Source organism: Phoenix dactylifera, chromosome 16 (assembly GCF_051530095.1).
Source record: "Phoenix dactylifera cultivar Ajwa chromosome 16, Ajwa_hap1_PhDact_Kaust_v1.1, whole genome shotgun sequence".
In the NCBI taxonomy this organism is placed as follows: Eukaryota; Viridiplantae; Streptophyta; class Magnoliopsida; order Arecales; family Arecaceae; genus Phoenix; species Phoenix dactylifera.
In genome coordinates this window covers 6234831-6306919 of record NC_143205.1, presented here as the reverse complement: position 1 = coordinate 6306919, position 72089 = coordinate 6234831, and the positions used below count along the sequence as shown (strand labels likewise).

Here is a 72089-nt window from a genome sequence, read left to right as displayed (position 1 = left end):
CGCGGTCCGGAGACGTCTCCGCGCTTTACGGGGACGTCTCCGCCTTTATATCTCCGAAAAACAAGTCTTCTGGAATTCTCTGAGAGAGTCGTCTCCGCTATCTAGGGGACGACTCCGCTGGTCTGCTTTTTACTTGCGGGGACGACTCCGCAGGTACCGGGGACGTCTCCAGACGTGCCAGTTCTTCCTGTTTGTGCCAGAGACGTCTCGGAGACAACCCGGAGACGTCTCGGCTGTCCCTGAACTTTTTCTTTCATCTCAAAAATTCTTCAATAAGTTCTTAAAAAATCATGGGAACTTGCCTAGACATTTCTTAACAATATTCTTAATTAACCAACTGAAATCCTCAAATAACTTGTTAAGATAAAGGGAATTATGCTCTAGTATTTTGTATTCATCAAAATCCATTAGAGGGTCAACAGACTTCCATTCCGCGGAGCTGGAGTTCTGAAAATCTCCGCGTGTACCACCAGTAGAACCCCAAGGGGTCCCTCATTATTCAACTATTGAATTTCATTCTATGAATTTCATTTCATAATAAACTTATGGTCTGCATACTCATTTCAAGCTCACCGATTTTCCTGGTTCTTATGATCCCAGGTTTATTTCTCCTCCCCTGACCACGGTTGGGATGCCCCGATGCCTCGGGATGATGGAGTACCTGCGTGGACTCCCAGAAGATGTTCGTGAGTTCGTGATGCGCTCTCCATCGACCAACGAGCTCGGCTCGTTCTCCTACCCTGACCACGGTCAGGATGCCCCGCCACAACGGGATGCCCCGATCCGTCGGGATGGCCCGAGACGTCGGGGTGCGGTCTTAAGTGACCAGACGAGCTCGGCTCGTTCTCCTACCCTGACCACGGTCAGGATGCCCTGCCACAACGGGATGGCCCGAGACGTCGGGGTGCGGTCTTAAGTGACCAGACGAGCTCGGCTCGTTCTCCATCGACTTCCACCGACGAGCTCGGCTCGTGCTCCATCGACTATGAGTTGCGGTCCTCTCTGACCAGACGAGCTCGGCTCGTTCTCCTACCCTGACCACGGTCAGGATGCCCCGAGACGTCGGGATGCCCCGAACTTCGAGATGCCCTGAGACGTCAGGATGCCCCAATATATTGGGATGCCCTGCCACAACGGGATGCCCCGATCCGTCGGGATGGCCCGAGACGTCGGGGTGCGGTCTTAAGTGACCAGACGAGCTCGGCTCGTTCTCCATCGACTTCCACCGACGAGCTCGGCTCATGCTCCATCGACTATGAGTTGCGGTCCTCTCTGACCAGACGAGCTCGGCTCGTTCTCCTACCCTGACCACGGTCAGGACGCCTTGAGACGTCGAGATGCCCCGATCCGTCGGGATGCCCCGAGACGTCGGGATGCCCCGGCTATAGGGAAGCTCGAGACGTCGAGATATGAGTTGCGGTCCTCTCTGACCAGATGAGCTCGGCTCGTTCTCCATCGACTTCCACCGACGAGCTCGGTTCGTGCTCCATCAGCCAACGAGCTCGGCTCGTTCTCCTACCCTGGCCAAGGTCAGGATGCCCCGAGACGTCGGGATGCCCCGGCTATAGGGAAGCTCGAGACGTCGAGATATGAGTTGCGGTCCTCTCTGACCAGACGAGCTTGGCTCGTTCTCCATCGACTTCCACCGACGAGCTCGGCTCGTGCTCCATCAGCCAACGAGCTCGGCTCGTTCTCCTACCCTGGCCACGGTCAGGATGCCCCGAAACGTCGGATGCCCCGATCCGTCGGGATGGCTCGAGACGTCGAGATACGGTCTTAAGTGACCGACGAGCTCGGCTCGTCCTCCATCGACTTCCACCGACGAGCTCGGCTCGTGCTCCATCGGCCAACGAGCTCGGCTCGTTCTCCTACCTTGACCACGGTCAGGATGCCCCGAGACGTCGGGATGCCCCGATCCGTCGGGATGGCTCGAGACGTCGAGATACGGTCTTAAGTGACCGACGAGCTCGGCTCGTCCTCCATCGACTTCCACCGACGAACTCGGCTCGTGCTCCATCGACCAACGAGCTCGGCTCGTTCTCCTACCCCGACCTAGGCCGGGATGCCTCGAGACGTCGAGATGCCCCGATTCTTCGGGATGCCCCGATACGTTGGGATGCGGTCTTCACTGACCAAGACGAGCTCGGCTCGTTCTCCACCGGCTTCAACCAACGAGCTCAGCTCGTTCTCCATCGCTGGATTTCTCTGCCGACGTCTCCAAAAAATGGAGTCCGAGCAGAGAAGCGTCTTCAGTCGCCTCGGCGCCAGGACACACACGGTACAAGGTACCCATTTACTTAATGTTTCTGCGTTAATGTCTCTATATTGTCTATTCTATTCTTGGATTTCTCTGCCGACGTCCCCAAAGAACGGAGTCCGAGCAGAGAAGCGTCTTCAGTCGCCTCGGCGCAAGGACGCACACGGTACAAGGTACCCATTTATTTAATGTTTTTACATTATCTATTCTGCTTTTGGATTTCTCTCTGCCGACGTCCTCAAAGAACGGACACCGAGCAGAGGAGCATTTTCAATCGCCTCGGTGAAGGGGTGCTCACGACACCAGCACAATTATACTAAGCCCGGTGAATCCCCGTCACGAGCTGACGAGTATTCAACCCATTCATTGGAAAAGAATCCGACCCCCCCGGCAATGTGGGGCTCGGACCCAAAGTTTACTAACTTTGCTAAAAAGTTTAAGTCCCAGTGACCGCTTTAGGGCTTGGTCGAAATCTGGGCTAGGCTCGGAAAGACTCTCCGAGTCCAAATCCCTTAAGCACAAGCGTTGCTATACCACTGGTCGAAAGACCGAGCAATGGAGCTCGGCTAACCAAACCTAAAACCCAACCCTGTGACGGGTAAAGCTGAGGCCCTAGAGCCCATGTCCTCGGAACCTAAAATAGATCCGAGCAGAGAAACTTGGACTACAACAGACGAGTTTCCAAAAAAGTATATTCATTTCAAAAAGCCCGTAGGCTGAGTACAAAAATTCGGGTTCGGCCCTTACAAGTATGAGGGGCCATCCCGACTTTACAAAATAACAAAAATTACACTAAGGCTCGAGCTCGACCACTTCGGCTTCGGCAGTATCGGGAGCGGTAGGCTCAGCAGTCGGGGCTTCAGTAGCCTCGGCAGCAATGGGAGTAGCCTCAGGGGCGGCTTTGGGGGCGGCTTCGGTCGCCTCGGCTGGACCTCCCTGGTCGGCCCCCGGAGTTTCTGCCTCCGCCTCCGGCCTCTCGACCCCTGCTCCCGGTTGGAGCAGGTTTACATCGAAATCCGGGAGAAGCTGCCGCAGTTGGTTGCGGAAGTCCCGGAAGCCCTGAATTAGCCCGTTCACACCCTCCTCTGCTAGGAGGTCGTGAAACTCCTCCGACTCGCGGAAGAGCCTTACCGCGTTCTGGGCTTGCTCCCGAGCCTCAAGCTCCCGAGCCTCGTGGTATGCGGCCTTCCGCTCGAGGATTTTTATTTCCCGCTCGAGCTCCAAGTGTCGGAGGTGGGCATTCCCCACCTCCTGCTCGCGGGAGGCCAACGCCAGCTCCGCTGCGGCCAAACGAGCCTCGGCGGCGCACACTTCGGACCTTGTTAGTGTGTGCGCGCCCTTCTCTTCATCGAGCTCGGCGGTCAGAGCTCGAATTCTTTCCTCGGATGCTCCAATTCTCTCTTGGAGCACCTGACGTTCGGCCTCGGAGGCCTGGTACCTCGCCTCGGCGGCCAGGTACCTCGCCTGGGCCTCCTCGTAACCGCGCTGGCACCTCCGGGTCCGCTCCCGGTAGTCTTGGACTATGTGCATCAGCATTTCCGTCTCGTGCAAGTGCTGTAAAAGAGACGAATAGAAAAACATAAGGCGCTGCGAGTAAACTTTTTACAAATTACACAGATGGAAATTTTTACTTACCCGGACGGCGTTGCAGCGGGTAGCGTCCATGAAGGCATTGTAGCTCATGGACTGTATCGTGGCCCGGTCGGCCGGGAGCAGCGCGACCCGAAATACTTCGCGCTCCACTCGAGGGTTTTCGAGGGCTGAATCGCCCTCGAATACCGACCAGGTGAGTGCAAGAGGCACTCGCTCCCCCGAGCCTGATGGGCCCGGAAGGCCAGCATCGGCTGGCCTAGGCGGAGCCGACCCCGAGGCTCCGTGACTGCTCCCCGGCTCGGAGCTAGGGGGCTGGGGTCGGACAAGCGGCCGATCTGACTGCCGCACGACTGAGGCGGGGCGCGCAAGCGCAGGACCCGCAGAACTCCTCCCCTGGTTGGCAACTGAAGCATCCTGCCGACCAGGAATTTGTGCCAAGGGCACCGGGCATGGGAGCACCACCGAAGCTCTCCGGGAGCCCGAGCCCCTGGAATCCGCACCCTCCCTCTGACCAGCATCGGGGTGCGCGGGGCGAGAAGGCCCCACCTCAGAGTGCGCAGGGCGAGAAGGACCCGCCTCGGCCACTGCTGTCGCCGGGGTCACTGGGGTCGCCGAGACCTTCTGTTTCTTCCTCGACTCGGTGGGCTCGCCCGAGAGCTCGGCGGCCCTCTTCTGGAAGCGAGCATAGAGGACTTCGCTTTTAGTCACCATCTTTGCGATATCTGCAAAGGCGAACAGGATTAGAACATTAGAACAGTAAGGAAATAAAAAGAGACACTGTAACTATCCTTACCGTGGGGACGTGCCGAGCTCAAGCCCACGTTCACCAAAGCGTCCTCACATATGAGGCCGTTCAGTAAGATGCCGTCCCCGAGGCTGCGGATGGCGTCGAGGATCCCCTGCTCACGTGGAGAAAGTCTGGGGGGTTTGTTGATGGACTTGAGCTGAGCCGGTCCCCACCTGGGGTCAAACCCGCAGGACTGTGCAGAACCAAGGAAGAAGAATTTCTCCTTCCAGCCATGAATGGATGAGGGGGCACCATGAAAAAGTGGCCGACCCGCCCGAAGGGCGATATACAGCCACTCACCGTCTCCCGGATTCAACTTAAAAATAAAAAGCCGCCGAAAAACGTTGACAGAGGTCGGAATCCCGTGCAGTAAACATAGTGACAGGAAACCGATCACTGTCCTCCAGGCATTCGGAGCGAGTTGCGCCGGAACCAGCCGGCATACCATCAGCAACTCATTCACGAAGCCGTGAAGAGAAAATCGGAGACCGGCCCAGAGTGACTCTAGGTACACTCCAATCCGGCCTACCGGAGGATCGGTTACCCGATCCCCACGCCTGGCGGGTTCCAAGCGGAACCCGTGAAGAGGGAAAAACCACTCTTCGGTCATTTCGACCTCCAGGACGCTCATGGTAGACTCGACCTCACTGGGGAGAGAACCCATTGTAAGGGAAGAAAGGGATTAAGAAAGAAAAAAGGACGACCTGGGGAAGACGCCGGAGAATAGAACTTCGGACCGTGAAAGGCTGAAGGAAGAAAAGCTGAAAGAAGGCGATAAGAATGGGACAGAAGGCCAGGGGAGAGTTTATATAAACCTCCCCAACGGCCCCGATCGGCAAAAAGAAAAGCCGCACCCCGTTGAGATGACCACACGTGTCGGTCCAAAAGACAGAACGACGCATTTAATTAGGGCTAACGCTTCGAACGCCGAAGCGCCCCATCGGTTCGTGCGGCCCCATCATGAGCCCACGGTGCGAGGACGCCTCGCAAAAGGTGTCCCAATAATAAGGCTTTTCGGGAAAGAAGAGACGCCGCCTATTAAAGGCATCTCGAAGCGTCCGATAATCCAAAATGCGCAATAAATTAAAATTTTCGGAATTCGTAACGACCCAACTGAAGCTACTTCCCGCGCTCCAGCTGGTAGCCAACTGGAACTCGGAAGTCGGGGGGTAGTGTTGGGGGAAAACCCCAAGTCATACCGCCACGGAGGCGCGCGGCCAAAAAGCGCCGGCCGGAAAGGCGCTCGGCCAAAGGGTGCCGACCAGAGAGCACCAACCAGAGGGGTGCTCGGCTAGAAAGAGCCGACCAGAGGACGCCGACCAGAAAAGCGCTCGATTAGAGGGCGCTGACCAGAGAGGAAAGAGCGCCAAATAAAGGCGCTCAGCTAGAAGGCGCTCGACCAAAGGGCGCCGACCAGAAGCATTAGAAGCAACCCCGCCACAGGGCACCCCATTGGGCGACCAGCTCGGCTCGGCACCCCTGCCGAGCCGATTGCCTCGACCAGATGTTCAACCCCTGCCTAACCCCCTGAGGGACTTGACAACTCCACTACAACCTGCCGCTATCTCCAAGCCGTCAAGGCATAAGATCTCCGCAGGTATTTGGCACGACCTGCCATTAATGCATGAGACCCCCTCAAGTCTCCGATGCACTCAGTCATTTAATGAACACGGCTCAAGACGATCTCCGGATCACTGAACTATCAAAGCGTATGGCTCTCCCTGACCGCCGGTTCACTCAGTAATAAATGCACTTACCATCCATGGACCCCGGGCCTACCACGGCCGGCGGTTCAACCACTCCAACAGGTCCGATCGACCGTGACAACTCTCTGGTTCCGGTCTGATTCGGCCTCATATTCCACTACGCCATTAATAGGCCAAATCGTGCCCAATTATTACAAAAGAGGACAAACTCCCTGTCACCTCCCGGGCAACATAAAATCCCTCTATAAAAGGGAGCCTGGGAGGAAAGAAGGGGGGACCGAAACACAAGCAAACAGCACAGACACAATTAAGCACAATATCCTCTTCATCTTCTTCACTCTCTGGCTTGCTCTCTCCACATATTTGCCCCCTCTGACTTAAGCATCGGAGGGCCGGCGCCGGGGAGCCCGGCCACCGGCTTTTTTGCAGGACGGGACAGGACAGGACGCACTCTCCTCTCCGCTCTCTTACACTCCCCAGGAGGGCACAGGAGGACGCAGCCGGCCGGCGCACCGCCGTCCGCCCTCCCCGCGGCGGAGCTCCTCCTTCCCCGGCTTCGCGGCGGCCCCCGGGTCCAATTTCCAGCAACACCCTCATTCCATTATCAGCCAACAACAAAGTAGAAGCCACTCTATCAATACTCTCTTTCTTAGTAATATTATCTTGCTCTCCAACTTTATTGTCTTGCTTTGCCCAACATTTGTTGCTATAGTGCCTATACTTGTGATAATTGAATCATTGCACATTTTTTTTATCAAATCTTTGTTAATTGGAGTGATGATTGAAATTGACTCATGACCTTCGTCCCAGAGGGAATGATAATTGGCCTCTTCCACCATACCTTCCGCATATTTATCAATAATTGGAACTTTTTCCTTGATTACTAAGCCTCTTTCTTGGTTCCAATAACCTCTTCCATGCCCTCTATAACTTCTTCCTCTCTCATAGCTTCTACCTTAGCCTCTTTGAATACAGGCAATATAGCATTCTTTTTTAACATATTGCAAATAAAGCTTGGATTGGAGAGCTCATTTTAAAGAGCTAGAATACTTCTTATTCAATCTATGCTCATGAACTTATAGCAGTCCCATCAAATGATTAATTATCATGGTGCTCAAGTCTTTAGCTTCTTCAATGGTTACCACCACATACTCAAATTTTGGAGTCAAAGAACACACAATTTTCTCCATCATCTTCAATCTTTTCACCATTTTTTTTAATTTCATTTACAATTGGCAACACTCTTGAAAAATAATCCGAAATAGGCTCCTACTGATCATTCATGCTCAACACCTCAAATTCTCTTTCAAAATTTGCAGCTTCACCTTCACAACTTTGCCATCACCTCTATGAGCATTCTTAAGAATTTTTCATGACTCCTTTATAGTTTTCGCATTAGAAATTTTCTCAAAACTTCATCAATGATTTGGTAGAAGGCAAATAAAGCTTTTTTATCTCTCTTTCTTGACTCTTTGTGAATATTTCTTTGATCTTCAATGAGTTTCTCTTCTTCTTATGGTGAGGTAGATTCTTCAAACCCCTTTTCAACTATCTTTCATAAATCTTGAGATTCCAACAAAATCTTGATTTGCATACTCCAATGATTATAATTCGCCTTAGTTAACTTAGAAAGTTTAATGGAAAGCATATTACCCTCTATTTTAATTAAATATTGCACCAATACTTACGTCAAATTCAATATTTTTCAAAAAAATCTTAATTTTAAATCTGAAATACAAGCACAATACAGGGCAACCATCAAATCACCGCACCAAGCTCTGGTATCAATTTTGTTAGATCTAAATAGATGCTAATAATATGGAAATGGCACCAAATAAATAATAAAAAATAAAGCTGGACAATAGGACATCATAGGCTCAAATCCACTTTAAAATATCCTTCATTTCAATCATAAAAAATCTAAAAATACAACTTACAAATGTGTAGAAAATCAGTAACTTGGAAAATATTTTTTTCTTCTTGGATTCTTCTTCTTTTTAACACAAATTTGCTACTGCCTGTTTATCATTTCTAGTTAAAGAGGCCAGCCGAAGGGTAGCCAGCTCTCAAGATCTGCACCAAGGTGATCCCCTTGAGCGGGATTCTCTAAAAAGCCAAGGTCGTGGGTGGCCAAGAGGGCCCACTTGGAGACTTGGGATCTCAGCAGGAAATGCGAAGGTTGCTTAAAGCCAGCCGGCCAATAGGCGAAAGAGAAAAAAAGTGTAGTTGAGAATTTTTTTGTTGATCTAGCAAGATGTTTTGTAAAATATTTAAATCACATAAACAGAAAATCTAACAATTATAATAAAATATTGATCTAGCAAGATGTTTTGTAAAATATTTAATCACATAAACAGAAAATCTAACAATTATAATAAAATATTGATCTAGCAAGATGCTTCATAAAACATTTAAATCACATAAAAAGGAAATCTAACAATTATAATAAAATAGTGGTAAGAAAATATCTGGCTTGTGAGGTATGAGAGGCACGCCAAGAGACGCACTGTGCTAAAGCCGTTGTTGCCTCCCCACGTTCAGGTATTGGCGGTCAGCGACGACTCCAAGATACAACCCACGACTCACAGGGGCCTAATCTACAGTGCACGTCTGTAGTAGGCAGATTACCTAGTCTATATCGGTTGCCCAAAATATAAAATAATATAGGTAATTGTAAAAGAGAAAATGAAAGTTGGAAAAGACTATGAGAGAAAGAAGAAGACTTTTTTTGTTGTATTTTTTTACTCTCTTTTTTTAGTGTAAGAAATGACTCTCATGTATATAGGCCTTTTGTAACCCAACCATAACGGTTGAATATTTATGGCCTCATTAAGGCCATAATGAAAGATAATGGGAAGTTTTGAAACTTCCAAATTGAATTTGAAATAATTCTTTTAAAACTTTGGGGGTTACAAATTTTTTTTTATATTAATACCTCTTTAAAATCTTTAAAAATCCATTTAAATTTCAACAGTCCCCTACAAGTTTCAAAACTTTATAAAATCATATACAAATTTATATATATAAAAATTCGGGCAACTTTATACTATGCAATGGGTGCAGGTGTCTTTCGGACTTGAACCTACACTTAGTGTTGACAGTTCTAACCTGAAGGATCATAGTGAACTAAGTCTTGAACTAGACCCTTTGGACTAGATTTTAACATGCCACACATATAGTATTGATATAGACTTGGTGCAGGTTAGCGCTATTTATGGGCATGCGCTGAATCTTGATTCTCATGAGAGTTATTAGAGAACAGCCCAATTCTCACAGTCGCAGCCTCACGACAACTCTCATTTAGGTGAGTCCTCCAAAAATACATGCGACCTGTATCCTGCAGGAGTATGCCTGCCTCGGGCTCATTCAGGGTAACACCCTTCCTTAACGTCACATATCAAAGCACTATTGCCATAGGGATGAGCAGGAGACTCTCTCCTTAAAAGTAGTGCTGAAATGAGTCACGCAATATGGATTGTTTCTACCCATTGAACCTTCTTCATGGGATCTCCAATCACAAAGGTTGGGTTACCTTCATAGGTGACTCCCTTATGGGCTTAAGCCCATCCCCCTCGACAAGTCAATGACAACTCTCTTAGAAAGAGCTTTGGTTAGCTGATCAGCTATATTCTTCTCAGACTTTACAAATTCCAAAGATACAATATTCTTATTCAATAGGCTTTTAACTGATTTATACCTCACTTGCAAATATCTATTCATTTTCTTATTAGTATGTGCTTGCCTTACTAACTCTATTACTGCCTTACTATCACAATGTGTGGAAATGGCAGGTATGGGTTTATTAACTAAAGGTATGTCAAGCATCAAGTTCTTAATCCACTCAGCCTCAGAGCAAGTTGTATCTAAAGCTATAAGTTCTGACTCCATAGTACTTCGAGAGATAATAGTTTGTTTCTTAGATCCCCAAGATATTGCTGCTCCACCCTGAAGTGGACTTCACATCCATATTGTCTGTCATCCAATTCGCGTCACTAAACCCTTCAACTACATTCGGACCCGAAGAAAGGAAAGAGCGAGATGGTGGTTTTTCCCTTATAATACAATGAGTATTCCATAGTTCCTTTAAGATATTTAAAAACTCTCTCTAAAGCAACCCAATGATCTTTGTTAGGATTATGAGTATATCTACTAAGTCTCCCAACAGCATATGCTATATCATGCCTAGTTTTATTTACTATGTATTGTTAGATGTATGCCCTAGAAGCCAATTTGGCTGACACATAATTTTGTACTTGACTGTTTATTATTGAATAAATAAAAGGCATCTTTTCATTCATATTATTTATGTGTCTATGAATCGTCCAAGGAATTAATAAGATGATGATACATATTCTCAAGAGTTGAGAATTTAAGGCATGTATCATTGGTGATTAATTTCTAAATGCTCCTGATCAATGGATCATCACGAGGACGGTGATCGATCCGATCAGTGCACAGATCACTTTCCTTCTGGATGGACGAGACTTGAGTCCACAGTGTAGGGACACTGAAGTGATAGTGCAGGTGCTTGTTAGAGAACAAGGGTACTGAGCGTGACCAAGACAAGAAGTCACTTGGATGTCTATCCACTCGTCAGTGACTTGCTTGATGTTGCAGTAGTGTGACTGGTCCTTTGACCTGCGGTGCTTCGGCTACTCACAGTGAGGTTATTGTAGTTTGACTGCACACATACATGGTCTCTAGCCATATGGGTCCATGCAGTGTAGATTGGCTGCAGTAAGTTCACTGTAGGAGTAGGGTATGCACCTATAAGGAATCTATCGACCTTGATAGAAGAGGAGTGATCCTATGTGATTTGTTAGACTGAGTTCTAAGACCTTGGCCAGGGCAGTAATATAAAGTGGAAAAAGAGTTTTCCATTAGCGAACTCAAGTCGAATAAATCTTGACATATGACAGACGATGGGGTTTGACGAGTTGTCCATGACCTCCGTCCTGTAGGGATCCACGATAGTAGGACTGTATCACATGTTAACTGCACCTAGAGGTTCATCATTCCATTCTGCTGGGTAGCCACTACATGCTGCTAGGTGTCACTGGTGGATGGTGGGACTTATAGGGATTATCTTGATGATCGATAAACCCTAATGAGTTGAGTTGGAATCGTTCCAACCCATTGAAAGGAGTTTTCAATGATATAGTGATAGAGATCACAATATATCTCACTACCAGTCAGAATAGAACCTATGGGGTCACACACACTAGAAGTATTGACCGATCCGATGGTTGAAATCGTGATTAGGAATCACAAGTAATCAATTTGATTGATAAGAAGTTGAAGAAAGGAACAAAGGGAATTAATTAATTGGACTTGAAACAAGAGTCCTACTTCGGGTAGGATTTCTAGAGTCCTAATTGGATTAGGACTGGGAATCCTAGTTGGAGTAGGACTGGGATTCCTACTTGGAATAGGATTCCTACAATCCTAATGAGATTAGGAATTTTGAATTAAAATTGGATTCCTACTTGGAGTAGGATTCCTAGAAATCCTAATTGGATTAGGACTTCGGATTCAAATAGAGTCCTAATTGGATTAGGACTAAAATTAAACAAATCCTAATTGGATTAGGATTCCTTAAGTCTAAATTAATTAATAATCTAATGAATCAACATGACTCCTAATTGGATTAGGATTGAAGAGTTCAATTGAGTCATGGTTCATTCAAGTCCTAATTGGATTAGGACTAGCGTAGATTGAACCCAATATGGTCAATCCTAATTAGATTAGGACTTAACCATAAGAGAGGCACCCAATCCTCTTTGGAAGAGGATTAGGGCAACACAAGAAGGAGGGATCACGCCCCTCCTCCTCTCCTTGTGTGCGGCATGAAGAGAGGGGCCGGCGCCCCCTTTCCCTCTTTGGAAGATTGTCTTGGAGCTCCTAATTGTTAGGAGCTCCACTCCTTATAAAAGGAGGACTAGGGCCGGCCCCAAGGAAGAAGAGCCCTCTTCCTCCAAGCCGTGGCCACCCTCTCCCTCTCCACCCTTGGTTCAGCCGCCATCAGCAAAGGAAAAGAAGAGGAGGCGTCTCCCTCCTCTTGGTCTTCTTCCTTGGCTTCAGCGCGTGTGAAGAAAAGAAGGCTGCGAAGGGATTTGATCTTCTTCTTCTTCTTCAAGATCCTTCTTCTTCCTCCTCTCTAGTGCAATCAAGAGTTGATTGAAAGAGAGGACATCAGCCATCAAAGCTATCTCTGCAAGGGAGCTAGCACCCCGGTGAGATAGAGAGCTTGGATCGGATCCTGCTTCGTGTGGATACCCGTAGAGGCCGGACGTTTGAACGGCTTCAAGCGAACCCTCTTCCAAAACCACGAATTCAGATTTGCGGTGATCATCTACCCGCGCAGGTGAAGATCTGATCTTCCTAATAGTTTTAAAAGTCTTAATTCTTACCTAATTACGAAAGGTCTCGAAACAACGTTCATGCGATGAACGTCGAACCCGTGCATGCCGATTCCGCTGCCATCTGAAAATTTTTTGAAATATCAGCGGCATGGGTGGGTTCCCAACAGTGGTATCAGAGCCTAGGCTTCGTAGATTAAGGTAAGAATTAATTATCTAAAGGCTTATTAGATCTGAAAATTGAATGATCATGCATGCTGAAAAATTCTGCATGCAGATTTTTCAGGGGTGCTGATTTTTTGCATGCTGATTTTTATGTGATAAAAAGATGATTCTAATTGCATTGTTAATGGGATTACAAAGTTTAGAATCATGATTAGCATGATCAGCGACCTATGTCATGATATAATCAGTTAGTTTTCAGATCTGAAAATTATAATTGTTGCATACGGTGATGATCATAGGATTCAAACCCTTTTGGTATCAAATGTAGACCTGCGATGTGATCTGCGATGTCATGTAATTTTTCAGATGCTTGCATGCATCTTGTTTGATGTTTTGAGAGGCCTGCGTGCCTCCTAAAAGGAGATGTAAATTATTTTTATTTTTATTTTACATCTGGTTGTATTTCTGTGATGTGATGTACATCAACGATCAAGTTGAAGCAAAGGCATGAGATGAAAGGTGATCTAAGCGGTTGATGGCGATGGGATCAAGAGTTGATCAAGGATCGAATCAAGGTGGCTTGGAACCAATTCAAGAGTTGAAGACCACTTGATCGATTGATGTGCATGTGCTTGTAATACGACCTAATTAGAATCCATGATCATCACCTAGTTAAAGTTTAGCTTTAATTTGATGCTGCGATTATAACTGCCTGTGATGTGCCGTTTGCATGTGATGTAAATGCGAGTCGGGTAGATAGGTTTACATGTGATGTAGCAAACCCAATTGAGACCTAAATCAAAACCTCCTCAATCAAGTCGAGAGTGAACCGACATGAGCAAGTCATATTAGATTAATTGATCTAATTGGTGTCTAGGAAAGCATGAAAGGTGGTTATTTAATTAGGACCTTACTCTCTGAGTAAGGGGAGCCTCCCACCTGCTTACCTGGCCAATTGTTCGATTACCTCTTATGAAGGGCTCAAGTTGCAAACACTAAGACCTGATTAACCAATATTAAGTCAATAGGTCTTCCACTGTAGTAGAGCTGCTAAGGCCTTTCTGATGTTGATTTGTCTCGGCTGGACACAGTGGTCAAGTTGCATCGGGGGGCTGGACCTCTCTATAGACATGAGATGTTGTAGGGTAAAGGTGGGGTTGGGCACCAATAACTGTTAGGTGAGGACCCAATGACGACTTTATTCCTACGGTTATACGGTGGGTCTGACTTAACTAAGAAATGGGACCAATAACTGTTAGGTGAGGTCTTCATGGCTTAGAGACCAAGTTATACTGCAACATGCTTGAGAAGCATTGTACAAGAGTTGTACACTCATCCATCTATGTGTCACCAATAACTGTTAGGTGAGGTGGCATGTAAATTGGTGGGACCGCAGTACCCACTAGAAACCCTAGTCGTGTGGGATTTCCGTTTCCCTACCAGGGGAGTGTGAGGGATTCGAGAAAATAGTGGGAGTTACATTTGTTCTAAAAGACCTTAGAACAGATTAGGATCAAGTACAAAAGTCTAACTAGAATCTTTACTCTCTGCAGATACAATGTCAGCTTCAAACCCTTTGACCCGTATTCTTGAGACCAACCGACTGACCGGAACCAATTACAAAGACTGGCTTAGAAATCTCAAAATAGTTTTGGACTGTGAGAAGATAGGCTACATACTCGATTCAGATATCCCCACACTACCAGCACGTCCTACTGATGTTCAGCGTGAAATGCATAAAAAGTGGTTGGATGATGACATTAGAGTAAAATGCTATATGATGGCATCCATGTCTAATGAACTCCAATGCCAGCATGAAAATATAAAGACTGCTAGGGACATACTGGCACACCTGCAAGAGTTGTATGGTGAGCAGAGTCGCACAGCTCGTTTTGAAGTGTCCAAGAGGCTTTTCAAAGCGAAGATGCGCGAGGGGCAGTCTGTCCATGATCACGGTCTGACCATGATCAAGGACCTAGAGGAGCTTGAGAAGCTCGGTATGGACATGCACAAGGAATTACAAGTGGATTTGATCCTACAGTCACTTCCTGATTCATTTGGTCAGTTTATAGTAAACTACCACATGAATAAGATTGAATGCACTAAGACTGAACTAATCAACATGTTGGTAACTGCTGAGGGAGCCTTGAAAGGTTCAAGGGGCAATGTCCTTGCTGCTGAGTTGACTTCTGGTTCCAAGAGAAAGTCTACTTGGAAGAAAAAGAAGCCTGCTAAGAAGCAGAAGAAAGACAAGAAGCCAAAGAAGGAAGTTCAAAAGAAAAAGGCTAACGACAAAGGAAAATGTTTCCACTGCAATGTCGAAGGCCACTGGAAGAGAAACTGTCCTTCATACCTCGAGAGCCTGAAGAACAAGAAAGGTGACACACCTTCAGAAGGTATAGACTTGCTCATAATTGAAACTAATCTAACGGTTTCTTCTACTTCTAGTTGGGTTATAGATTCTGGTTCTAGTGCTCATCTGTGCACTACCATGCAGAGTCTAAAGGAAAGTAGAAGGCTGGCGGAAGGTGCGGTAACCCTTCGGGTTGGCAACGGGGCAAAAGTTGCTGCTGTGGCTGTGGGCACCTACCATCTGCGACTACCGTCTGGATTTAGTTTAATACTTAGAGACTGCTATTATGTACCTGTTGCTAGCAGAAATTTGATTTCTGTTTCATGTCTAGCACAGGAAGGTCATGTTTTTACATTTAACAAAGACTGCTGTTCTATTTATTTGAGAAATAAAATAGTCGCACGTGGTTTCATGATTGACAGTCTCTATCATTTACATATGGATGTATCTGTGAATGTTACCGAGCAAGATGTGAGTGCCAAAGGATCCAAAAGATCCAGAGATGAGATAAACCAAAGATATTTGTGGCACCTCAGACTTGGCCATATTGGAGAGGATAGGATGAACAAAATGGATAAAGATGGGCTTCTCGGCTCATTGACTTCCGAGTCATATCCAGTTTGCGATTCCTGTCTTCAAGAAAAAATGGCTAGACTGCCCTTTGTAGGACATGGGGAGAGGACCACTGAAATACTTACCCTAATACATACAGATGTATGTAGCCCATTCGATGTGCTAGCCAGGGGACGTTATTCTTACTTCATTACCTTTACTGATGATTATTCACGGTATAGGTATGTGTATCTTATGAGACACAAGTCTGAGTCTTTTGAAAAGTTCAAAGAGTTCAAGAATGAAGTAGAAAAACAAACTGGAAAACCTCTTAAGGCTCTTCGATCAGATCGAGGAGGAGAATACCTTAGTGGGGAATTCCGGGACTATCTCAAAGAAAACGGCATAGTCTCACAATGGACACCTCCGGGTACACCTCAACTCAACGGGGTGTCAGAGAGGAGGAATCGGACCCTGTTGGACATGGTCAGGTCCATGATGAGCTTCACTGATTTACCTATGTTCCTTTGGGGAGATGCCTTACTCACGGCGATTTATTTATTGAATAGAGTTCCCTCTAAATCCGTTCCTACCACACCGTATGAGATATGGCATGGTAAGAAACCAAGTCTGGGTCATCTCAAGATTTGGGGATGTCTGGCCCACGTCAAAAGACTACAGGCAGACAAGTTAGAGGCTAGGATCATAAGTGCTCGTTTTATATGATATCCTAAAGAGTCATTAGGATACAATTTTTACGTCTCAGAGGATCACAATGTGTTTGTGACCCGTCATGCCATCTTCTTGGAAAAACAGTTTATCCTTGATAGAGGCAGTGGGAGGAAAATTGAGCTTGAAGAGAAAATCTCTGAAAAGCAACGAGTCATGGATCCTATAGAACCCATTCATAAAGAGCCAGTGCACGATGTCCCTCAACCACCTCGTAGATCTAGTAGGGTCTCCCATCCTCCCGATAGATACTTAGGTATACTAGAAGAGGATACCGAGGAAATGTTCCTAGTGGGAGATAGAGATCACATACAGGATCCCAAAACCTACAACGAGGCGATATCTGATATCGATTCCGAGAAATGACTGGAAGCTATAAAGTCAGAGTTAGACTCCATGCATTCCAACCAAGTCTGGACCTTAGTAGATCCACCAGAAGGTATTGTACCTATTGGATGCAAATGGATCTACAAAAGGAAGATAGGTTCGGATGGAGAGGTAGAGACCTATAAGGCAAGGCTTGTGGCGAAAGGGTATAGTCAACGCGAAGGCATTGACTATCAGGAGACCTTTTCACCTGTAGCCATGCTAAAATCCATCCGAACATTGCTTGCCATTGCAGCATTTCATGATTATGAAATCTGGCAGATGGATGTGAAAACTGCTTTCCTGAATGGATATCTTGATGAAGATATCTATATGGAACAACCTTTGGGTTTCACTTCCAGTGATGGAGATCACAAGGTCTGCAAGCTGCAAAGGTCCATCTATGGACTAAAACAAGCATCTCGGAGTTGGAACACTCGGTTCGATGACGCAATCAAAACGTTTGATTTCATCGAAAACGAAGAGGAACCGTGTGTTTACAAAAAGGTTAGTGGGAGTTCTGTCGTTTTTCTCGTGTTGTACGTAGATGACATTCTCCTGATTGGGAATGATATTCCCATGCTAACCTCGGTCAAGGTCTGGTTGTCAAAAGAATTCTCCATGAAAGACCTTGGGGAAGCATCCTATATTTTGGGAATAAAGGTCTATAGAGATAGATCTAAAAGGATGCTTGGCCTTTCACAGAAAATGTACATAGAGGAGGTGCTGAAGAGGTTCAGCATGGAAAACTCCAAGAGGGGTCTCTTACCCCTAAGACATGGAATTCATCTCTCCAAGAAGATGTGCCCCAACACATCTGAAGAGATTCAACGCATGAGCAAGATTCCCTATGCATCGGCAATAGGAAGCCTCATGTATGCCATGCTGTGTACACGACCTGATATAGCTCTTACTATGAGTGTCACAAGCAGATATCAGTCAGATCCAGGCAAGAAGCACTGGATAGCTGTGAAGAACAGTCTTAAGTACTTGAGAAGAACTAAGGACATGTTCTTGGTCTTTGGGAGAAGATCAGAGTTGAAGGTAGAAGGATGCACACATATTGATGATAGAAAGTCTACATCAGAATATGTGTAATTGTGGTTCAGTAAATTGGAAGAGTTCCAAACAACCGATCATTATAGATTCTACCTTAGAAGCTGAATGTTAAGCCGTATCTAAGGGTGCAGTGGAAACCTTCTGATTAAAAGTTAATTGCAGAGTTAGGTGTAATGTCATTAGATGCCATAACACTTTACTGCGATAACATTGGCACCATAGCACTAGCTATGGAGCCATGGTCTCATCAGAAGTCCAAGCACATAGAGCGGCGCTTCCATTTCATACGCGACTATGATGTAGAGGTGCAGAGAGTAGACTCCGCGGATAACGTGGCAGACCCGTTCACTAAGCAGCTGAGTCAGCAAAAGACTGAAGCCCACCTTGAGAAGATGGGCCTAAGATATATGACCAATTGGCTTTAGTGCAAGTGGGAGATTGTTAGATGTATGCCCTAGAAGCCAATTTGGCTGACACATAATTTTGTACTTGACTGTTTATTATTGAATAAATAAAAGGCATCTTTTCATTCATATTATTTATGTGTCTATGAATCGTCCAAGGAATTAATAAGATGATGATACATATTCTCAAGAGTTGAGAATTTAAGGCATGTATCATTGGTGATTAATTTCTAAATGCTCCTGATCAATGGATCATCACGAGGACGGTGATCGATCCGATCAGTGCACAGATCACTTTCCTTCTGGATGGACGAGACTTGAGTCCACAGTGTAGGGACACTGAAGTGATAGTGCAGGTGCTTGTTAGAGAACAAGGGTACTGAGCGTGACCAAGACAAGAAGTCACTTGGATGTCTATTCACTCGTCAGTGACTTGCTTGATGTTGCAGTAGTGTGACTGGTCCTTTGACCTGCGGTGCTTCGGCTACTCACAGTGAGGTTATTGTAGTTTGACTGCACACATACATGGTCTCTAGCCATATGGGTCCATGCAGTGTAGATTGGCTGCAGTAAGTTCACTGTAGGAGTAGGGTATGCACCTATAAGGAATCTATCGACCTTGATAGAAGAGGAGTGATCCTATGTGATTTGTTAGACTGAGTTCTAAGACCTTGGCCAGGGCAGTAATATAAAGTGGAAAAAGAGTTTTCCATTAGCGAACTCAAGTCGAATAAATCTTGACATATGACAGACGATGGGGTTTGACGAGTTGTCCATGACCTCCGTCCTGTAGGGATCCACGATAGTAGGACTGTATCACATGTTAACTGCACCTAGAGGTTCATCATTCCATTCTGCTGGGTAGCCACTACATGCTGCTAGGTGTCACTGGTGGATGGTGGGACTCATAGGGATTATCTTGATGATCGATAAACCCTAATGAGTTGAGTTGGAATCGTTCCAACCCATTGAAAGGAGTTTTCAATGATATAGTGATAGAGATCACAATATATCTCACTACCAGTCAGAATAGAACCTATGGGGTCACACACACTAGAAGTATTGACCGATCCGATGGTTGAAATCGTGATTAGGAATCACAAGTAATCAATTTGATTGATAAGAAGTTGAAGAAAGGAACAAAGGGAATTAATTAATTGGACTTGAAACAAGAGTCCTACTTCGGGTAGGATTCCTAGAGTCCTAATTGGATTAGGACTGGGAATCCTAGTTGGAGTAGGACTGGGATTCCTACTTGGAATAGGATTCCTACAATCCTAATGAGATTAGGAATTTTGAATTAAAATTGGATTCCTACTTGGAGTAGGATTCCTAGAAATCCTAATTGGATTAGGACTTCGGATTCAAATAGAGTCCTAATTGGATTAGGACTAAAATTAAACAAATCCTAATTGGATTAGGATTCCTTAAGTCTAAATTAATTAATAATCTAATGAATCAACATGACTCCTAATTGGATTAGGATTGAAGAGTTCAATTGAGTCATGGTTCATTCAAGTCCTAATTGGATTAGGACTAGCGTAGATTGAACCCAATATGGTCAATCCTAATTAGATTAGGACTTAACCATAAGAGAGGCACCCAATCCTCTTTGGAAGAGGATTAGGGCAACACAAGAAGGAGGGATCACGCCCCTCCTCCTCTCCTTGTGTGCGGCATGAAGAGAGGGGCCGGCGCCCCCTTTCCCTCTTTGGAAGATTGTCTTGGAGCTCCTAATTGTTAGGAGCTCCACTCCTTATAAAAGGAGGACTAGGGCCGGCCCCAAGGAAGAAGAGCCCTCTTCCTCCAAGCCGTGGCCACCCTCTCCCTCTCCACCCTTGGTTCAGCCGCCATCAGCAAAGGAAAAGAAGAGGAGGCGTCTCCCTCCTCTTGGTCTTCTTCCTTGGCTTCAGCGCGTGTGAAGAAAAGAAGGCTGCGAAGGGATTTGATCTTCTTCTTCTTCTTCAAGATCCTTCTTCTTCCTCCTCTCTAGTGCAATCAAGAGTTGATTGAAAGAGAGGACATCAGCCATCAAAGCTATCTCTGCAAGGGAGCTAGCACCCCGGTGAGATAGAGAGCTTGGATCGGATCCTGCTTCGTGTGGATACCCGTAGAGGCCGGACGTTTGAACGGCTTCAAGCGAACCCTCTTCCAAAACCACGAATTCAGATTTGCGGTGATCATCTACCCGCGCAAGGTGAAGATCTGATCTTCCTAATAGTTTTAAAAGTCTTAATTCTTACCTAATTACGAAAGGTCTCGAAACAACGTTCATGCGATGAACGTCGAACCCGTGCATGCCGATTCCGCTGCCATCTGAAAAATTTTTGAAATATCAGCGGCATGGGCGGGTTCCCAACATGTATAACAATGATCCAATCATTTGTGAGTACTTCAGTTGAGATATCGGTTCACCATTATTTTTCTTCAAATGCACATTTAGATCATATGGTATTGATATAGATTTACAATCAAAATAATTAAAATTTTTTAACATCCTTTCTATTGTACTGGTTTGATTAAGAGTAATTCCATCAGGTGTTCTTTCCAACTTCATTCCTAAAATTACATAAGCTTCTCCTAAATCCTTTATGTCAAACTTTCTAGAAAGATAAGACTTAACATCATTTACTATCTCCAAATTTGTCCCAAATATTAATATATCATCAACATAAAGACATAAGATCACATGTTCTCCATTACTCTCTTTGCAGTACACACACTTATCATATTCATTAATCTTAAAGTCATATTCTAAGATCACTTTATCAAACTTTTCATGCCATTGTTTAGGAGCTTGTTTTAAACCAGGGGCGGCCCAAGCCTTAGGCGACCTAGGCATGACGGCATGACGGCATCTGCCGGTCTGGAGGGGGCCTTCCTTCAAGCCGGGGCCTTGGGCGACTCCTAATCCTAGCGTCCCAGGCTCCAGCTCCCACAACCACAGTCCCACTCGGCAGTCTCGGCCACTCCTAGCTACACTGCTACAGAGTACAGCCTATAGTGTACAGTACAGGGCCGCAGGACGGCAGGAGGCAACGGCTACCTCGACGACAAGACACCTGAGGCCTGAGCTACTGAGGGAGTGAGGGTGTCTCGCCGCGACGCCATTCCGTGAACGGTGACTCCCGTCCCAATCCCATCGGCCATCGCTCATCATTTTTTTTCTTTAAAATCCTCATCATCCTCCTCCACAGCTCCACTCCTCCTCATTCCTCAATCCTCTGCAACATCGGCCCAAGCCTTTAAACTTTAAAATCCTCTTCGCTGCCTCGCCGGCGAGGTCATCTCCTCTGCCTCCCCGCCCCGCCTCCCCGGCATCCCGCGAGGCCGCGACCTCCTCGCCTCCCTCCCGGCTGCCTGGCTGCCTGCAAGTCTTCGCCGCACCAGCAAGCCGGCGAGGTCGTCTCCTCTGCGGCTCTGCCTCCCCGTCGTCCCCGCCTCCCTGGCATCCCGTGACCGGCGACCTCCTCGCCTCCCTCCGGGCTCCCGTCCGGCCGTCCCCTGACTCACGTCTGTGAGATTGCGACGGACGACGGTGCGACACTGCGACCCCATCTTTTTGATTTCTTCACGTCAGGTGATCAGCAGATCAGGTCGTCAACCCGCTCGGCGCTCGCTGCTGCAGCCTGCACTGCAATTGAGTTGTAACTTGTAAGTCTCTCTCTGGCTTAAAGATGTTTGATGAAATGCCTAAACCAGTAAACCATATGTTATTTCTTTCTATTTTTTAGGCAAAGGATGGGAAAGTCCGAAAGTCCATTGGATTCATCTATCATGTAATCTATCATGTAATTTTAATCATTTTCTCTTTATAAAATTGGTCAGCTTGGAGAGCTCATGGGATCCTTCTTATGATCGATATGCCTTGCAGCCTTGGCACCTCGAGCAAATAGGTTATTTGTTAGTAGAACTGTAGAAGCTGTTAATAGTTAGTAGGAGAATTTGATGGAAAACAGCATGAACATTCTTATGCTTTGCAAGTTGCAACTATTGACTTATCATCTCATGTATGGCCTCCACAACTTACATAGTTACATAGAATTATAACTAACGAAAACAATCTTCTGGAGCAGTGAAGGGAGAATTTCTGATTGAATGGGCTCCAGGTGTTGTTAGCCTGTTATACTAGGATAGTTTGATCCCCTTTTTATTCCAATAAAATTTTCTTCACTATTTTTTGTTTCTAAAGAAACATACTTTTTTAATTTATAATCTCCTGCTTCTAATTCATCTAATTTTGTTACAATTCTTATAATTTTGTTACAATTTTTCTCTTCTAATTTTGATTGTTGGTTTCATCTTACCGTTTTTGAATAGTTTGCATCTTGGGCGTTCTTGAATCTCGACGGTTGCGTCTTCGGTCTCTTCTTCAACTCCACCCGTCGGTCTCCAATACCGCTTGTCGGAGCTTGAGTTCGTTTTTCTTGACATTATCAAATTTTATCATTTCGACTCTTTTGTATTTTGATTTGTTTATAGTGATTATCTTAATTGCTTTGTTTGATAATATAATTTTTAGATTCAAATGTCTAATAGAAAATATGAATGTGGATATGAAAAACTTAAAAAGAAAAGAAAAATCGAAAAACTCGTTCAATCTCAAAAAGGAGCTTTAGATAGATTTGTTGTCACAAACAAGCAAAACACCACATCAAGTTTAACTCAGAAATTAGCAATAGAACAAGCACCTGAAATGGAACTAGAAGATGACATGGAAAGAATGAAACAAAATGAAATTGACAACCATATTCATGGTGAAGAACACAATGAGAAATTAGAAGGAGATAGAATAAATAAGGATAGTGTAGAGCTTAATGAAACTAGTTCTATTTCTACAAATATATACGATCCTGGTCAATGGAAACAAATCGATACAAAGTTGAGAGATCTATTAGTGGAAAGAGGTCTAATTAGAGATTATGATCTTCATTTTCCTAGGGATGAAAATAATAGACACTTCTCTACGCTACATTATATTCGTAAATTACCTAATGGTGAAAAACATGATAGAAGATGGTTAGTGTATTCAAAGGATTTGGATAGGATATATTGCTTTTGTTGTAAATTATTTGATTCAACACCTAACACGAGTCACTTAGTCAATGAAGGAACTAGGAATTGGAAAAATCTAGGTGTTATACTCAAAAATCATGAAATAACTAGTGAACATATTACTAGCATGAATAAGTGGATTAATTTAGAAGTAAGATTGTTGAAAAATAAGACAATCGACAAAAGTCTCCAAGAACAAATAAACCAAGAGAAAGATCATTGGAAAAAAGTATTATTGAGAATTCTTGCTGTCGTAAAAAATCTCGCAAAAAATAATTTAGCATTTCGGGGAAAGAATGAAAAGATCTATCAAAATAATAATGGAAATTTTTTAAGTCTTATTGAAATGATTGCAGAATTTGATCCAGTAATGCAAGAACATGTTCGACGCATTCAACATGGTGAAATTCACAATCATTATTTAGGTCATAAGATTCAAAATGAATTGATTCAAATGTTAGCATTTGAAGTTAAAACTATAATAATTAAAAAGATTAAAGAAGTAAAATACTTTTCTGTAATACTTGATTGCACTCCTGATGCAAGCCATCAAGAACAAATGACTCTAGTTTTAAGATGTGTGGATATTTCAACAAGTCCAGTAAAAATAGAAGAATATTTTTTAGAATTTTTAGAAGTAGATGATACCTCTGGAAAAGGCCTTTTTGGTGCACTTATAAATATAATAGAAAAATATAAACTTGAGGTTAATGATATAAGAGGACAAGGATATGACAACGGATCTAATATGAAAGGAAAACATCAAGGTGTACAAAGAAGATTATTAGATATAAATCCTAGAGCGTTTTATACACCATATGGATGTCATAACTTAAATTTAGTATTATGTGATACTGCTAACTCATGTCCTAAGGCTATATCTTTTTTTGGAGTAATACAACGAATTTATACCTTATTTTCTTCTTCTACAAAACGATGGAAAATTTTACAAGATAATGTATCTACATTAACTCTTAAACCTTTGTCACAGACACGTTAGGAAAGTCGTATTGAAAGTGTCAAAGCAATTAAACATCAAGCTCCTAAAATAAGAGATGCCTTAATTCAATTAGCAGAAACTAGTGAAGATCCTAAAATAAAGAGTGAGGCTATATGTTTAGCTACATATGAGATTGAAAATTTTGAATTCTTGTTAGGCATGAATATATGGTATGATATATTGTTTGCTATTAATTCAGTTAGTAAGAACTTACAATCTGAAGACATGCATATTGATGTTGCTATAGATCAATTAAAAAATCTTCTTTCTTATTTGAAAAGTTATAGGAAAAATGGATTCATGAATGCTTTGAATTCATCTAAAGAAATTGCAAATGAAATGGAAATAGAACCTATATTTCGTGAAAAACGTGTGATCCGTAGAAAAAAATAATTTGATGAAAATAGTAATGATGAAACAACAAGATCAGCTGAAGAATTTTTTAGAATTGATTACTTTTTATATATAGTAGATCAAGCTATTTCTTCAATTCAAAATAGGTTTGAACAATTCACCATATATGAAGATGTTTTTGGTTTTTTGTTTAATTTTAGAAAGTTAAAATCTTTGAATGAAGAGAATTTGAAAAAGTGTTGTCTTAATCTTGAAAACTTTTTAAAGCACGGTGAATATTCTGATATTGATGGTCTTGATCTGTTTTCGGAGTTAAATGTTTTAAAAGAAGTTTTACAAATAGAAACTAGTACTCCTATTGATACTTTAAGTTTTATTAAAAAAATAGATTCTTTTCCAAATGCATTCATTGCTTATAGGATATTGTTAACAATACCTGTAACAGTTGCTTCTGCTGAAAGAAGTTTTTCAAAATTAAAGTTGATAAAAACTTATTTGCGGTCAACTATGTCACAAGAAAGATTAAATGGATTAGCTATATTATCGATTGAAAATAATATTTTAATGAATCTTGAGTACAAAAGTTTGATTAGTAATTTTGCATCTCAAAAAGCTAGACGGATTATTTTTAAATAAATTTTTAAAGTATTTTATACTTATTAAAAATTTATTATTATTATTATTATTATTTTAAAAAAGGCCTCATTTAGTGAGTTCGCCCTAGGCCCCCAAATGCATTGGGCCGCCCCTGTTTTAAACCATATAAGGATTTAACTAACTTACAAACCTTATGTTCTTGACATTTTAACTACAATACCTTCAGGCTGCTTCATATATCTCTCTTCATTTATGTCTCCATTTAGAAAGGCAGTCTTAACATCCATTTGATGAATTACTAGGTTATGCACTGATGCTAAGGCAATTAAAATTCTAATCGTAGTTATCCTAGATACAGGTGAATATGTATCAAAGTAATCTATTCCTTCCTTTTATGTAAAACCTTTAGCCACTAGTTTGGCTTTGTACTTGTCTATGGTTCCATCAGGTTTTAACTTCTTCTTGAACACCCATTTACACCCAATAGCTTTATTTTTAAGAGGTAAATTAGTTAACTTCCAAGTGTTATTTTGAATAATAGACTCTATCTCACTTTGTATAGCTTCCTTCCAAAATGGAGCATCTAAATAAGACATGGCTTCCTTATAGGTAGTAGGATCTCCTTCTGTTAAAAAGTATAAAATTCGTCTCCAAAATTTTCTCTATTCTAGACCTTTTACTCCTTAACTCTAATTGTGGTTCTGGTTCCTTGGGTGCACTTGTACTAGTGGAAGGTTTATCGTTAATAGATGATTTATCAATTACTTGTTGTGAAATTTTATTTTTATAAAAAAATATATATTCAAAATGGTAGCATCTCTAGATTTTATAACTATGTTATTTGAAATTTCACCAATCTCAGAGTTTATAACTAAGAATCTATTGGCACTACTATTTTGAGCATACCCTAAAAAGACATCATCTATAGTTTTAGGCCCAATTTTCTTTCGCTTAGGCTCAGGGATTGCTACTTTTGTTAAATACCCCCAAACTTTCAAGATTTTAAGATTAGGTGTTCTTTTCTTCCAAATTTCGTAAGAGGTCTTTTCATCCTCTTTCTTAGTATTGGCTCTATGTTTTCTTCAAATTTAAGAGAGTTTATGACTTGGGTTAAAGTTAACTCTCCTTGTTTATGCCTAAGGGTTCTAGCAAAATCATTCCAAGATAATGGCAACTTATCTATAAGACAGGAGACTTTAAAATCTTCACTAAATTTGGTTCTCTTTTTCTCAACTCTTCTCAGAAGTTCTTGATACTCATGAATTTGATCTCTCACTAGTTTATTGTCTACCATTTTATAACTATTAAAATTTGAAACAGTAAACCGATCAATGTCAGCATCATCATCCCATATTCAGCCTCTAAAGCATCCCAAAGTTCTTTTGCACTTGAGGTAGTGGCATGATATACATCATAAAGGTGGTCAGACAAAGCACTAAGTATTCTATTATAGCAGTGGTACTCTACTTGCTCATTAGTCATTCGAGAAGGTAACTCTAGATTAGACTGTGGTTCCTCTATTGCAGATACAAGTCCTAACACAGTCAACCAATATTTAAGTTGTCTTTGCCACCTACGAAAATTTCGTCCACTAAATTTTTCGGGCTTAATACTATTAGCTTCTTCCATATTTGTCATTCTAAATTTTAAACTCTAAGATTTTAAAGTTTAAAAGAGCAGTAGAGTATTCATTTGTGAGGAAAATAATAATAATAATGTCACTAATGAATAAATATAAATAAGATGTTACTAAGAGTATCTCTTAATAATATACTATGTAACAATAACTTTACTAATAATTGTAAAGAAAAACAACACCAATATCACCAAATAGGTTTAATACTTGCAAGCAAATGGTTACAATCTTCATAAAATGATCATTTATTGCTTGAAGCAAATTGTTATCGGAAATTAAAATCCTAAAAGTTTGTTTTTAACTATTCTAATTAAATTCTTTTGATCTTCCAAAACTTGTTATAACTTTAATCAGTCAAACTTTTTTCCTTTTAATTTTTTCCTCCTTATATATATATATATATATATATATATATATATATATCTTAGCCAAAACTATTTTTTTAATTAAAACAATAAACCATTTTTTTGATTAAATAGTAAACTGTTTTTTTTTATTAAAGCAGTAAACTATTTTCTCAAACAGTAAACTATTTTTTTATTAAACAGTAAACTGTTTTTTATTAAACAGTAAACTATTTTTTAATTAAAACAGTAAACTGTTTTTTTATTAAAATAGTAAACTATTTTTTAATTAAACAGTAAAGTATATATATTTTTTTGATTAAACAATAAGCTGTTTTTTTAATTAAACAGTAAACTGTTTTCTTTAATTAAACAGTAAACTGTTTTTTTATTAAACAGTAAACTGTTTTTTTAATTAAACAGTAAACTATTTTAATTAAAACAGTAATCTGTTTTCTTGATTAAAACAGTAAACTATTTTTTTATTAAAACAATAAAACAGTAAATTGTTTTTTAATTTAACAGTAAACTGTTTTCTTTAGTTAAACAGTAAACTATTTTTTTTATTAAACTATTTTTTTATATTAAATAGTAAACTATTTTTTTTATTAAACAGTAAACTGTTTTTATTAAAACAGTAAACTATTTTTTAATTAAACAGTAAATTATTTTTTTGATTAAACAGTAAGCTGTTTTTTTTTTGATTAAACAGTAAACTGGTTTTTTTAAACAGTAAACTGTTTTTCTAATTAAACAGTAAACTGTTTTTTTAATTAAAACAGTAATCTGTTTTCTTGATTAAAACAGTAAACAATTTTTTTTATTAAAACAGTAAAACAGTAAACTATTTTTTTTAATTAAACAGTAAACTGTTTTCTTTAGTTAAACAGTAAACTGTTTTTTTATCAGAAATGAACAAGAACAGTGTTCAACAATGTATGTTGCAGAATACACATATATATATATATATATATATATATATATATAGATGGAACAATACAACGGCTTTAGAATGTTGATCTAGCAAGATGTTTTGTAAAATATTTAAAGCACATAAACAGAAAAGCTAACAATTATAATAAAATATTGATCTAGCAACATGTTTTGTAAAATATTTAAATCACATAAACAGAAAATCTAACAATTATAATAAAATATTGATCTAGCAAGATGCTTCATAAAATATTTAAATCACATAAAAAGGAAATCTAACATTTATATTAAAATAATGGTAAGAAAATATCTGGCCTGTGAGGTATGAGAGGCACGCCAAGAGACGCACTGTCCTAAAGCCGTTGTTGTCTCCCCACGTGCAGGTATTGGCGGTCAGCGACGACTCCAAGATACAACCCAAACGACTCACAGGGGCCTAATCTATAGTGCACGTCTGTAGTAGGCAGATTACCTAGTCTATATCGGTTTTCCAAAATATAAAATAATATAGGTAATTGTAAAAGAGAAAATGAAAGTTGGGAAAGACTATGAGGAAGAAGAAGACTTTTTTTGTTGTATTTTTTCACTCTCTTTTTTTAGTGTAAGAAATGACTCTCATATATATAGGCCTTTTGTAACCCAACCATGACGGTTGAATACTTATGGCCTCATTAAGGCCATAATGAAAGATAATGGGAAGTTTTGAAACTTCCAAATTGAATTTGAAATAATTCTTTTAAAACTTTGGGGGTTACAAATCTTTTTGTTTTATTAATACCTCTTTAAAATCTTTAAAAATCCATTCAAATTCCAACATTTTTCATATCAAGCTTTGACCACTCTCTTCTTTTTAAAGAAAAACTAAAAAGACACACCTTCATATCATGAATTTATAGATTAGTTTTCTGTTTTTCTTTTATATAGAAGGGGAATCTAAACTAAGAGACTATTATGTATATTGAAAAATTTAAAAAAATTACGTAGAGTACCATAAAGTAAAAAAAATGAACCGAATATAAAAACTCCAAATTTCATTGAGCATTGTAGTTTTCAAAATAAAGAATAATAAATAATCAGGCTAATCTTCTAATCCATAAAAATTAAATATATAAAAAAATCCGTGTTTTAATACTTCAAGAGTGCCTCTAACTTTGGCGTTGTTCATCGGGTAGCAGTCCGAAGAAGCCGACGATGGCCCCAACCTGCTATTTACCTCCTCACAGAGTGATATGAGGCGGTTGGCCTTCTTGGCAACCGTGATAGTTCAGCAGCCAGTTTCGGCGAGAATGATAGAAATCACAAATGATGCCTGATGAGGCACCTCAGGGTCGTTTAAGGCTCCAGCATAAAGACTCTTGACTATAAATGCATTGAGGTCTCAAAAAAACTTTTAGCTATTAATGCATTGAGGCCTCTAAATAATTTCTAAATATATTTATTATTATTATTATTGGATTCGTGTTAGGCCTCAAATTTATGGGGCCGCTCCTGTATCGTTGTAGGATTCCCTCTCCAATTCCTTCTAAGGTCAAATTCCATTCTACGAAGGACTTTACAAATACAAGTTCGCACCCTTAATTCCATTCGATTCGATCTTTAAGCTTTTTACCCGAGCACGGACGGCTATGATGAAATCGGACTCCTCTCTCTCCCGAACTTCCGAGATAGACATGAAACCCGTGTCCCCTACAAAATAAAGTTTCCAGCCGTCGCTTCTCACGCGGAGTCGGCGTGGGACGTCGATGCCCCCTCGTCTCCTCCTCATCGTGCCGATATATACGCTGTTCGCTGTTAGCGCCTCCCAACTTTCTCTTATCTTTTACAGAAAATCTTGATCTGCGCGCATGCCTCCCGGTGTCTCTGTTGATCTCTCGTGATCAGAGATGAAGGAGGCAAGAGGAGGCGAGGCCATCGTAGATATCGACGATGGAAACCCTAATGAAGATGGAGAACAGGAGGCGGCAAGAGAAGGAGGCAAGGCCGTCGTATATATCGAGAGTAGAAGCCCTAAAAAAGGTGGAGAACAGGCAAGAAGAATACTTAGCTTCGGCAACACGTACAAGATCCCAAAACGCCAACGAACTGTATGTTTTAAATCTCAACCTCTTTCTTTTCATCTACTTTCTCGTTTTAAATCTCAACCAACTGGGGCGAACTGTGATGTTGATGGAAAATTTTACAGAATTTCACGTGGATGCAAACGCTGCTGCTAAGCTATCAATCGCTTGGGGTGGTGTACGGCGACATCGGAACTTCTCCTCTCTACGTTTTCTCTTCTATCACCTTGCGGAACCCGGCGGAAGAGGATATACTCGGTATATTGAGTTTGATCTTTTGGACTTTGACGATGTTGGGTTTAATCAAGTACGTAGTGACAGTCTTGCATGCTGATGATCACGGAGAAGGTAAGACGATGCCATTAACTAAAAAATCATATTACTTCTTACCTGATTTAGCACTGCCTTTTGTATATTTTGAATTATTATTTTTTTATTTTTGCGTGCTTTTAGAAGTGTTACTTTTGCTTATTATTTTTCTTTTCTGGATAAGAAATACAAATAGAAGATTATGCTGAATTACCTCTCATCTTTCCTAGCTATCGCATTGAAAGAGACTGAAAATAATCATAAACAAAGGCAAACAATTATGACATAATTTTACATCTGTTTACTTCATCCCTGTTCTTTTGAAGAATTATACAGATTGGTTGAAGTATGCATGTAACCAAAGAACAACAAATTTATGGTGTTCAATGACAAATCTTTTGAGCTGAAGCCCAGCACCATTGGTAAGCTTGCACGATAATATAGGATGGTCATGCGTAACGACAATGAAAGTTAAAATTTGTAGTCAACAAACATGGCATCAAAAACTACACTCAAATTCAACTTTTACATACTGGGGTTAGGTTCCCCTCGATCACTTACCTGCACTCAAGAGAAACATAATTTTTATGGAAAAAAAAAGAACCATAGTTCGCCAATATGCAAATGTTGCTATCAACTCCCAAGGGTCAAGCATGGTGATACTTGGGGGGCACACGGCATCTTTCGATATTTTCTTTCTATTATTTCTTGAAACTTATACATTGGCCTAGATGGTCCTTATCAAACATGTTATGACAGTCTTGCATGCTAAAGAACATAGAGAAGGTGAATGTATAGTAGTAATCTGAGAATGGCTCTTGTCCTTTGTTCAATAAATTTACTTTTTGTGATTTTATGCTTCTAATTATTAATGGTACATTTACTAAAAAAAAGGAGAGTATAGTGAAAGGTGCTTCTGTTTTTCTCCTTGGTAATGCCTAATTTGATCTAACGTTCTCTATATTTAGAGCTTCTTATTTAATTATCTAAAATCACCAAGACAGGATAATAGTTTAGTATGCAATACCAAGGACATATATTTTATTTATTCATGCACAATATTTTAGTCTTCAAAAAATCTATTTTTAAATATATCAACTGGCCGATAATTTCTCTTGCATCATGAATTTTCTTTTCTGATTTAATTGTTGACCATCTCTGGTTTAACAGAAATAATCTTCTTGTTTCAAACTAGAGAAGCCTTAGAAGTTTGTTTGGGAATTAGATATATGATATTTTGTAGATTCAGATCAATTGTTTATTATCTTCACCCATTTGCATTATAATTTATGTTCTTATTTGGTCAACTATTTCGTTACTTTGTTTGCTGGATATAGGTGGCACTTTTGCTTTATATTCCTTGTTGCGCCAAAATATACATTTCAAAGGCAAGATGATTATGCCAAGTACAAGGTTGGATTCGGATATTAACTTGAGATATCATAGTAAAGGCAGTGGATTACAGTCTAAGGCACAGAAATTCTTGGAGAAGAACTCTATAGCACAGATTGTGATTACTGTCATAGTATTGCTTGGAACTTGTATGGTAATTGGTGATGGAGCCCTTACTCCTGCGATTTCAGGTATTTATCACTATTGATTTCATTTTCACTGTGAATGGAGATACTTGTGTGCAAATAAGTGGCAATAGCTCAACCTAAACTCGAGTTTGGTAAACCTCTGAAACTAAATACTACTTTAAAATCAAATTCAAAACCAACCAGAATTAGTAATTGGTGTTTGATGTCACTTGGCCTATACCTTCCATCAACCTGTTTCTGAGGCATGGTACCTTTCTTATGTGCTCAAAGAAAGATGGTTAAAAGGAAAAGAAGAGGGGAGAAAAAATGCATTGAATCAAGCATACACAAATAGTTAGAAAGAATCCAGCTGCAAATCTTCTCTTGGAGTTCGTATCCATGCATATATTTAATTTTTTTACCTGAATGGTGGCAGATGCACCATGTTTCATTTCATGTTTCATTTCATGAAATATAAAATGAATCAGAGAAAGCCTTTGCAGCCAAGTAGGTTACAAGGCAAGAAAAGAAAAGGAAAAGAAGATTACACTTCAGCAGAAATACACAATACGCAAACCAGAAACAGTTAAGAATGAAAGCCCTAAAAGAAAATATCCTCTGCAAGGATCACAAGAAAAGTAGGACAAACAAACAGGTTATTCAGATCCGCTGGTATGTGCATTTACCTATTTATGTATGTTGACACTTTTAGATACAAGTACCCATGCAGCACAAGGAAGTTAAATTACACAAGATGATTGGTATAAGGAAATAAAATGATAACAATATATATTTTCATTATTGAATCATCAAGCATTGGAAAAATATGACACATCTATAACTAAAACACACCCTTTTAACTCTCAACAGTTATGACTAGAACAGAGCATCTGAATTGCACAGATTTGTAGTTCAATAAGCAAGCAAGGGTGGCTTGAAAGTATCATAAAATACAATATAAAAAGATGAAGATTAATGATCAAAAGTTTATTTATTCTAAGTTAATTTGAGACCTATATCAATTAAATAAACTCTTGTAGATTTTGTAATTAAGTCTTCTTGTTTTCTTTGGGACAGAGCATTTTGGTGCATCTATACCATGAACCATTTAGATATACTCATATAGATGGTTGTGTATGAAACATACTAGATTCTTATGCTGAAAGATTCCTGCAAAATGATTTCAACCGCTATGTATATGATTTAGTATCCTCTGTTTTGCATTTGTTGAACAAAAATATAGAAACAATCTGTTAGAAATACTAGGGGAAAACAAAAAAAAAATTGGGTGGGTGGGGGGGGGGGGGGGGGGGGGTAGTTAATTATTTGCTTGACCTTTTCGTACTTGAAGCAAGAAAACCAATGACATGATCGAAATTATAGATTTTTTATGAACTTTGTGTCTTCATTATTTTGTGTAATATTTTAAGTTAAATTTCCATATAGAATGCATATATATTCTTGTGTGCACGAGAACTTGCTTTTATAGCATTTATCCATTTCTGTCATAATATCTTTTTTTCATCTCCTTTTACAGTTCTTTCTGCTGTCCAAGGAATCCAATCAAGATCCTCGAAGATTACACAAGGCAAGCTTTGATCTCTCTCTCTAGGATATCTCATTTTCCTATTGTTGCTCTCTTTATTCCTAAATCAAATATCAAATAATTCTCCGCTGAAATTCTGAAGCTTACTTGCTCCAGATATTGTTGTCATCCTCTCGGTGGTCATCCTACTCATTCTTTTCCTCTTTCAACGATATGGGACAAGCAAAGTTAGCTTTTCTTTCTCCCCCATGATGCTACTTTGGTTTGGATTCACTGCATCCATTGGAGTGTATAACATCATCAAATTTTACCCATCAGTCCTCAAGGCACTCTCACCACATTACATATACTATTACTTTGCAAGAAACCATACAAAAGGGTGGGAGCTCCTGGGTTCAATCGCACTATGCATAACAGGTCAGTACTTGCTCCAGTTTTTTGACTAGCTAATATTCGACACATGGAATGTTTTTTGAATTATAAATTAATAAACAGGTGCAGAAGCTATGTTTGCTGATCTGGGTCACTTCAACAAGAATGCAATTCAGGTAAACTGTTAATTATGATCATCTTATAAACTTGCATTGGGACTACTGTATCTCCTGACTAGCTAAACCTTGATAATTTGTCTGCAGCTGGCTTTCTCAACCTTGGTTTATCCTGCATTGATCCTTGCCTATGCCGGTGAAGCTGCATTTTTGATCAAGAACCCTGAAAAGATTAGCACTGCATTCTATAGCTCTGTGCCCGAACCCATATTCTGGCCAATGTTTGTGGTGGCTACCCTTGCTGCTATTGTTGCTAGCCAGGCACTGATATCAGCAAGTTTCTCCATCATTAGGCAATCTATGGCACTTGGTTACTTCCCACGAGTGACCATGAGACACACCTCAGACAAGTATGAAGGCCAAGTCTACTCCCCTGAAGTGAACTACTTTCTGATGATTGCTTGTATCTTACTAACAGTAGGATTCAAGGGTGGTGCAGAGATAGGAAATGCATTTGGTAAGTAGGAAATGCAGTCTGATGATTGTCAAGTCAAGTTTGTTCTATTCCCTTATCAATCATTCGACATTTGCAATTCAGTGATTTCTTGTCTTTGTTACCATCATGAATATAACCAAAGGAATAGTTCCAGTAGCATAGAAGGCAAGGAGGAAAAATAAAATTTAGACCTGAGGGAGTGGAAGAAAAAAATAAAATTAAGATACTCTGTTGTTTTGCTAAGGACATAACACCTGAACTGCCATCTTTAACCTCTCTCTAATTTGGACATGATTCTTGTTTTATGCAGGAGTGGCAGTGATATGGGTGATGCTCATCACAACATTCCTCATGGCTGTCGTGATGTTAGTTATTTGGGAGACCAACGTATTCCTTGTATTGTTATTTCTCATGGTCTTCATCGGTATTGAAGGTGTATATATGACCTCCTTACTGCACAAGGTTTCACAAGGTGGCTGGGTTCCTTTTGCAATTTCTGCCTTCTTCTTAGTGATCACGCTGTCCTGGACATATGGGAGGAGCAAGAAGAGCGAGTATGAAGCAGTGAAGAAGATGGATAGCGTTGAATTCAATCAATTGGTAGCATGCAGCACTCGGGTCTCGGGGATATGCTTCTTTTGCACTGATTTGATTCATGGAATCCCGCCAATTGTACGGCATTATGTGCAACATGTAAGTAGTCTCCGTAAAGTTATGGTGTTTGTTACTGTGAGAATACTACCAGTGAGATCTGTCCTCCCAGAGGAACGCTTTCTTGTAGCCAAATTGGGCTCAGAAGGTGTGTACAGGTGCTTAGTCCAGTACGGCTATATGGACAAGCACAGTATGGAGGGGGAAGAATACATTGCATCAGTTGTTTCATCCTTAAAAGAGATTGCCGAGGATGCCCAGGAATCAGAAATGCTAGATTCTGCACTGAACAGTGGAGCAATGTTTGTGTTGGGAAGGATCATACTCCAGGCGAGTCAAAGCAGTGGCTGGTGGCGACATTTCGTCATCAATAACTTATATAGGTTCTTGCAGAAGAACTTCAGGTCTACTGTCGCCACGCTCAGAATCCCCCCACGTAAGATCTTGCAGGTAGGAATGGTGTATGAGATTTGAAGTGTTTCATGAGGATTACAAAGGCATTATTCAATCAGCTGAAAGATTTGCTATAGGTTAAGCAATTTGTCATTGATCTGCTATGTGGTACTAATACCTAGTATATGTGGTGTGGTTGATTGAAAACTATGGTAGGAAATGTTTGATGGTTGGATATAGTAATTTTGAATTATTTTGAATGAACTAATTATTACATAATTTTTAGTTCATTCAGTTCTAATTCCAAAATACAGGGAAATATGACAAAGTTCATGTCAAATGAAGTGATTTTGCTGTTTTTTCTTCATGGATGATGCATGTACATATATGTATGTGTGTATGTATTCATGGCCTATCATTTCTCTACATTTAAAGCATTTGGGCCTAAATGCTCTTAGAAGCGCTATAGCATCTCTCTCTCTTAACTTGTTGACCAAAGTCTATGTGGATGGTACACTACTTAATTGTATCAAAACCGAGTGCCAAGTGTGCTCCCTCATATTAACGCATATGCAGAAATATTTAACATCCCTCTCTAAAATTTTACCATTTGAAAGAAAGTTAATTACTTTATCATCGTTCTTTTTCCCGCTGAAATAAATAATTCACCATTCGTTTCAAAGTTATCACGAGTCTGTACATTTTTAAGAAAGCAGCCGCCATAAACCGGAGACCGCCTAACTTCTCTGCATGTAGCTCCTTATAGAGTCCATAATAGATGTTAATTCTTGATGTGCTACCAATGGCAAAGGATGAAATACTTAAAATGTTTCCAGTGGTTCTTCTGTGATTGGACTATGAAGAAATCAATACTCTTTTTTTTGACAACTTCTACATAGAGATGGCCATGGCTTCTGAGCTTCTTATTCTGTACCTCCTGGCCTTACCTTCTCCCTCTCTTCGTCATTGCTCAAACTAATGGTAGCGTAACCTAGGGCTCCTCACTGTCCACCCCAGAAGAAAACACTACATGGGCATTTCCGTCTAGAGAATTTGCCTTCGGCTTTTCCCGCATGGCTGACATGAACCACCTTCTTGTAAAATATGGTTTGAAAGAATTCCTGACAAAACAGACTCTTGATGGGAGTCGCCCTCGCCTTCTTCCCAATTTTGCTGGTGGGAATTCGACGATGCCGAGAGGGATTCCGGTGCCTCCCTCCATCCTTTTTAAATCACCCTCACCATCTCTTTGCTTCCCCATCAGAAACTTCAGTCTTCAGTGGAGGTCGCTGGCGTTTGCCCAAGCTTCGTCCTAAACAGTGTCCGCCACCGTTGCAGCCAAATACCGCCGGAAGCTAGGTAAGATCCCAAAAATCTTTTACTTAACCCTCCTCTGCCTCGTCCTTATCCCATGGATCTCGAATTCCGGCCAGCTAATTACTAGATTTTTGTTAGAAAAAGGGGGTAAACTTTTTCTACTCTTTTTGAAGTTTCCAGCCCTACTTCTTCTTTTTCTGGCCATCTTCATCGCCAACGCTCATCGCCGAAGCCTTTGTCTAGTCCCTCGCATTGGCTCATAGCTATGGTCGAAGCCCCAGCCACCGGATGCTATGGACTTATCAAGTTGAGGGTCGAATTCTTGTTTTCGTCTGTCTTTTTTCGGTTGATTTCTTCGCTGCTGGTCGTCTGTCATTGCCAGCCGACTTTCATAGTGGTCGACTGCCTTTCATAGTGGTCGATCGCCGGTCCTCCGGCCGGCAGTCACCACCAACGACCCATCCTTTCCTCTCTCTCTCTCTCTCTCTCTCTCTCTCGCAAGTCTTTCTTGTTTCTCGCTCTACACTATTTATCTCTCTACTATCTCTCAAGGTTTTGCTGGATCCCAACAGAGGACCCCTCTTCAGTGACCATGATCAACCCTAGCAAGGGGAGCTTTGACCCATGGCACCAAGCAGCGTGCAAGCCTCCACCTCAGACTCTTACACCATTTGATTCGGTTACTCCTGATCTCCATTGTGCCCCTTGTACTTTAATCTGGCTATGATCAGATGAAATTATTTTGATCGGACTGATTGGAATATCAAGCATTCTCACTTGGCTAGCCTTATGAAGATATTGAAACTTAGAATTTTTATTTTTAAAATAATTATAGCTAAATTTTTGATAAAAATATAATTTTAAAATATTAGCCTCCAAGGAGATATTTAGGGTTAAATTGAATTTATCGGTTTATTCAACTTGCAAGGTAAGTGATGCTTCACTTTTCTAGAATTATTGACAAATTATAAAATATTTTCTAACTTGAATTATTCATGATTTATAAACTTGATGTATAATATTTTATTATTAAATTTGCTTTTTTATAGAATATTATATCAAATGTGTTGATTTCAAAATGGATTATACTCCATTGATTTTGATATTGCGCAATTTTATATATATTTCAATTTGTAACATGAAACATATTTTTAAATAAAAAAAGCTTAGATTTGAAACGAATTTGGACTTGCAGTTTGACTATGTATGCATCAATACCCTATTAGTTGGGGTTATGCTCTGGTACATCAATATTTTGCTTGTGAGGGTTATGCACTGGTATATTGGCATTCAACTAATGAGGGTTATGCAATGCCTGTGCGGGCCTTCATGTCTTAAGAATAATATATAAAGTACTTGTCCAAGGCTGAGATGATAGACTTTGGTCCTCGAGGGCCATCGAGCCATGAGAGATATAGAGGTGGCCAACGAGCCTGAGAGATATAGTACTTATCTTTGGTTCTCGATATTGTTCAGTTCATGTGGACTATGATCCTTTTTAGGAGGCTATCAGGCCTTGCTCCATTGTACCTATTTGAGGTTGAAACCAAAGTCCTCAATCCATGGAGGCTATCGAGCCTTGCTCCATTGTACCTATCAAAGGTCAAGATCGAAGTCCTCAATTCTCGAGGGCCATTGTGCCTTGCTCTATTGTACTTGTCTGAGATCGAGACTAAAGTTGTCGATCCTGAGGGGCCACCGAGCCTTTTTGGTGGGCCAATGGGCCTCTAATCAATTGCATTCTTTTGGAGAACTAACACCCGGGGGATCAAGCTAGATGTGCCTCCTTCCATTTGAGCCTAGACTAAGCTAGAACTTTTTAAACAGAGGTATCTGCACCATTAAGATCGATAGTTCTTGTGAAACACGTACGACTTGTAGTACATTGGCTCTTTGGGCCGATGTTTAGAGAAACAATGAAACACAATTATATTGATGATTAGTAACAAAAGATAGAAAATATACTATCATGAATCTTACTGATTATGTGCCCCGAGGAAGTCAAAGTTTTCATGTCCGAGGTGCGTCCCTCTCTGAGCATCTTACGCTTGATTATTTGGCATAAGTTTCTCTCACGTTGTGGCGTTATCCTTTCAAGGAATTGGTTCTTCAGCTCGGACTGTCCTGGTATGTTGGACATACTCTACCTTGTGTGGGCCATGCCTTGCGAGGTCCCTGAGCAGCACGAGGGGAGTCATTGAGTCAGCATGTCTTGCCGCCTGCCAGCGGTGATGGCCTGGTTAGTAGATAGGTTATACCCCAGGTGGGTCCTGAACCCATGGCTTGGTGTCGCCTAGTAGCCGACTTGAGGCACTAGCTGGTGCGGTTTAAGCAAATAAAGTAGCGCCTTCACTATTAGCGATCGCTATGGGTGCAACTAGTTACAAGTTGCCGCTGGAAAGTAGTTAACCAGGGGGAGATCTCAGGTTCGAGTCCAGGTAAGAGCATAATTGCTAGGAGGGTTACTGGTCCCTGGGGGGATGCAGTAATGCCTCTTGACTCGTGAATCTGGAGATGCTCTGCCCTGCTCAAATAAAGAGTACATGGGGATGTACTTTCACTCAGAGCGGTCGCTTTTAGTGTAATGGTCAGCGCTTGATCCTGACAACTGGTATCAGAGCCATAAGTCTCGAGTTCAAAACCCAGGTATCACGCTGGGGGGGAATGTTGGACATTATCTGCCCTATGTAGGCCATACCTTGCGGGGTCCCTGAGCAGCACGGGGGGGGGGGGGGGTCACTAAGTCAGCATGTCCTGCCGCCTGCCAGTGGCGATGGCCTCGATGGCCTGGTTAGTAGGTGGGTTATACCTCTAGTGGGATCCCTGAACCCATGGCTTGGTATCGCCTAGTAGCCGACTCGAGACGCTGGCTGGTGCGATTTAAGGAAATAAAGTAGCACCTTCACTATTAACGATCGCTGTGGGTGCAACTGGTTACAGGCTGCCGCTGGAAAGTAGTTAACCTGGGGGAGGTCTCAAGTTCGAGTCCAAGTAAGAGCGTAATTGCTGGAAGGGTTATTGGTTCCTAGGGGGATGCAGTAATGCCTCTTAACTCGTGAACCTGGAGATGCTCTGCCCTGCTTTAATGAAGAGTACACGGGGATGTACCTTCACTCAGAGCGGTCACTTTTGGTGTAATGGCTAGCGCTGCTTGATTCTAACAGTTTCCATCATTTCTTTTTACATCTTTCCTATTATTATCATTCATCATGGTTGGAGGCACTGGACCTAGATCAACATAACTTTTAGTGACAGACATCGATTCTCATCGTTTTCAAAATCTTTAATAGTTTGGTCTTCTTGAAACACAACATCTCTGTTTCGGATAACTTTCTTATCAATTGGATCTCATAATCTGTAACCAAACTCTTCATGTGCATAACTCAGGAAGATACATTGTTTAGACTTGCCATCAAGCTTGTATCTCTCATCTTTATGAATGTGAATAAATGCCCTGCAACCGAACACTCTCAAGATATGACCATCTTTCCCAATCCACACTCTTTCTGGTACATCACCTTTAAAAGGAACTAAAGAAGAAAGGTTTATCAAATCTACTGCAGTTCTCATTACTTCACCCCAAAAGAATTTAGGCAATTTAGCACGAAAGAGCATACACCAAATTCTTTCACAAATAGTACAGTTGCTGAGTAATTGATTAATCCCTAACTTGGTTTTGATGTGCTAAAACATTTTGAGTGTATTTTTTGTTGGATTAACAGTTTTAATCAAGTATCTTCAGGATAACGATGCTACAACTTCAAAAGAATAAGTTAGAAATGGTTCATGGATCTTAGAGTCAAGCTTTGGAACCACTCAAGCATTTTTCAGAACTCGAGTCGACTTCCGGAAAGTTCGAGTCGACTCCGGCACAAGCATAGAGCATTGGCACACCTTCGAGCCGTCTCCACAAAGCACGAGTCGACTCTCTCAAAAAAATAGAAAGAGGTATTTCCGGTCGCAAAGCGCGAATCGACTCGAGTCAAGCGCGAGTCGTCTCCATTCTTCAGACAAAGCTCGAGACGACTCCCGGCAGTTACGAGATGACTCTTTTAGGCAGACAGAAAGTATATTTCGACTCGTAAAGTGTGAGTCGACTCGAATCAAGCGCGAGTCGTCTCCTATCCTACGGACGAAGCGTGAGTCGCCTCTTCACTAGTACGGGACGTCTCTCTCAGACAAAGATAGAAAACTTATTTTCGGCGGACGAAGATGCGAGATGACTTCCGAACTACGCGAGCCGACTCCAACAAAAAATCGATCGACAATCTGACAGAAGGATTCCCAGCAAGAGACGACTCCAGACAAATACGAGACGTCTCCTACTTTAGTCAAGCCGACTTCCGGACGGGCGAGATGTCTCCAACTTCAACGGACCTTTTTGTTAGAAATGACAGGCGCGACAGAACGGCTAGTTTTTGGATATAACGGCTAGTTTTTTCAAAACTAAGCTATAAAAAGATCCATTCAGAGTGAAACAAAGAGAGAACGAGAAAATCCAAATAAAGAGGAAAAGCAAATCAGTTTGAAACAAGGGCTCAAAGGATATTCAAAGAAAAATCAGGAGAAAGTAAGTCTTCATCTGGAATCCATTCTTTCTCCACACCAGAGCCTAAATAGAAGGATCCTCCATTGCTGTTTGATCTGGGAAGGGATCCAGAAGAAGAGAAGCAACGTCTCGATTGGCTAAAATCATCTGAGAAGCTTCTTTTTTCCTATTCATTTAAACTGTTTCATCTGCTTTCTTAGAAGCTTGTACTTAAACATTTATTCTCATATTTGGGTGCTTGATTCAATCAAGGGATTGAATCAGAAAGGTTTAGGTTATAGTTGGTAATCTGAGAAAAACCAACTGGGTTGGATTGTGAGCTCGTGAAAATAGTTGAATTGTTCTAGTTGGTGAGCTAGAGAAAACCAACCGAGTTCGTTGTGATCTCGTGAAAATAACAAGTTAGGTTGTGAGCTTGTAAGACAACCGTGCTGTAATTCTAGGATTATAGTGAAAATCTCAAGTGGAACTTGGGAAGTGGATGTAGGAGCAAGGGTAGCTCCAAACCACTATAAATCCCGTGTCTTTGTGCTTTGCTTTTCTATTATCTCATTGTCTTCATATCGCAAACTCACACATTAGATTAAGCACAAATTGAATTTCCGCATTTTTAATTAACCCCCAATTCACCCCCCCTCTTGGGCTGCCTACTGGGCAACAACAGTTCATTCTCTCAGTAACTCCATTATGTTAAAGATTTTAGGAACGTCATGATCTTGATGATATTTCTCAAATAAATCCTTGTATTTACCACCATTATCTGCACGAATATCTTTGAGTTGTCTTCCTATTTCTTTTTCAACATTAGTATAAAAATACTTAAATACATTGAGCACCTAGTCTTTAAATTTTAAAGCAAAGGCCCTTATTTTTCTAGACTGATCATTAATAAAAGTAACAAAATATAAAGCACCACCAAGAGTTCTAGCATCCATAGTGCAAACATTAGTGTGAATGAAATCCAAAACATGTGATCTTCTATAGGGAGAGGATTTATGAAATGCAGTGCTATATTATTTGCCAGTTAAACAATTATTACAAGTCTTTAGGAGCATATCTTTTATAGAAAGGAGTTTTTTTTAGCCAGAATATTAAGTCCCTTCTCTTTCATATGTCCAAGCCGCCTATGTCATAATTAAATAGAGGAGTCTTCAACTAAATTCATCTCTCCTCTGCACAATTTTGCTTGCATCATGTAAAGTGTGCTTAATTTCTTTCCTCTTACTACCATTAGAGAACATTTGGTAAGCTTTTATATTTCTTCACCGAAGTGGTTGTGGTAACCTTTGTTATTAAGTTCTCTAGTAGAGATTAAGTAGAGGCAGATATCTAGAGCATGTCTCACATTTTTCAACAATAGTTGACGCCTAATATTAGTTTCCAAACAAACGTCTCGCATGCTCACAATCTTAGTTACTCCATCATTTCTCATACTCACACTGCCAAAATCACCACCAGTGTAGGATTGAAGAGTTCCCACCGAGAAGTAACATGAAAAGAGGCACCAAAGGTAACACTCAAGTACAATCCTAATATGTAAGGTTTACTCAAGCTTCAACACAAATACTAACGGTATCACCATTAGATGTAATTATTGTTGTATATTCTTTTTCCTTCTTTTCTTCACCTCTCTCTCCCTTGATTGATCTATTTTAAATTTTCTAACACTCTCTTTTCATGTGCCCTAGCTTGCCACAATGAAAACATTTGATTTTTTTTTCTAAATTTGGACTGTCTCCTTGACTTATCATAGTTGTTAGAATTTTGCAAGATTCTAGTTTTACTCCTTCCTGCCTTTTTGTAACCAATGCCTCTAATTGTGTAGTCACACCATATTCTCTTCTTCTGGTCCCCTCATCAAGCACTATCTTTTAGAATTCTCAATGTTACTACACCATATTTTAAATTTTCTACACTATCTTTTTATGTGCCCTAGCTTTCCCCAATGAAAACATTTGATTTTTTTTTCTAAATTTGGACCGTTTCCTTGACTTATCATAGTTGTTAGAATTTTGCAAGATTCTAGTTTTACTCCTTCCTGCCCTTTTGTAACCAATGCCTCTAATTGTGTAGTCACACCATATTCTCTTCTTCTAGTCTCCTCATCAAGCACTATCTTTTAGAATTCTCAATGTTACTGATGCGCTCGCAAAAATACTTTCGCCAAACTAATCTTCCAAGTATAGGAGAATCGTACAAGTAGTAAATTCTCGGAAGTCCGAGGTCGAATCCTCAGAGAACGAAATATATATGAGATTATTTAGTATAATTTTAGATTAATTAATTCAATAAATTTGTGGATTAAGATGATGTTTTGCAAATAGAAAATAAATCAGTAAATAGAGAATCGAAGTTTGGATAGATTAAGATGGTGTAGGGATCCATAATCTCCTTTGATAATATCAAATTCATACGATAAATTCTATGATTCTTTTGTTTTCTTTAAGAATTATAAGCAGATAAAATTTAATTATGGAGTATGTTCTTGATAACATGATTTTTTTTTTAAGCATTCAACGTGCCTTATAACGTCAACGATGAATCAAATAATCGAGGAAGACATGTATCAATAAGTATAAATCATAAAAGAATTTTCAACATATAAGAATCATGACATAATTAAAAGATAAATCGTATAAAGCAAAGGATTAGAATTTACATCATGAACTCGGTACGCCAAAGGATCTCCCTTCACCCATCACCTAGGATATCAGCCCTCCATAAAAGAAATTAGCCTCCCCATGTTTTTTTTTCTATTCTTTTTGGAAACAGGGGATGCCTTGTTTTTTTTTTTTCTTTGAATGGCTGAGGCTCTGTTTTTTTTCAAATGAGATATCCCCTCAACCCTTCCCAGCTGAGAGGTATATCAAGCTAGCCTTCCCCCCCTTCCTCGCACGCGGTGGAAACGAATGGATAGGATGAATCTTGGGAGATTGTGGACGCGCTCGGAAGATCGCGATCGCTTGCATCGCGGGAGGCTTGCGGAGATGCTGGGAAGTGTGGACGGATTGCGATCACGGAAGCAATGGACGCGGGAGAACTGGCTCACGGACGCGGCAAGGATGCTAAGGTGCTTCCGAACGGCTGAATGAACACGTGGAAGCTTGGGAAGAGATGATTGCAGAAGGTTGAGATCTAGATGACACTACAGGAAAATTGGAAAAAGCCGACCCTTTTTTGCCGACGCTATTCACTCGCGTCGGAAAAAAATGCCCCAAGCGCCACATATCCTCACGCTTCAAAGAAGCGTCGGTAGCTTCCTCCCCAAATACAACTCTCCCGATCGATCCCTAGCCTGGCATCCTTTTCCACCTCTCCGCCTCCCCGAGTACCCACCCGATCGAGCCCTAGCTAGCCCTCCTCTCCGGCACGAGCGCTGCCTCCGCCCTCAAGCCTCCTCCCTCCTCTCTGGCGTCGACCGACCGGCCCTCAAGCCTCGAGCGAGCTTCACCTCCGCTCGAGGATCTTCCCGAGGATCTTCTCCTCGTCCCTCCTCTCCAGCTCCGACCGATTGGCCCTCAAGCGTTGATCGAGCTTCGCCTCCGCCCGAGGATCTTCCCGAGGATCTTCTCCTTGTTATTTGGAAGCGCCGATTCGAGGTATGCCCCCTTCCTCTCTGGTTTCTGTTGATTGCCCTGGTGCTTATATTCAAGAATTTACCTCACGAAGGTCTGCATCCAATTTTATAAGTTCTCTGGGATCCCATGAATGGACAGAACTTGCATTTTCTGAATGTCTGAAAGCATTTAGGTTACTGTTATTTGAGTTTGCTATGTTTTCATTGTTGGTCCATGCCTTCTTTCCTCACTGTACTAAATTCCCCTGTTTCCGAACTATGTTTTAATCAGCATGGATATGGTGTATTCGTAGGGTAGCATCATAAGAATGGATTTAAAATAACAGTCGGCATAGACTAGAATTAATTATATGGTCCACTAGCTACCTTGCTAAATTAGTTTTAGAGAAATAAAGATCTCTGTGGATGTTGTAGAAGTTTTCTATATGGTATGCATGATTCACCCAAGTAAATTGCCAGTCTCTGCAAAGTTCTGAAAGCCCAGGAGATGCAGATGGATAGTATTTAAATATGATCGCATTTTATTCTTTTTATTCTATCTACTTATTTGAACACTTGAAATAGAGATGAAGACCAGCTACTTTCTCAAAGTAATATTGTTCATGACATAGGAATTGTTTTACATGGTAGCATAAGTATCAAGTGCCAACATTTTTTTCGGAGTAGTAAATCTCTCATAATATGATCTCATTTCCATGACAAAGAAGTAAGAAAGCGTCCAAACCAATTTCAAGCGGCAATGGAACTGCCAGATGGATCGATTGCATCGAGAGAGTATTTCTTGGGTTCTCCTGCTCCAATATACATTTATGACATAACACGAGAAAAGAATATGATATGGCACAAGAAACCCACTTGTGCCTTTCCCTTCAAAGCAACTGCATTTAATGATAGGAATACGCACATACATATATATATATATATACATATACATATACATATATATATATATATACATATATATATATATATATATACATATATATATATATATATATATATATATATATATATACATATATATATATATATATATTGTATGTATATGTGTCATCTGCATATGAATGCTATATTTATCATCTGCATATGTATTGGATGTACAGATATATGAATGCTATTTATCAGAGTTATATATGTAGTCTTTTTGGGGGATGAACTATATGTTGTCATCTGCATGAGTGTGGATGAAGCAATGAGGTAGCTTGGCAGACTGGATAAAATGCAAGATGGTACCAGTGTCATTTATTGCAATGACACTCAAAACCTCATACTAATGCTTGATATAATAAAAGCTGGGATTCTAATAATGTAATAGATGCACAATCTGGCATATGCAAATGGCTATGATATAATCATCAAAACCTCATACTAATGCTTAGAATTGACAGAAAAAAATATGAAGATTTTCCATTAAATTTTTGTTTTGCTTGAAAGAGATAATGGGGGACTTTTGCGGGAAAGAAAGTGCCGAGGTTTGAGTGACAATTAGTCGTCAAAATCTCTTTCTTGATAGGCCCACCATAGATAGGTGTTCCTTGAATTCAAGCAGGGTTGAAGATAAATCCAGTTCCTTACAAACTATTCGTTATAGGTCAATATGAAGTTTTCCTCTGTTTTTTTTTCCCCTTTTTCTTCCTTTCCTTCAGAAAAATTGATTAGGATTGCTACACAAAAATTGCTTCTAGTAGACAGTAATAATGCATTACCACCAGAGTTTGAACCTTCCAGGGATAAGCTCTTGAAGGAGAGTGGTGCTAACCAGCTAACCTCATAGCTGTTTGGTAGAGATTCTAGTCTTAGAATCTCATGCTGTGACATGGGCAATAATGGCAGCACCCTTCTTTCACATAAATTGTTTTTTGAAATTTCTACTGTGGTTTTTCTCAAAAGGAAAAAAAAAAGGACTTTGCAATATGGTATTCTTTACCTCATTCTTTCTTGATTTCATCTAAATTGACCGAGCAGGTTAAATTATGAATGGAAACAATCTGTAAAGTATGGCTTCCCTCCTTTCAGGGTAAATAGTGACTGTGTAGCAGCCATTTGAAGTAATTAGATTTTCAATTCTACTGTATTTTACTGACTTTCTGCCTTGGATTATATGTCGATAGACTGGTATTAACAGGGTTGCAGTTCATGAATTGACATAGTTACTGGCTAGATATCCATCTCTGAGTTTTTTGTTTCTTTTTTGAAAAAAAAACCATTACAATCTGTTAGTTGTTTGATATTCTCATCTGGTAGTTTGGAATTTAATTAGCAATGTCCAGTCTCATATTAAGTATGAGTTAAATCGTAGGCAAGTTTGCATGTTAGTTTTTTTTTTTTTTTGTGGAAGAATGTTAATTATTTAATTAAAGTGAGGTCTTTATCATCTTTCTTGCCTTCATGGAAGTTATCTCCCAGCTTCTTACTCTGTTTTGAGGCTCCTGTGGCCAGTTAAAGCTTGCAATCCAGTTCACCAGCACATACGCATTGCTTTAGTTTGTGCTCCGCACACATGAAATTTTTCTGCTCTTGAGGATGACAACCTCAGGTTAGAAACATGCTTATGCTTAATTGTCTTTTAGAAGCCGTGCATCCTCTCTAACGCTCACCATATCCTGTGAAATTTCACTTATTTAGCAAGGAGTTATTTGCCAACGCACACAACAAGTGTTTGTAACGATCGATCATCCTGAGCCCATCCAGCCACTAGCATGAAATCCTACCAAAATTGTGTCCATCGTCTCGACATCCAATTTGAGTGTAACCCTCTCTGCCAATTGGGGCCTGAATGACACCACTCTACAAGCTGGGATTTTCTAATTTGAGGTTCCTGTGCCAGTGTACCCACTCGTGTGCTGCGTTTCTTTTGACAAGCTATCTTATGTAAGGATGCCAGTCTTTTTGAACAGAAGCTCTATATCTGTGGCTAGAAAGCTGGCATCTTTTAACTGTGGAACTTCTTCATGGCATCAATGGCAGAAAGGTACGCAACCATGTTGCCCAGATAGACAACCCAAGAGGGGGGGGGGGGGGGGTGAATTGGGTTTTAAAATAATTATTGCAATTAAATGGTTTGTGAAATACTAATTAATACTTTTTGCAAGTTGATTAATTAGATGCTATGTGCAGTGAATGAAATGAAAGTAAAAGATGACAAGACAATCACAAACACAATGATTTTATAGTGGTTCGGAGCTAATCCTTGCTCCTACGTCCACTCTCCAAGCCTCACTTGGGAATTCACTATAACCCCTCGGATTACAGCCGGTTGTTTTACAAGCTCACAACCCAACTTGTTGTTTTACGAGATCACAACGAACTCGGTCGGTTTTTCCAGGCTCACCGACTAGAACCACCCGATTGTTTTTCCGGGATCACAATCAAACCCTTACACGTTGGTTTCAACCTAGGCTCATCAACAAACCTTTACACCCTTGATTCAATCCCCTGATTGAATCAAGTAAGGACCAAATGGATAGAAAAACAAACAGAAAAATACAGCTTCTAAACAAGCAGATATTCAGCAATATAAATAAGAGAGAAGTTAAGAGCCCTCAAACAAGTTTATGAAGATGTAGAGGAGGGCTTCTCGAACTCTGGGTCTCCTCTTGAATGTCTTGAAGACTTGAAGGCTGAAGGAGACTTCTTTAATGCTGGGAAGAGTTGGTTGAATGGAGTTAATGGCCCTCTTCCTTCTTTTCCGTTGAAATCCTTTGGCAGATGAAGATTTCGTGTTTTCTTTGAAAGGAATATGACTTCTCTACCTTGCTACAGTTCTCTGTGGCTATTTAAGCCATTCTCCACAGAAACTAGCCGTTAGACACAATCTTCTAGCCGTTCTGCACATTCTGCACATCCTGACAATGTTTCCGTTGGGATCGGAGTCGACTCGCGCGATCTGGAGTCGACTCGGCTGCAGCAGGAGTCGACTCATGCTTTTCTGAAGTCGGCTCGGCAACTATTCTGGATTTGAATTAAAGTGCTCTTCTCGACTGGGAGTCGACTCGACTTAACCCGGAGTCGACTCCTCAAAGTCTGGAGCTGACCTGGCACTTTTGGAGTCGACTCATTCCAAGGAATCCATAGAGGTATTCTTCAACTTTGCTCACTCGAGTCGACTCGGAAATTCTGGGAGTCGACTCGGCGCTTAGAGTCCGAACTCCTGATCTTCTGTCTTTTGGCTCGTGCCGTCTTGGAGTCGACTCAGCTCTCAGTATCCGAAAAACAGTCTTCTATCTTTTTGGGGTAGCACTGCCTTGGAGTCGACTCGAACTGTCTTGGAGTCGACTCGCCTCTCAGAGACGAAAATACTGTCTTCTATCTTTTTGGGGTCGCGCTGTCTCGGAGTCGACCCGGGCTTTGCGGGAGTCGACTCGGCTCTTAGTGTCCGAAAGTTGCTCTCTGACTTTTGCCTTGTATTACACTGGGAGTCGACTCTCGCTTCCTTTGGAGTCGACCTGCCAACCATCGAAGTCGACTCGCGTTCCTCAGGAGTCGACTCGGCTCTCAGGGTCCAAAATAACTTCTCTGTCTTTCTGTCTGTAACTCCCTGGAGTCGACTCATACTACTCGAGAGTCGACTCGGCAAGCATCGGAGTCGACTCGCGCTGTTCAGGAGTCGACTCGCTGACAGGTTTTGAGTTGGATCTTTCGGTTCGTCTGTCTGTTCTCAGTCGGAGTCGACTCGTAATGTTCAGGAGTCGACTCGATCCTGTGCCAGTGCTTCTGATACGCTTGGAGTCGACTCGTAATATCCCGGAGTCGACTCGAGTCTCAGACTTTGGTTCAAATTGACTTCTTAACTTATCCAAAATGTCTTGAACCAAATCTAGAGACACTTAATCATAAATTTACAAGAATTTCACTGAAACACTAGATTGAATTCATTAGTAAACATAAGATATACTCAAATGCTTTGAGCTCATCAAAATCAAATAGGGTTATAATCAATCACTCCACAATCTCCCCCTTTTTGATGATGACAAAACATTGAGTATATGTAAAGTGAATTGCTCAACAAACAAGGAGATTTATAGTAAAATTTTAAAATGAATTCAAGTGTCTGGTTATTTAATTTATCCAAACCTGAAAGGTATGAAACAATAAATTTTGAAGTTAAAGCTCCCCCTTTCATTTGGAATTATATAAGCCTTCATGCAATCAATTGTTTGGCTTATATATATTTAATGATTTTGCTTTCTTAAAAAATTCAGATTCTCCTCCTCAACACATGCATTCAACTTTGTTTTGATTCTCTGAATTTTCTTTTAGTGCATTGAAGCTTTTGAACTAAAATTTTTGGTTTTTAGAGGAAAAATCTGTCGATTTGTTCTTAAGTATGATTCAACTAATCTCCGAATATTTCTTGAATAGATTCTGGAGATTCCTCCGTTAGGAGCCCCAACAGAGAGATAATGAGCCTCGAGGTATCGAATCCACTAAGAACAAATTATTGTGTGTTTTAAAAGTTTGCTTTTTATTGATTTTCATTGAGTCCCTTTACATGTCTATTCAATATATTTTCTCCCCCTTTTTGTCATCATAGCAAAAAGGAAGAAAGCACATCACACAAGCAATTAGAGATTAAATTTGCATAATATTGAAGAAAACTGTCTACTCATTGTATTAATTGTAGATGTAGGTACAAAGAGTAAAGCACTAAATACATGTCAAAATGAAAAAGCAGGCTAGGGTTTCTTCGAGGAGGATGTGGCTCCCTTGCCCAGTCTTGATTATTCCATAAGTAGACTGACCCCATCTGTGACGTTCCCTAGCTGCGTGATGATCGCCGAGGTGGCCCTATTGTGGATCGAGGAGAGCTCAGTCAGACTCGCCTGAAGGGTATCCAACTTGGAGATCAACACATTCGCCAGACGCTCGGCCCCCTGACTCTGGCTGCCCATATCGTGTCGGATGTCATCTCGCATCTTTCGTGTGTTGCTTGTGACATCGCTCATGTTTGAGAATTGGGCTTGTATCAGGCTTCTGACATTGTAGATTTCCTCCCTCAGATGAGCCGTCATCTCGGTCACGGCTGATAATGAGGGAACCAATGCAGAAGAGGGGGCAGTGGCTGGACCTCGGAGCTCCCTCAGTAGGTCATCCCGAAGATCCCGTACGATCTCCTGCCGCAACTCCCGGAGCTGCTCAGGAGAGATCTGGACCTCTATCGGCTGAGTGGGTGGTGCTGAAGAGGAGGGTCCGGCTGAGGTGGATGGTGCTGAGGTGGAGGGATAGATGGGAAAGTCAGAATCAGGATCAGGACTGGGGGAGTGTCTAGTAGTAGGTGTGGAGGAGGATGGTTTCCTGACCCAGGCTCCCTCTACCTTATGAAATCCAATCCTGTGAAGGGTTCCCTCACCCATGCGATCTGTGTATCGCAGTGCGCGAGAGGGTTTCCCCTCAGGAATAGGGATCTCGGACTCCCTAAAAATCAGGGTATACATCATCCCATATGGAAGGGTGAGCCTAAGTTTGTCTAGTGGCTCACATTGATATTTGTAGATCAGTTTAGGGAAGTTAATTGGGGTGTCTTGGAGAATGTAATACATGAGGGCTAGGTCCCTCTCGGATACAAAGTCAAAGCGGCCGGTCTTAGGAAACAGGGTCCTAGAAATAATACTCAAGAGGAGCCGCATTTCAACTGATAGTGAACTAGCGGACACCTCATCTAGTGGGGACTGGGGTGGACTCCCTAATATGGCTATAAGGGCCTCAGTCCTATCGGCCGGGTGAGTAGGAAATACCCCTACTTGGGGAAGATGTAGGATTTGTGCTATAAAATTCTCTGAAATGAATAAAGGGACACCCGCTACGGTTCCCTGTATTCCACCATTACCCCTAGACACTGTCCCATAAAACTCCCTAACTAACCCTGGGTAAGTGGGGAGATCTAGGGAGCAAAAGAACTCTAGTCCTTGGGCCCTCAACCTATCCCCTATAGTGAAGCCTTCCCGGGAGAGATAGTCGAAGTTGACATATCTCCCGGTGGAGACCGCCTTTCCGGCGCACGGACGCGAGGGAACCGGCCTCGGCGGGGAACGAACCGGAGGTTGTGGCCTCACGGGATCATTCCGAGCCTTGGACCATCGCCCGGCGCCGCTTGCGGACTGGGGCCTCTTCCGGCTTGGGACAACTACCTTACGAGGCATTCTAGACCTGGAGAGGGGAAAAAACCCTAATGGACGGAAGAAGCTCGACGGAAAAACCCTAATGGAGGTCGGAGACGAGGTCGGAGACGGCTCTAGGGTTTGTGAGCAGTGGAGGCGGTGAATAGAAGTGTTGATTAAATGCTTCGATTAGGGTTAAAACATCTATTCCCGACCGTGAGTCGACTCCAGTAAGTTGCGAGTCAACTCGACCTCGAGTCGACTCCAAAATATGCGCGAGTCGACTTCCCCTATGTTGCCATCGACCTCGAGTCGACTCCCGTCTGTGTGCGAGTCGACTCCCCCTCATGAGCCGACTCTGAAACGTATCCGAGTCGACTCGAACTCTGGCACGCACCTAAAAATCATGCTATTTTCGTGCCAAACAAGGGATAATCACTAAGTTTATGATCTGATTTGATGATCATAGATGATAAACTCTATCTTTAACACAAGCTAATCATCAAAATCAATGAACTAGAGGAGAACATCACTAGGATGGATCAATCACTCCTAATCCTCTCCTAAGCACACTAAATCGCTCTTCACTCAAGGGTTTTGTGAAGATGTCAGCTAGTTGATCATCAGTGCAAATAAATTGAAGTGTAACATCACCATTCAGTACATGATCTCTTATGAAGTGATGTCTTATTTCAATGTGTTTGGTTCTTGAGTGCTGAATTGGATTTTTAGTTAAGTTAATAGCACTTGTATTGTCACAATTAATGGAAATTTATCTTGTTTAATTCCATAATCTTCCAGTTGTTGTTTGATCCACATGATTTGAGCACAACAACTCCCGGCAGCAACATATTCAGCTTCAGCAGTAGATAATGCAACCGAGTTTTGTTTCTTGCTAAACCATGAGATTAAATTTTCTCCTAAGAATTGACATGACCCGCTGGTGCTTTTTCTATCAAGTTTACAACCAGCAAAGTCTGAATCTGTGTATCCTATTAAGTTCAGGCTAGATTCTTTAGAATATCATAAACCTATATTTTTTGTTCCTATTAGATATTTAAAGATTCTCTTAACTGCAATTAGATGAGATTCCTTAGGATTAGACTGATATCTTGCACACATGCATACACTAAACATGATATCAGGTCTACTTGCAATGAGATATAATAAAGATCCTATCATACCTCTATACATCTTTTGATCTACAGATTTACCTGATTCATCTTGGTCTAGTTTGCATGATGAGCTCATGGGTGTGCTGATTGACTTGTTTCCCTCCATATCAAACTTCTTAAGCATCTCCTTGATGTATTTAGCTTGATTGATGAAGATTCCTTCTTCAGATTGTTTGATTTGAAGCTCGAGGAAATAGTTCAGCTCTCCCATCATGCTCATTTCAAACTCACTCTGCATCAAGTCAGCAAATTCTTCGCAGAGGCGATTGTTAGTAGCACCGAAAATAATATCATCAACATAAATCTGCACTACTAACATATCTTTGTTTTTCTTCTTTAGAAACAGTGTTGCATCTACATTTTCCTTAGAGAACTCATGATCTAATAGAAATTTGCTAAGTCTTTCATACCATGCTCTAGGTGTTTGTTTCAAACCATAAAGTGCTTTGTTCAATTTATACACATGATTAGGGTATTGATGATTTTCAAAACCAGGAGGTTGTTCTACATACACCTCCTCATTAATATACCCATTTAAAAATGCACTTTTTACATCCATTTGAAATAATTTGAAATCCTTAGAGCATGCAAATGCTAGTAATAATCTAATTGCCTCAAGTCTAGCTACAGGAGCAAAGGTTTCATCAAAATCTATACCTTCTTCTTGATTATAGCCCTTTGCTACTAGTCTAGCCTTATTCCTAATTACAATTCCATTTTCATCAAGTTTATTTTTATATATCCATTTGGTACCTATAATTGAATATTCAGAGGGTCGTTCAACTAGGTTCCATACCTTGTTTCTAGTAAATTGGTTTAATTCTTCTTGCATTGCATTTATCCAATTTACATCTTTTTCAGCTTCTTCTATGTGTTTGGGTTCAAAATGTGAGACAAAAGCTAGATGGTTATTTAAGTTCCTAAGAGATGCTCTAGTCCTAACAGGTTGAGATGGATCATCTAAAATTAATTCCTTAGGATGCCCATGAGCATACCTCCAAGCCTTAGTCAGCCCATGATCCACAATAGCCTCTTGGCTTGATGATGCATTTCCAATTAATTTTTGTTCATCTTGTAATGTCATCTCATCAACCTTTTCTTCAAGAATTTCAGCTTCATCATCAAGATCAACTCTCTTGCTAGAAGAGATATCACTAGAATCATCAAAAACAACATGTATAGATTCTTCTATAACTAGGGTTCTTTTATTAAAAACTCTATAGGCTTTACTAGTTGTAGAATACCCCAAAAATATACCTTCATCAGATTTAGAGTCAAATTTACCTAGATTGTCTTTCCCATTATTATGAACAAAACACCTACATCTAAAGACATGAAAATAGTTTACTTTTGGTTTTCTGTTTTTCCAAAGTTCATAAGGTGTTTTCTTTATAATGGGTCTCAATAAAACTCTATTTAATATATGACATGAGGTATTAATGGCTTCTCCCCAAAAGTACTTAGGGAGGTTACTTTCACATAGCATGGTTCTAGGCATTTCCTCTAGGATTTTATTTTTCTTTTCTACAACTCCATTTTGTTGTGGTGTCCTAGGTGCAGAAAAATTATGAGTTATTCCCTTTTTACTACAAAACTCATCAAATAAATGATTTTCAAATTCGGTTCCATGGTCACTTCTAATAGCTATGACTGAAGTATCTCTAGCATTTGTTACTTCCTTATGAAATTTCTTAAAAACTGAAAATGCTTGATCTTTATGAGCTAAGAACATGACCCAAGTATATCTAGAAAAGTCATCTACAATAACTAGACCATATTTATTTCCTCCTAGACTTGTGGTTCTAGTTGGTCCGAATAGATCCATGTGTAGTAGTTCTAGAGGTCTAGAGGTAGAGACACAATTTATGGATTTAAAGGGTTCCTTGATTGTTTGCCATATTGACAAGCTTCACATATTTTATTCTTTTCAAACTTTAGTTTTGGCAAACCTATCACGGAATCTCTTTTAACTAGTTTTGATATTGTGTCCATACTTGCATGACCTAACTTACGGTGCCATAACCAACTAGCATCATTATCCTTAGTTTCATTAACAACTAAACATGGGTTATGTTTGGCAAGATCCTCAAGGTCTACTACATACACATTCCCATGTCTTATTCCTTTAAAAACTAAACTATTGTCATTTGAGTTGGTTATGATGCATAAGGATGGTTTGAACAAAACATCAAAACCTCTATCACACAATTGACTAATGCTAAGTAGATTATGTTTAAGACCATCAACATATCGAACATTATCAATAAAGGTTGAAGGGGTAATTTGTACTTTACCTATACCAATGATGTGACCTTGATTATTGTCTCCAAATGTCACAGCACCTCCCTTCTTAGGCTCAAGGGTGAAGAATTGGTCCTTGTCACCCGTCATGTATCTTGAGCAGCCACTATCCAAGTACCAACAATTTTTGTCGACCTTGGCTGCAAGACACTCCTACACAAGCAAATCATACAATTTTAGGTACCCAAGCTTTCTTGGGTCCTTCATGGTTAGTAATGTTGGTTCCTTTTGGAACCCAAATCCTTTTAATTTTTCTTTTAGTTTTTTCTTTTCTATAATCACACACATTTGCTTTATGTCCTAATGTTCCACAGCAAAAACATGTTATTTTCTTAGTTTTGCTTTTCCCTGCTTTAACAAAGAAATTACTAAGGAGTTTTTGCTTATTTTTAGGTTTATACCCTAAACCAGCTCTATTGAACACAGCTCGTTGACTATTAAGTATCATTTCTAATTTTTCTGAGCTATAAGTAAATTTTTCTACAAAAGGCTTGTACTTTTCAAGTTCTAGTGCCAATTTTTATTTTTCTGTTCTTAGTCCATTTAGGTCTTTTGTAAGACTCTCTTTTAAGATTTGTTTATTATTTTTAAGTTCGAATATTTCTTTGGTCAGCCCTTCGTTATCTTTAGTTAAGGTATTAGTCTTTTGAATTAAGATTTGGTTGCTTGTCTTAAGTTCTGAATTTTCTTTAATAATAACATCTTTATCCTTAACTAATGTATCATACTTACGGAGGTGAGTTTGATTAGTTAGTTTTAGTTCTTTGTTTTTAAGGTTTATTGTCTTATACTCGTCCATTAATTCATTGAAGGCATCATATAACTCATCGAAAGTAAAGTCTAAATGTGTTCCGGATGTTACCTCATTGTCGTTAGCCATAAAACAAAGGTTGGCCTTTTCTTCTTGTTCCTCATCCGATGATGATGATGATGTGTCGGAGTCCGATAGGGTGGAGACAAGGACTTTCTTTTTCTTGTACTTGCTCCCCTTCTTCAGCAAAGGACACTCAGCTCTGAAGTGCCCCGGCTTCTTACACTCATAACATCCAATCCCCTCATTTTCTCTTTCCTTACCTTTATCCTTGTGATAGGAATTTGAGGGGCCTCTCCTTTGATGAGAGGACTTCTTCCGGTTGATGAATTTTCAGAATTTTCTTACAAGGAGTGCCTCATCATCATCTCCCTCATTGTCTTCCTCTTCACTGCTACTGCTGCAAGACACATCTTTGTTAGTGGAAACAGATTTTAGTGCTATTACCTTTTTCTTGTGAGAGGACTCTTCTTCATTGTGCTGTTTCATCGTTAGCTCATGCGTCATGAGGGATCCAAGTAGCTCCTCGAGTGGCAGCTTGTTTAAATCCTTAGCCTCTTGGATTGCCGTCACCTTGGCTTCCCATGACCTTGGTAGACAACGAAGAATCTTCCTGACAAGCTCACTGTTAGTATAATTTTTGCCAAGGCTTTTTAGGCCATTGACAATGTCAGTAAATCTAGTGAACATGCAAGTGATTGTTTCATTAGAATCCATCTTAAATAATTCATATTTATGAACTAATATATTTATTTTGAATTCTTTTACTTGATTTGTGCCCTCGTGGGTCACTTCAAGTCTATCCCAAATCTCTTTTGCAGAAATGCAAGTAGAGACTCTATTGAATTCATTTCTATCTAATGCACAATAAAGTACATTCATTGCTTTGGCATTTAGTTGTGCCTTCCTAATGTCATTGTCATCCCAATCCTTTTCAAGCTTGGGTATGGTGACACCCTCTACATAAATGGATGGGATGTATGGTCCATTTAGAATGGTGGTCCACATCTCATAGTCTTGGGCTTGGATAAATATTCTCATCCTAACCTTCCAATATGAGTAGTCGAATCCATTAAAGAATGGAGGTCTATGTGTGGACTGGCCCTTAATGTGAGAAGATCCAAATGGGGTTGTCATTTTGATCTTTTACTCTTTGGGTAATAGAGTTCTGGCTCTGATACCACTTGTTGCCCAGATAGACAACCCAATAGGGGGGGTGAATTGGGTTTTAAAATAATTATTGCAATTAAATGGTTTATGAAATACTAATTAATACTTTTTGCAAGTTGATTAATTAGATGCTATGTGCAGTGAATGAAATGAAAGTAAAAGATGACAAGGCAATCACAAACACAATGATTTTATAGTGGTTCGGAGCTAATCCTTGCTCCTACGTCCACTCCCCAAGCCTCACTTGAGAATTCACATAACCCCTCGGATTACAGCCGGTTGTTTTACAAGTTCATAACCCAACTTGTTGTTTTACGAGATCACAACGAACTCGGTCGGTTTTTCCAGGCTCACCGACTAGAACCACACGATTGTTTTTCCGGGATCACAATCAAACCCTTACACGTTGGTTTCAACCTAGGCCGTTAGACACAATCTTCTAGCCGTTCTGCACATTCTGCACATCCTGACAATGTTTCCGTTAGGATCGGAGTCGACTCACGCGATCTGGAGTCGACTCAACTGCAGCAGGAGTCGACTCATGCTTTTCTGGAGTCGGCTCGGCAACTGTTCCGGATTTGAATTAAAGTGCTCTTCTCGACTGGGAGTCGACTCGACTTAACCCGGAGTCAACTCCCCAAAGTCTGGAGCTGACCTTGCACTTTTGGAGTCGACTCATTCCAAGGAATCCATAGAGGTATTCTTCAACTTTGCTCACTCGAGTCGACTCGAAAATTCTGGGAGTCGACTCGGCGCTCAGAGTCCGAACTCCCGATCTTCTGTCTTTTGGCTCGTGCCGTCTTGGAGTCGACTCGGACTGTTTCGGAGTCGACTCGGCTCTCAGTATCCGAAAAACAGTCTTCTGTCTTTTTGGGGTAGCGCTGCCTTGGAGTCGACTCGAACTGTCTTGGAGTCGACTCGCCTCTCAGAGACGAAAATACTGTCTTCTGTCTTTTTGGGGTCGCGCTGTCTCGGAGTCGACCCGGGCTTTGCGGGAGTCGACTCGGCTCTCAGTGTCCGAAAGTTGCTCTATGACTTTTGCCTTGTATTACACTGGGAGTTGACTCTCGCTTCCTTTGGAGTCGACCTGCCAACCATCGGAGTCGACTCGCGTTCCTCAGGAGTCGACTCGGCTCTCAGGGTCCAAAATAACTTCTCTGTCTTTCTGTCTGTAACTCCCTGGAGTCGACTCATACTACTCGAGAGTCGACTCGGCAAGCATCGGAGTCGACTCGCGCTCTTCAGGAGTCGACTCGCTGACAGGTTTTGAGTTGGATCTTTCGGTTCGTCTGTCTGTTCTCAGTCGAAGTCGACTCGTAATGTTCAGAAGTCGACTCGATCCTGTGCCAGTGCTTCTGATACGCTTGGAGTCGACTCGTAATATCCCGGAGTCGACTCGAGTCTCAGACTTTGGTTCAAATTGACTTCTTAACTTATCCAAAATGTCTTGAACCAAATTTAGAGACACTTAACCATAAATTTACAAGAATTTTACTGAAACACTAGATTGAATTCATTAGTAAACATAAGATATACTCAAATGCTTTGAGCTCATCAAAATCAAATAGGGTTATAATCAATCACTTCACAAACCACTTTCAAGGCATCTTTTAACTGTGGAACTTCTTCAAGGCTGTCTCTCTACAACGTGTGACTAGTGAACTTTGAACCACATCGTTAAATTCTTTAAATTGTTCTAATAAATCTCTTGTGATATAGCTTTTACTTCAGAATTGCATAATCACATTGTGCATTGTATGCCAAAACAATGCTGATTGCACTGCTAGCTCCAGTCATGTAATTGATCATGCAGTGCTTCAGGTTCAGTAATGTCTAGAAAGAACGCATATTCATCTCTTGTCTATGGGAAAGGTAGTGTAATAATTTTATCCTATCCATTTTTTATATAATTTTTGCCATTCATTGTGATTATCTGATTCTTTTCCCAATTTCTCCCTACTTTTCTCTGCAATGTAAATTTTGCATAAATCTACTCTCGTTTACAAGCTTCTTATGCTTCTCCTTTATAGGCAAGTAGAACAATCCTTTGATACTACTTCTACGCGAGCGACTAAGGTCTAGTTCACTTTTAAACCAAAGCTGCCCTTATTTCGCTGCATGGTTAATAACTATCTGATTTTGCCATCAGACTTGATACAGGATTATTAGTTGCTAGATATTTATTTTTCTTGGCAACTTTCTTCTTCATAGTTGTGAAATGGTTAGTCCCCACACTCTTTGTCCTACATTATTGCTTGTCTTTTTCCTGCATATGCTAATTTATCTGGTTGAATGAATTATTGTGTTCTCTTTTATTAGCAATTCATTTAGTATAAATTTGTCAATTAACTAATATTAATTCTTTTTTGTGCATACCAGGTAACAATATGCCCCGAGGAAAACGATTTAGAGATGTGGAGTTCCAGCATTCTCAGGTCGGATCTTCTTCTGATCAGTCCCTGCAGTTCCAGCAGCCATGTGAGCACCAGCAGCGCGAGCCTCCTGCTGATTGCCTAGGGGAGGATGTTGCTATGGATGAGCTCTGGATCCAGGGTAATTCGATTCAAAGTTCATATTTTATGTTCATATTTGTCTTCAATTTTTAAAGGCATATTTTATTTAATTTTAATAGATGGACAAGGGACGGTGAGAACGAGACGAGGACCCACTCAAGCAAAGGATGTGTGGCAGCTTCGTGAGGGTGAGAAGATCATCATCCGATGCAATAAATTAGGGCAGCCCATCAATAGAGTTGGAAGTCTTCTATCAAGCTTTTTAGGATCGGTTGCACGCAAGGGTGAGCGGTGTTCGCTCAACTATACGAAGTGGAATGAAATGCTTGCTTCGTATAAGGTTGAGCTTCTTAGACTTATACAGGTAATGAACTGAATTTATTCTTTTTAATTTGATACCTCCTGTATGTTAATTTGCTTACTACCATAATTTTTGATTTAATATTTTTATAACATTTTGACACTTGTTGTAGGGTAAGTTTGTACTCCCTCCAGAGAGCCATAATTGGGTGCTAAAGTCCCTCAACCGTAAATGGAAAGAATATAAGGCGAAGTTGAAGACAGACTACAAGCGCGAAGGTATGACAGAGGAGGAGGTTGCTCGTGTTTGTCCTCCTGATGTATACCCTCAGCAGTGGAGGGAGCTTGTTCACTACTGGTTTTCTGAAAGAGGACAGGTCTCGTATATTGTTTCAATATCTTATATTATCTTTATTATTAATATGGATTGCAAATATATACATTGAATCATATTATACTGTGTACTTTTATTTTGGCAGACATATTCTAATATTGGTAGAGCTGCACGAGCATCTCAAGCAGTTCCTCATACTTCAGGCTCGAAGAGTTATGCGAGACGTAGAAATGAATTCGTAAGTTCTTTTGAAACTCTTTGAAACTCTACTAACATATAGCACTATCATGATATATAGTTTGCCAATATACTTTTTGTATGTGTAGATAGAAGAGCATGGAAGGGAGCCTGGTGAGGTAGAGTTTTATAAGATGACTCACACCCACCGAGATGGCAGCTTTGTCCGGGACGAGTCGAGAGATATAGTTGTATGTATTCATTTTTGCTTTGTTCAGATAAAAAAATTTTAAATTTTTTTAAATATTAATGTGACATTGTTTTTTGAGAGATATATAGGAAAGAGCTACAACTCTTATTTTAGAGCGTGTCGGGGAGTCATCATCATCCGATGCGGCCAGTCGCGTCGAGGCTCAGGTCTATATCGAATTAATGGGCCCAGAACGTTATGGTCGAGTGAGGGGTTATGGTGTTGGAGTTACCCCCACTCAGTTGTCTGCAGTGAGCCGATATACCCAAGATGCTAGACAAGGTAGTAGCACTGCAGAGGTTTGTAGTCTGAAGGCAGAGATGGCACAGATAAAGCAGTCATATGAGACAAGGATAGAGGAGATGAGTCAGAGTCATAGGACCGATATGGAGGAGTTGAAGCAGAGCCAAGAGTTGAAGATACAATCTTTGCAAGATCAGCTTGACCATATTTCATCTTTTTTACAGAGATTTGTCCCTTCGGTAAATAACTAAATCTATATTTTATGTAATTATAGTATACTCTTGTACGAGCGTAATGATTTTTGTATTCTTAGTTTCTAATTTTTTTTTTTCTTGTAGGTTGCTGATACTTCTACTCGTAGAGATGATGATGCCGTCGACCCTTGAGATCTCGTAGACTGTTTATTTAGGAATTTGCTATGTATGTTTTTAATATTTTTAAAGTACAATGTAATCAAATATGATAATATGATTAGCTTTTAATAAAAAATTTTGTTTGTGATGTGACTTTTGTGATGGGATAATAGGTTGTGTTTGCTGTGCTGGAAAAATTTGTTTTATAAATTTGTATACAGGTTTAACATTTCTTTTTATGATTTTTTTTTTTAAAAAAATCTCTATTGCCGACGCTTAAAAGCGTGGGCAATAACACTATCCCGGCACAGGCACACCGACGCATAAAAGCGTCGGTAATCCTTTGCCGATGCTTAAAAGCGTCGCATATAGAGCCTTTGCTGACGCTTGTTGACCCCCTAATAGATTTTGATGAATACAAAACACTAGAGTAAAATTCCATTATATCTTAACAATTTAATTGAGGAATTCATGTGTCTTATTAAGAATATTGTTAAGAAATGTCTAGGCAAGTTCCCATAATTTTTATGAATTTATTGAAGAATATTTTGAGTTAAAGAAAACAGATCAGGGACAGCCGAGACGTCTCCGGATAGTTTCAGAGACGTCTCTGGCACAAACAGGAAGAACCGGCACACTTGGAGACGTCCCCGACACCTGCCGAGTCGTCCCCGCGTTAGCGGAGTCGACTCTCTCAGTAGCGGAGTCGACTCTCTCAGTGGCGGCAGAAAGGCAGTTTTCAAGAGATATGCGCGAGACGTCCCCACAGTAAGCCGAGTCGTCCCCGCAAGTAAAAAGGAGACTTCCCGAGTCGTCCCCAAGATAGCGGAGACGGCTCTCTCAGGGTTTTCCAGAGAATGGTTTTTTGGGTGATAAGGAAGCGGAGTCGACCCTGAGACAGCGGAGTCGTCCCCATGCATAAAGTGCAGACAACCCGAGACGTCTCCTGAAGGAGCGGAGTCGACTCTCTCAGGAAATACCAGAGGACATGTTCTTCGGAGATAAAGAAGCGGAGTCGTCCCCAGATCAGCGGAGTCGTCCCCATTCAAAAAGTGCAAACAAGCCGAGACGTCCCCTGAAAGTGCCGAGTCAACCCCAGACAACGGAAAAAGTAAAATCTTGTAGCCGAGACGTCTCCCGTTGAAGCGGAGACGTCCCCGGAGTGACTGGGACGCGACTGACAGCTTTTCAGGTTTGGTTTGAATTTCAAATCCTTCTTTCTTTGTCTCTAACGGCTATATTTGCTTTTTGGGCTATAAAAGGGACCTCTTAAGTGCTTCTCAACAACTCTTCACCAACTCAAAGCTAGATCATTCAAGAGAGAAGTAAGAAAGAAAAGTTCAAGGGAGTGAGTGCATTCAAGTGAAGAAATCAATTGTTTTCAAGCTTCCCAAGTGATTTCAAGCTCAATCACTCTCGTGCGCTTGGGATTCAAAGCTCACACTCAATCCTACGCGCTCCACATCGGAAGAATCAATATCTCCCACGCTTCCAACGGCAAAAGGATTCTTCCGGGTTCTATTGTTCATAATTGCAATATTTGCTTTTTAGAGCTTTTCCTTTCTTTTGTAAACTCTTTCGTTGTGGTGCTTGTTCCAGTCAAGGGACTTGGAACAAGGAAAAGGCGTCCCAAGCCTAAGTGAAATTGGGGGTTTTAGGGTTTGTTGTGAGCCCGGTGTAAAACAACGAGTTGGGTAGTAAACTCGCAAAACTACCGTACTGTAATCGTGGATTATAGTGAAAATTCCCAAAGGTGATTTGGGGAGTGGATGTAGGAGCAGTGGAAGCTCCGAACCACTATAAAACCTTGTGTTTGCGATTGACCTTTCTCATTCCTCCTTCTTTACTTTAGTGCATATATTCGTGTGTTTTATTTTTAATTAGTCAAAAGTTTTTAAAACACCCAATTCACCCCCCTCTTGGGTGACCATCTCTGGGCAACAAGTGGTATGAGAGCTGGTGCTCTGTGTATTTCTTGAAAGACCTAACCGTCTTAGCCAAAGATCTAGATGGCAACACCCTTTAACAATGTCCCTGCCGAGGGGCAAGCAACCAATAGACCTCCACTCTTCAATGGGACAAATTATACCTATTGGAAGATTAGAATGAGAATCTTCATTCAAGCACAAGACTATGCCTTGTGGAGGGTTATAGTCAAGGGACCACAAGAACCATCACATGTGGTTAATGGCATTCGAGTTCCCAAACCTGAGGAGGATTGGGATGAGAATGATGATAGGATGGCTCAACTCAATTCTAGAGCCATGAACTCACTATTTTGTTCTTTAGATGTAAATGAGTTCAATAGAGTCTCTACATATAGTTCCGCTAAGGAAGTATGGGATAGGCTTGAAGTTACCCACGAGGGTACAAATCAAGTCAAAGAGTCCAAAGTGAACATTCTAGTTCACAAATATAAATTGTTTAAGATGGAACCTAATGAAACCATCACATGCATGTTTACACGTTTTACCGAAATTATTAATGGCCTAAAAAGCTTGGGCAAATCTTACATTAACCCCGAACTTGTGAGTAAAATTCTCAGGTCACTGCCAAAAGGATGGGAAGCAAAGGTCACGGCGATTGTAGAAGCCAAAGACCTCAACACTTTGGGGCTAGAACAACTCTTGGGCTCATTGATGACGCATGAGCTCACGATGAAGCAGCATGAAGAAGAGTTGCCAAAGAAAAGGACAATCGCACTCAAGGCTACCTCAAGTGTATGTGAAGAAGAGAGCAGTGAGAGTGAAGAAGAAAGTCAAGATGAGGACTTGGGTTTGATAGTAAGGAAGTTTAAAAAATTCATGAGAAGAAAGAAACCCTTCCCAAGAAAGAAATTTGGAGGGAGAAATGATTGGAAAAAAGAAAAGGAAAAAGAAAGAGACCCAATCGTATGCTATGATTGCAAGAGACCGGGACATATTCGTTCCGAATGCCCTCAACAAAAGAAGTATTTTGGAAAGAAGAAGAAGAAGGCATTGAAGGCAACATGGGATGATAGTGACACATCATCCTCCGAGGAAGAGAAGGAAGAGACCGCCAATCTATGCTTCATGGCGTTCGAAGACGACGAGGTATGTCAAAACCCAACCATAAATTTTACTTTAGAAGAATTATATGAGGCTTTTCAAGAACTTATGGGTGATTGTAGTATGTTAGGAGCAAAGAATAAAGAATTAAAAGCCTCCAATCAAAAACTAAAGGAAAATATTGAAAACTTATTAATTGAAAAGGAGAGCATTAAAAATATTAACACTACTAACCTAGAAATCAAAAATTCAAAACTGAGCATTGAAAATGAAAAGGCAAAAACACTAATTAAGGAATTAAATCTAAAAGTAAAATCCCTACTCGATAATAATACCTCACTTGCACAAAATGTTGAATCTCTTAAAAAGGATAAGGAAGAACTAGTCAAAGAAAATTTGAATCTTAAGAATGAGGTACATAAATACAAACCAATTGTTGAAAAATTTACACAAAGCTCTGAAAAATTAAATCTTATTCTTTCAAATCAAAGAGCTGTTTTTAATAAAGCCGGATTAGGATATAAAACTAATGAGCAACAAAAGTATCTAAAGAATTTCTTTGTAAAAGCAAAAGACGTAAAAACTGAAAAACCAACATGCTTTCTTTGTGGAAAGAATGGACATAAAGCCTACTCTTGTATTCAAAGAAAAATCCAAACTAACAAGAATACATTTGTAAAAGCTAAAAGCATAACTAAAGTATGGGTGCCTAAGGGAACCAACTACACTAACCACGAAGGACCCAAGAAAACTTGGGTACCTAAGAGCTTCACATGATCATTTTGCAGGTATGCCTTGCAGCCGGGAATAAAAAGAGAATGTGGTATCTTGATAGTGGTTGCTCAAGGCATATGACCGGTGACAAGAGTCTCTTCGTCACCTTGGAATCAAAAGAAGGAGGAGTAGTCACATTTGGAGATAATGCTAAAGGCCGAATTATTGGTATGGGTAAAATCTCCATATCACCCTCCTCATTTATTGATAATGTATTGTTAGTTAATGGACTAAAACATAATTTATTAAGTATAAGTCAATTTTGTGACAAGGGCTTTAAAGTGTCATTTGAATCATCACTATGCATAATTAGTAGTCCAAATGATAATGAGATCATACTCACAGGACATAGGCATGGAAATGTTTACATGGTAGATCTTGATGATCTCACCATGAAGGATGGCCAATGTCTTGTAGCCATGAATCCCAAAGTCAATGAGACTAGTTGGTTATGGCATCGTAGGTTAGGGCATGCTAGCATGGACTTAATCTCCAAATTAATTACAAAAGATCTAGTCAAAGGACTACCAAAAATAGACTTTGAGAAGAATAAAATTTGCGCTGCATGTCAATTAGGGAAACAAACAAGAAGTTCCTTCAAGTCTAAGAATATAGTCTCAACAACAAAACCCTTAGAACTAATTCACATGGATTTGTTTGGACCCACTAGAACTGCTAGTCTAGGGGGTAAGAAATTTGGTCTTGTAATTGTTGATGATTTTTCACGTTTTACATGGGTTTCATTTCTTGCACATAAAGATGAGTCCTTTCCTGCTTTTATCAAGTTTCATAATAGGGTTTCGAATGAACTCAATCTTAAACTAAAAGCAATTAGGAGTGATCATGGTACCGAGTTTGAAAATCAGCACTTTGAAAAGTTTTGTGACGAAAATGGTATCAATCACAATTTCTCGGCACCTAGGACACCCCAACAAAATGGGGTGGTAGAAAGGAAGAATCGCACACTAGCAGATATGGCTCGTACCATGTTGTGCGAATCGGATCTACCAAAGTATTTTTGGGCTGAAGCAATAAATACTTCATGTTATATCTTAAATCGTGCTTTAGTTAGATCCATCTTAAAGAAAACACCTTATGAGTTGATAAAAGGTAAGAAACCAAATATAAGTTATTTTCATGTTTTCGGTTGTCGATGATTTATTTTGAACAATGGAAAGGACAATCTCAGTAAATTTAGTGCTAAATCAGATGAGGGGATCTTCTTAGGTTACTCCTCATCTAGTAGAGCATACAGGGTCTTCAACAAGAGAACTCTCGTTGTTGAAGAATCCATTCATGTTGTTTTTGATGAAACTAATGGAGATTCTTCTAGAAAAGAAGAAGATGGTGATGTAGGTATACTTGAAGACCAAATGAAGGAACTCTCCACTCAAGACAAACAACATGAGGATGAGATCAAAGAAGATACAAATCAGCGAGATGAAGAAGATCAACCTCCATCAAGAAATCAAGATCTTCCTAAAGAATGGAGGTATGCACATGGTCATCCAAAGGATCTAATCCTTGGTGATCCTTCACAAGGTATAAGAACTAGATCCTCTTTAAGAAACACTAGTAATTATCTTGCCTTCGTTTCGCAAATAGAGCCTAAATCACTAGAAGAAGCTGAAAAAGATGATAATTGGATGAATGCTATGCAAGAGGAATTAAACCAATTCGAAAGAAATGAAGTTTGGACTCTAATGAAAAGACCCCCTAATGTTTCAATTATAGGCACCAAGTGGGTGTATAGAAATAAACTAGATGAAGATGGAATAGTAATAAGAAACAAAGCTAGGCTAGTGGCCAAAGGATATAATCAGGAGGAAGGAATAGATTTTGATGAAACTTTTGCTCCTGTTGCTAGGTTAGAGGCTATTAGACTGCTTTTAGCATATGCATGCTTCATGGATTTTAAACTCTATCAAATGGATGTAAAAAGTGCATTCTTAAATGGCTATATAATGGAGGAAGTTTATGTAGGACAACCTCCAGGTTTTGAAAATCACTTACATCCAGATTATGTGTATAAATTGCATAAAGCATTGTATGGACTTAAGCAAGCTCCTAGGGCATGGTATGAAAGATTAAGCAATTTCCTAATTGAGAACAAATTTAAGAGAGGAAATGTAGACAAAACCCTCTTTATTAAAAGAAAAGGAAATGACTTATTGCTTGTACAAATTTATGTGGATGATATAATTTTTGGTGCTACTAATGATAGTCTTTGTCAAGAGTTTGCCAAGCTTATGCAGGGAGAATTTGAAATGAGCATGATGGGTGAGCTCAACTTCTTCCTTGGGCTACAAATAAAACAATCAGAGGAAGGCATCTTCATCAGTCAGTCCAAATACATCAAGGAAATGCTGGAAAAATTCAAGATGAAGGATGCAAAGGAAATCAGCACACCCATGAGCTCAAGTTGCAAGCTTGACAAAAATGAAAAAGGTAAAAGTATAGACTGCAAATTGTACAGAGGTATGATAGGCTCTCTACTTTACCTTACTGCTAGTAGACCAGATATATTATTCAGTGTTTGTGTGTGCTAGATACCAAGCATGTCCTAAGGAATCACACTTGCAAGCTGTTAAAAGAATATTTAGATATCTAGTAGGGACATCTAATGTAGGTTTATGGTATTCTAAACAATCTGACATAAACTTAATTGCTTATTCCGATGCTGATTTTGCCGGGTGCAAACTCGACAGAAAAAGCACAAGTGGCACATGTCAACTCTTGGGTGCCAATTTGGTTTCTTGGTTTAGCAAGAAACAAAATTCAGTTGCCTTGTCCACAGCTGAGGCTGAGTACATTGCAGCTGGAAGCTGTTGTGCCCAAGTTCTTTGGATTAAGCAACAACTTGAAGACTTCGGTATCAAAATAGATAATATACCAATTAAATGTGATAATACAAGTGCAATTAACTTAACAAAAAATCCTGTCCAACACTCTAAGTCAAAGCATATAGAGATTGGGCATCATTTTATTAGGGATCATGTGCTGAAAAATGATGTGATGATTGAATATGTATGTACTGAAAATCAATTAGCTGATATCTTTACTAAGCCCCTTTGTAAAGAAAGATTCAATTTCTTAAGGAATGCCTTGAGCTTGTATGATCCTAGCAAATGAGTTGAATTTGTATTGCATTGCTTTGCTACTCAAACTAATAATCAACCTCAAGGTAAACATAAGTGAAAACATGAATTCATCTAAGCTAAATGACGAACTGTCTGACTTTCCGGAGGATGGTTACCCTCCCTTGGACTCTTCATGGAGATATTTTTAGAGCCTATTTCATAGGTATTCGAAATTTGGTCAAACACTCCTCATTTCAATATTAATAATTCAAAAATCATTATCAAATTATTATAGGATGTATCATTAAGGGGGAGGATCACAAACAAATTCACTCTAAGTTTATCAAAAAAAATCATGTTGATTAGGGTGATTAAACAAAAATTGGAAGAAGATAGAATTCAGTCTGAAATTTTTCAGTGCCGGAGACGTCTCTGGCAAATCGCAGAGACGTCCCCCCAGGGGAGACGTCTCGCCTTAGTCGCCGAGACGTCTCGGGGACCGAAGGAGGGCTTTTTAAATAGGTCGAAATCGCTCGAGCCGACTCGAGTTTTCTCCTTCATTCCCGACCAAAACGAAAAACCCTAGCCTCCATTTGCTCTCCACCTCAAATCCTAGCCTCCGTTTGCTCTACATCACAAACCCTAGCATCCATGGCACCAAAGAAGGCTAGGACGACCCGTGGAAGGCGACCTAGGGTAGCGGCCGACGGTGAGGAACGACGGAAAGAACCCTCCGCGCCGTCTCCTCCGGTTGCTCCGCCAACCACGACTATTTCCTGTGCAAATCGCACAGTCACGACAGGAAGGTACATAGATTTCTCCTTTTTAGATCATGAGGGGTTCTCTATTGGAGAGAGACTCCGAGCCCAAGGGTGGGAACACTTTTGTACCCTCAATACCTCGACCTACCCCGGCCTAGTTAGAGAACTTTTTAGCAATATGGCCTTAGGGGACCTAGGGTACACTGGATATGTCCAAGGGACATTAGTAGAAGTCAATGAAGATGTCCTATCCACTGTCTTACAAATTCCTAGGGACGGTGAGGCTCCAACCTCACATCCCCAAAGGGAGTCAGCCCTAAATTTACTTTTAGGAAGAGAGGACTGCGGCCCTCTTGATGTTGTCAATTTTCAGGACCTAAATGCAGAGATGAGACTTCTCTTAAGTATTGTCAACCGGGTCCTATTTCCTAAAACCGGTCGCTTCGATTTTGTTTCGGAGCGAGACTTAGTTATAATGCACCACATCCTACTAGGGATCCCTCTAAACCTCCCTAGACTCATGCTAAATTACATTGCCCTATGTCATAGGTATTCTAGGTTTAGTATACCCTATGGCATGATCTTTACCTTAATCTTTAAACACTTCAATGTTCCTATTCCAACAAATGAACCTGCAAAGCCCTTGAGAAACACCGACTATTACAATGAGGGCACAATGAGAAGAATGGAATTTCATAAGATAGATGGATCGTGAGTCAAGGTACCAAAGAGAAAAACCCAAATCCTAGAGCCTGAGATCCCACATCATGAGTCTGACCATCACTCTCCTCCACCTAGCCACATGGATATCCCTGATATTCCCTCCAGCTCAGCTGGACCTTCCACATCCATGCCACCACCTCCTCCAGTTAGTGGGTCCTCCTTTCTATCAGAGGATCAGATGCGCACCTTAGCATCTGCCATTTGCCAGCAGATGAGGGAGGAGATGAGATCCATGATCTCCACAGAGTTGGCCCCATCAGAGCTTCACATGAAGGGCTTCTACAAGAGATGAAGGATATTAGAAGTCAAATTGAAGCTACAACACAAGAAATAATTGGTGTGGGTGCCACCCAAACCATCAGATCATTAGAGCTCAAGGACAGCTTGAAGAGCATTTCCAAGAGTCTTAAAGAGCTAACAAAACCAGATGGCAATGTGAGCACCTTAGTTGCCCAACTCAGAGGAAGAATTGAAATGGCAACTATAGAGTTTGAGGCACTTGTGGCAGGTTTCCACAAGTCACAGGGAGATCAATTTAAGACCCTCATGGATTCCATCAACACATTCATAGATGCAGCTTGTAAGGTTTATGAACAAAATACAGCTGGTAGGGCCCATGAGCAACGTCGCCGATGATGGATATCTTGTAGGATCTTCTTTTTGTAAATCCTAGGCTATTTTTGAAACACTTTTGTATTAGAAATCAATACTTGTAATGATTTCTTCTTTTTGACTATGTACTGACTTCAAAGGTTCACAATGATACATGAATACAATCCCTTTTGAAAACTGTGTACATTGCCAACTCTATGTATGTGTTTCTATGAATGTGAATGTGCCTCTTGATGTGTCATAAGAATCTCATAACATACATTAAGTATTCAGATTTGGCACAACGTATCAAAGCATATGAAACAGGGGGAGCACAACCTGAATATCAAAGGGGGAGTAAAATGAACACTGAATATATTGAATATAGAGATAATTTGTCCCCTTCATTGTTGATGACAAAAAGGGGGAGTAGATATTGAATGTAGAGATAGTGAAAGGGGGGAGCAGTTATATATATGGATATTGAATATGGAATGCAAAATTTATAATCATACTCCAAAGTTGATTTAGAAAAGATAAAATTGAAGAATATTGACCTTAAGATAATTGCCCTTCTGGAAAAGAAAGGGGGAGTCAAAAAGAATCTAGCTTTCAATTATCCTCAGCATCAATACTTCATTTTAACTTGATTCAAATTCAGTTGATATGCTAAAATCATTTAAGAACTATAAAGATCAATCTTATGCACAAGGAAAGAACTGAAAATTGAATACTTTGAGTGATGCACATTGTATCTAGTTCTAATCAAAACATTATACTTGTACATCTGATCAAATACTGTGTATATGTTTAAATCTCAAATTTTGCATATACTCAGTGTTTTGTCATCATCAAAAAGGGGGAGATTGTTGACCCCCTAATAGATTTTGATGAATACAAAACACTAGAGTAAAATTCCATTATATCTTAACAATTTAATTGAGAAATTCATGTGTCTTATTAAGAATATTGTTAAGAAATGTCTAGGCAAGTTCCCATAATTTTTATGAATTTATTGAAGAATATTTTGAGTTAAAGAAAACAGATCAGGGACAGCCGAGACGTCTCCGGATAGTTTCAGAGACGTCTCTGGCACAAACAGGAAGAACCGGCACACTTGGAGACGTCCCCGACACCTGCCGAGTCGTCCCCGCATTAGCGGAGTCGACTCTCTCAGTAGCGGAGTCGACTCTCTCAGTGGCGGCAGAAAGGCAGTTTTCAAGAGATATGCGCGAGACGTCCCCACAGTAAGCCG

General features: G+C 40.6%; 3 protein-coding genes, 1 long non-coding RNA gene and 1 pseudogene across 5 annotated transcripts; 4 read left to right on the top strand and 1 right to left on the bottom strand.

Moving 5' to 3' along the window:
• Positions 1 to 23026: 23026 nt before the first annotated feature.
• On the top strand, positions 23027 to 24401 carry LOC148699719 (uncharacterized). The gene has a single exon (XM_088712890.2). It carries the CDS (start codon positions 23027 to 23029, stop codon positions 24383 to 24385), a length of 1359 nt encoding a protein of 452 aa, XP_088569016.2. The 3' UTR covers positions 24386 to 24401.
• A 143-nt stretch (positions 24402 to 24544) lies between these two features.
• On the top strand, positions 24545 to 25487 carry LOC148699718 (uncharacterized; annotated as a pseudogene).
• A 4360-nt stretch (positions 25488 to 29847) lies between these two features.
• Positions 29848 to 36018, top strand: LOC103695823 (potassium transporter 26-like). Its single transcript, XM_017847037.5, has 8 exons — positions 29848 to 30333; positions 30432 to 30654; positions 31953 to 32198; positions 33673 to 33723; positions 33838 to 34098; positions 34177 to 34229; positions 34317 to 34686; positions 34976 to 36018. Exons 1-8 carry the CDS (start codon positions 30133 to 30135, stop codon positions 35788 to 35790), a joined length of 2220 nt encoding a protein of 739 aa, XP_017702526.2. The 5' UTR covers positions 29848 to 30132; the 3' UTR covers positions 35791 to 36018.
• Positions 36019 to 36896: 878 nt separating this feature from the next.
• LOC148699717 (uncharacterized) lies at positions 36897 to 62067 on the top strand. Its single transcript, XM_088713101.2, has 7 exons — positions 36897 to 37068; positions 60086 to 60259; positions 60339 to 60583; positions 60693 to 60896; positions 60999 to 61091; positions 61180 to 61281; positions 61370 to 62067. Exons 2-7 carry the CDS (start codon positions 60094 to 60096, stop codon positions 61772 to 61774), a joined length of 1215 nt encoding a protein of 404 aa, XP_088569227.2. The 5' UTR covers positions 36897 to 37068; positions 60086 to 60093; the 3' UTR covers positions 61775 to 62067.
• On the bottom strand, positions 52805 to 57865 carry LOC149751099 (uncharacterized). 2 transcript variants are annotated; one of them, XR_016398650.1, is made up of 2 exons: positions 55719 to 57865; positions 52805 to 53676 (listed from the first exon to the last, which is right to left on the bottom strand). It is a non-coding gene; the product is annotated as an uncharacterized LOC149751099 (long non-coding RNA). The 2 variants fall into 2 exon arrangements; XR_016398651.1 differs by having other exon boundaries at positions 56588 to 57865.
• Positions 62068 to 72089: the final 10022 nt, after the last annotated feature.

Excerpts from the sequence above, each read along its gene's own strand:
- LOC148699717 (XM_088713101.2), top strand. The coding sequence starts at position 60,094 with ATGCCCCGAGGAAAACGATTTAGAGATGTGGAGTTCCAGCATTCTCAG. Across the intron at positions 61,092-61,179 it reads CGAGACGTAGAAATGAATTC|ATAGAAGAGCATGGAAGGGA; the intron begins GTAAGTTCTTTT and ends TTGTATGTGTAG. Across the intron at positions 61,282-61,369 it reads ACGAGTCGAGAGATATAGTT|GAAAGAGCTACAACTCTTAT; the intron begins GTATGTATTCAT and ends AGAGATATATAG.
- LOC103695823 (XM_017847037.5), top strand. The coding sequence starts at position 30,133 with ATGAAGGAGGCAAGAGGAGGCGAGGCCATCGTAGATATCGACGATGGA. Across the intron at positions 32,199-33,672 it reads CCTTACTCCTGCGATTTCAG|TTCTTTCTGCTGTCCAAGGA; the intron begins GTATTTATCACT and ends CTCCTTTTACAG. Across the intron at positions 34,687-34,975 it reads AGAGATAGGAAATGCATTTG|GAGTGGCAGTGATATGGGTG; the intron begins GTAAGTAGGAAA and ends TGTTTTATGCAG.
- LOC148699719 (XM_088712890.2), top strand. The coding sequence starts at position 23,027 with ATGGAACTAGAAGATGACATGGAAAGAATGAAACAAAATGAAATTGAC.